At 34.8% G+C, this 72089-nt stretch overlaps 2 protein-coding genes and 1 non-coding gene across 3 annotated transcripts; 2 read left to right on the plus strand and 1 right to left on the minus strand.

Moving 5' to 3' along the window:
* The first annotated feature begins 4235 nt into the window (after positions 1 to 4235).
* On the plus strand, positions 4236 to 29543 carry LOC130956800 (putative ETHYLENE INSENSITIVE 3-like 4 protein). The gene is made up of 4 exons (XM_057883777.1): positions 4236 to 4343; positions 26778 to 26798; positions 27750 to 27975; positions 28324 to 29543. The coding sequence occupies exons 1-4, from the start codon at positions 4236 to 4238 to the stop codon at positions 29541 to 29543; spliced, it is 1575 nt and encodes a 524-aa protein (XP_057739760.1).
* A 25311-nt stretch (positions 29544 to 54854) lies between these two features.
* LOC130958222 (small nucleolar RNA R71) lies at positions 54855 to 54962 on the minus strand. Its single transcript, XR_009077355.1, has one exon. It is a non-coding gene; the product is annotated as a small nucleolar RNA R71 (small nucleolar RNA).
* Positions 54963 to 69122: 14160 nt separating this feature from the next.
* On the plus strand, positions 69123 to 71022 carry LOC130956801 (putative ETHYLENE INSENSITIVE 3-like 4 protein). Its single transcript, XM_057883778.1, has 3 exons — positions 69123 to 69354; positions 69686 to 70295; positions 70362 to 71022. The coding sequence occupies exons 1-3, from the start codon at positions 69186 to 69188 to the stop codon at positions 71020 to 71022; spliced, it is 1440 nt and encodes a 479-aa protein (XP_057739761.1). The 5' UTR covers positions 69123 to 69185.
* Positions 71023 to 72089: the final 1067 nt, after the last annotated feature.

Genomic DNA, 72089 nt, shown 5'->3' on the forward strand with positions numbered 1-72089 from the left:
AGCACACACCAAGTGGGCCCGGAAGTGGATTTTTATGTCATTTACTCATCTTTGTACACCTTAGGCTACTAGTTTTCTATAAGTAGGACCTTTTACTATTGTATTTGACATCGGGGTAGCTATCTTTGAGTTTGATGCTATCTTAGATCACTGGGAGGCTGGCCTCACGGCCATGCCTAGACCTTGTTCTTATGTATTTTCAACGGTGGAGTTTCTACACACCATAGATTAAGGTGTGGAGCTCTGCTGTACCTCGAGTATTAATGCAATTACTATTGTTCTTCTATTCAATTCCGCTTGTTCTTTGTCCAAGATATCACTTGTTCTTCAACTTGATGAAGGTGATGATCCGTGACACTCATCATCATTCTCACTTATGAACAAGGTGACTGACAACCACTCTTGTTCTACAAGCATCCGAGGCTTAGTGAATATCTCTTGGATTCCTGATACACGATGCATGGTTGATCGCCTGACAACCGAATGCTCGCCTGACAAACGAGCCAGCCATTCCGTGAGATCAGAGTCTTCGTGGTATAGGCAAGAACTGATGGCGGCATTCAAGAGAATCCGGAAGGTCTAACCTTGTCTGTGGTATTCTGAGTAGGATTCAATGATTGAATGACTGTGACGTGCTTCAAACTCCTGAAGGCGGGGCGTTAGTGACAGACGCAAAAGAATCACTGGATTCTATTCCGGCCTGATTGAGAACCGACAGATGGATAGCCGTGCCATGACAGGGTGCGTTGAACATTTCCAATGAGAGGATGGGAGGTAGCCACTGACAACGGTGAAACCCTTGCATAAGCTTGCCATGGAAAGGAGTAAGAAGGATTGGATGAAGACTGTAGGAAAGCAGAGAGACGGAAGGGAAGGCATCTTCATACGCTTGCCTGAAGCTCTTACCAATGATATACATAAGTATCTCTATCTTTATCTTTATGTTTTATTCATCATCTATACCCATTTGAGTCTGCCTGACTGAGATTTACAAGGTGACCATAGCTTGCTTCATAGCAACAATCTCCGTGGGATCGACCCTTACTCACGTAAGGTTTATTACTTGGACGACCCAGTGCACTTGCTGGTTAGTTGTGCGAAGTTGTGTTTATGACATGGTATTGAGCACCAAGTCTTTGGAGCCATTACCGGGGATTATTTGAATATGGACAAAGTAGTGATCACAATTTCGTGCACCAACTAGCCTAGGCTAATCAAAGATCCAAACAAGGACTTTTCATTGGTTTTCCGCCTTGGGCTTGTAATGTGCTAAAATGAGAATAAGTTGGTTAATCGTAGGCTCAAATTGGCTAACAAAGGAATATAAGAGTGTTGGCTATTTGGATAAGTGAGCTAATGAAATGATGGCCTCAATCATATAAATGCATAAATACAAGAAATAAATGGACATATAGAATCAAGCAAATCAAGGATCACAATCATAGAAAGAGAACAATTTCACACAAGAATGGAAGATAAGTGGTTATAAAATGTAACCACATCAATAGGCTCAAGTCTCACAAGCTTGTGTTCTCAATTCAATACATGCTTCACAAAGTATGAAATTCAAGCAAGTTTCACCAAAAATTTTCTTTCAATCAATTGGGTTAATGCCCTATATTTAAACTTCTTGAAAAATCTCAATATTTGACTAAGCATTGTTGTGATTGAAAAATCCAAAAATTTCCTTAGTTTACCCTTTCCTTTTGCTTAAAACCAATTTCTTATGCAAAAAAAAGGGTGACTTAGTTTTTTGCAATTCAAAGCATGATTTCTAATCACAACCACAAACTAAAAAGAAAGATGTGCAAAATGTATAAAGAAAAATCCAACTAAAAGTATGAAATCTAAAGATATCCACAAGCATCAAAAGCATCAAAATATCTAAAATCCAAAATAAGCAGTAAAGATGTCCAAAATAAACTCAAAATGCATCAAAATATATACAATAGGTATGCAAAATAAGATAACTAGGAGAGTAGCCAAAAAGTTCACCAGTCCCCAAATAATGCTACCGGTGCCCTCCCCACACTTAAGATCAAGCATCGTCCTCGATACTAAACCGGAGGATCAGTGGAAGGTACAACGGTAGGCTCTGGCTCAGGCTGTGGCTGTGGGACCGGCTCCGCATGAGTCTAAGCTGTCTCTGTGGTGTCCGGGGCATCTGGAGGAGCAGCCTGCTGAGTCGGTGCCTCCGCATCCTCCCCCTGATGATCCTGCTCATCGGAGGCCGGAGAATCGGGAAGCGGAGGTAACTCAGCGCCCAGAGAAATAAGCGCCTGGTCCATCTGATCTAATCGGCGTCTGACATGGAGTCTCTCACGCTCCAAAAACTGAAATAGACGCTGGACCAGTAAGTAGGTAGGCTCAGGTGCTGCAGGTGGAACTGTCGATGATGAGGGGGCTGCTGTAGTAGAGGAAGATGGTGCTGATGTAGGGGCTGACTGTCTGGGTGTCCCCACTACCGCCCTAGCCCTGGAACGGCGTCTAGCTGGCGGCCTCTCATGTACCCAACCACCCCAAGGAATAGTAATCTCTCTGTCATCTGCATCAGGCGGTGGTGGTAACACATCGTCATCTGACCAAGGGACCTCGGCTAGGGCAGCCATACTCGTGACCAAAGTAGGAAATGGAAGTAGGCCACGAATATGCGCCCGCCACATGCACTGCCGGATGAGCCGGGGAAAATAGACATCCTTCCCTTCCATGACACACCCAATCAGCAGAAGCATCTCCATGGGGATCTCAGAGAAGTGAGTGGTGGGCAAGACGTAGTGGGCAAAGATCATCTGCCAAGTCCTAGCCTCTCTAGTCAAGTGAGCAAATAGCATCCCCTTAGGCTTGGTATTGTTTGCATCCATAACCCATGTAGCCTCCGGTAGACCAATCACGCCTCTCAGTGCCTCGTAATCAAAAGTCATGCTGTGTATGGCCAGCTCGGCCTGCTGATGGGCGCAAGTGCCTTCAGGAATATGGCGGCACTGCAAAGCCTCCTCTATGGCCGTCTCAGTAATCATGATCTCTCTACCCCTCAACTGGACTAAATCCAAAGTCGGACGGAAGAAGTTGCAGTAAAATTCCTTCACCCAAGATATGTTGATATCCCCCAAATCTCGGTCAACAAAGTCTATGCCCAACTCAAGAATCCGACTAGTAATGGACCGTCGGACATCATTGGGGAGAACAAGCTTCTTCTCGGTGTTCAGTTTTGTTGTCCGATACTTGGAAAATCGAAGCTCACAGTAGAGATTAGGGAACTTGGTTGGGTCAGTAGAAGGTAACAGCTGATTTTCTTTTTCTTCATCATTTAGAGGATTCTTAGCATAGTTCTTATAGATGGAGGGAATAGAGGGTGTAGAGTGCTTTCTTTTCTTGGAAGAGGTGGCTATAGCCTTTCCGTTATCCGACATCCTGAAAAAGAGATATAATGGAATATAAGCAATAAAGCATGTAGCACAAAGCAAAGAAAGCATATTCAGGATGTAAAATGGAGGGGAGGCAAACATGATGTGAATGGGACTTGAAATATGGCCAACAAATAAGAACAAAGAACACAGCCATATCCCAAAATTCAATGCTCACTAAATGACCAAAATTCATAAAGAATAAGCATGTTCATCATCAATACTCAAAAGAACGGTTAAAGAGTTAAAATGCAAACTTGGGAAGGAAAAGGGTAGTGAGTTAGAAAAATTAGAGTTAAAAATTAGTAGCATGATGAGAAATGAACATTTCAAACATACAAATCATGGTCACAACATATCATGCAAATCCCGGAAGTCAAAAATAACGAAAGGTAGCCCAAATTCGTAATAGAGAGCAAAATGAAATTAAAATTTTTTTTTTCGAAAATTGGGCAGCATTTCGGCTTAAAATTGGACATTCCCGGATTGAAAGATGTCACAAAAATCATGATTACAATATCATTTATTCGAAGCAACACAAGATAGCATCCAGGCAACACAGAATATACACAGAGCAACTTAAACATGGCACTTATCAAACAAATGAGCAAGCAGAAAATAAACACAAACGGAGCACTTATCAGGCCTAGAATCCTCTATCCAGCCCTAGCTACCTAACCGCAATTATCTCTATCTAATCCTAACATGCAAAATTGAATTCAAATTAACTGACAGAGAATCACAAAAGCTAACAAGATGTAACAGTGAAAAACAAGAACCTGGGAGCGGGGAAATAACGTTGAATGGACAAGAGAAATGGCGTGACCGAAAATGGACGGGGGCAGAAACTGTGAACGCAGAGAGAGAAGCTGCGCTGCCGTGGGCGGTGGCGGAGAGGATGGTGGCCGCGGTGGTGGAAGTTCAATCGAGGAGGAGAGAGTGAGTGGATGGAAGAGAGAGAGAACGAAGTGAATGGATGAGAGAGAGAGGGTTAATGGTGAACGGTGGTGGTCGCCGGTGCTGCTGCTGCGGCGGTTATGGGAGAGAAGAAGAGGAAGAATGGAATTGGGGGAGAAGAAGGGGCGCGACTGCGCGACACTCTGCGCGTGTTAGGGTTATCCCCTTTTTTGGATCGATGCGGGCGCGCACCTTGCGCGTCCGCGTACATGGAGAAAATAGGAATCCACGCGTGAGCGTGCAGTGCGCTCTAGCGTGGATTGGCCAGACTATGCAACGGTGCGTGCGCGTACTGTGTGCGCACGCGTACATGGGGTTTGGCCTGAGGCTTAGAGTGGGCTTGACGCACGCCCAACTTTCGGGGCAAAGGCCTAGAGTGGCAGCAGCATGTAAGGGCGCGCACGCGTATAGTGCGCGTCCGCGCACATTGATGATTTATGATAAGGCGCGCTAGCGCGATGCGTGCGCTCGCGTCTGTTCCTCCTTGGGCATATAAGCGCGCACGCGGCAAGTGCGCGTCCGCGCGAATCGAGTTGGGCCAGGGGCTTAAAGTTGGCCCAGAGCCGGCTCAACTCTCTGGGGCTTGGCTCAAAAAAACTTGCGGCAGCACATCGACGCGGACGCGACAGGTGCGCATCCGCGTGAACTTCCATGTTCTCATAATCTGCGCGCACGCACTTAGTGCACGTCCGCGTGGGTCATGTTGGGCTTAGGGCATAATGTTTGCCCAAGAGTGGCCCAACTTTCGGGTACATGGGTGACGATGTATCAGCTCAAGGACGCGTGCGCGTCCACCCCCCTCCTTTTTTTTTTATGCCCCAGGCATGAGATGGGCCTGGGGTGGGCCTAACTCTATGTGGAGTGGCCTAGAGGAGGGTGCAGAACAAGGGGCGCGTGCGCGGCATAGGCGCGCGCGCGCACCTCACGTTGCTAGCATATGGACGCGTGCGCGCCAGGCGCGCGCATGCGGCAGAGATTCTGGGCCGGTGGCTTAGTGCGGGCCCGAGAGTGGCCTAACTCTCTGGAATATGTACCAGGAGTTTAAAAGGGTGATCGACGCGGACGCGCACGGTACGCTAGCGCGTCGATCTGCAGATTTCGCCCAAGTGTGCGTACGCGCCATGTGCGCGCACGCGTAAGTGGCCTATGCCCTGGGCACGGTGCTGGCATGGTGTGGGCTTAACTCTCGGGAAAATGTATGGAGGGGTGTTTTTCGCAACCTACGCGTCCGCGCACGGTGCGCGTCCGCGTGGGTGGTCGTCAAATGCACACGCGCAGAAGGGTGCCTTTTCAAAAGTTTGCATGTTTTTGCACTACTTACAGCATTCCAACCCCCCAAACAGCCACTTAAGCACTATAGAAGGGCGTTTTAACTTGATAAACTACCAATGGACTCAACAAATGAAGCAGAATTAGAATTGAAATCTAGCTAACAAACATGAAGTCAAGTGTTAAGCAAGTGTCAATCAAAGAATGATACATTGGCTATGTACAAAGGAAGATCTTACCATGGTGGGGTGTCTCCCACCTAGCACTTTTATTTACCGTCCTTAAGTTGGACTTTCAATAGCTCAAAGTTCTTGTTCAAGAGGTGCATCCCTCAAGAGGAACACTTCAAATTCCTTGGAGTTCTTTCTTTGCTCACCATGATACAATTTGAGACGGTGCCCATTTACCTTGAAAATGTCCGGACTCGATGGGTGGCGCAAGTGGTAGACCCCATAAGGTTCTACTCTCTCCACTTGGTAGGGTCCATCCCACCTTGATCTAAGCTTTCCGGGTAGTAATCTCAACCTTGAGTTGTAAAGAAGGACTAGTTCGCCGGGTCGGAATTCCCTTCTCCTAATGTTCTTGTCATGGATGGCTTTCATCTTTTCCTTGTAAAGTCTAGAGTTGTCATAAGCTTCCAATCTTAAGCATTCCAATTCCGCTAATTGAAGCTTTCTCTCTACTCCGGCTCCACCCAAGCTCATATTACATTCCTTTATGGCCCAATAAGCTTTGTGTTCGATTTCCACCGGTAAGTGGCATGCTTTACCATATACAAGCCTAAAGGGGCTCATGCCAATGGGTGTCTTGTAAGCCGTTTGATAAGCCCAAAGTGCATCGGAGAGTTTAGTGCTCCAATCCTTCCGATTCGGCTTCACAATCCTTTCCAATACATGTTTGATTTCCCGGTTAGAAACTTTGGCTTGGCCATTTGTCTGAGGGTGGTAAGCCGTGGCGACTTTGTGTATGATGCCATACTTTCTCATGAGGTCGTCCATTTTTTTGTTGCAAAAGTGGGATCCTTGGTCACTTATGATTGCTCTTGGGGAGCCGAAGCGACAAATGATATTATTCCTCACAAAAGAATAGACAACATGAGCGTCATCCGTTCGGGTGGGGATTGCCTCCACCCATTTTGACACATAATCGACGGCTAACAAGATGTAAAGGAAGCCATTGGAATTTGGAAATGGTCCCATGAAGTCGATTCCCCATACATCAAAGATTTCACAAAAAAGCATATTTTGTTGGGGGATTTCGTCCTTCTTAGAAATATTCCCAAACCGAATGCATTGGGGACAAGATTTGCAATGGAGAGAAGAATCTTTGAGAAGGGTTGGCCACCAAAATCCATAATCAAGGACCTTTCTTGCCGTTCTTTGGGGGCCGTAGTGGCCACCTCCTTCGGAGGCATGGCAAGCGTCCAAGATTGCTTGGAATTCGGTTTGAGGTATGCACCGTCGCACTATTTGGTCCGCTCCACACCTCCACAAATAGGGATCGTCCCAAACATAGTATTTGGATTCGCTTTTCAGCTTATCCTTTTGGTGTTTGTTAAGATTGGGAGGGAAAGTGCGTGAAACCAAGTAGTTTGCTATTGGGGCATACCAAGGAACTACTTCCGAGATTGCGTGCAAAGCATCTAAAGGAAAGGAGTCATTGATAGGAGTGGTGTCGCCTTTTGTGTGTTCGAGGCGACTTAGATGGTCCGCCACTAGGTTTTGGGAACCACTCCTATCCTTGATCTCCAAGTCAAATTCTTGTAACAAAAGCACCCAACGAATTAATCTCGGTTTTGATTCCTTTTTGGCCAACAAATACTTTAGTGCCGCGTGATCCGAGTACACTACAACCTTGGAACCAAGAAGATAGGCTCGGAACTTGTCCAAAGCAAAAACAATAGCTAGGAGTTCCTTTTCGGTAGTAGTGTAGTTGGATTGGGCTCCGTCTAGTGTTTTGGAAGCATAAGCTATGACATAGGGAATCTTACCCTCGCGTTGTGCTAACGCGGCTCCTATCGCATAATTCGAAGCATCACACATGATTTCAAATGGTTGAGTCCAATTTGGTCCTCGCACAATAGGAGCTTGTGTCAATGCTACTTTAAGTTTGTCATATGCTTCCATACATTCCTTGCTCAGCTCAAATTCAGTGTCCTTTTGTAGTAGTCGAGAGAGAGGTAAGGCCACCTTGCTAAAGTCTTTGATGAATCTCCGGTAGAATCCTGCATGTCCAAGAAAAGGGCGGACTTCCCTCTCGGAGGAGGGGTAAGGTAAACTAGATATGACATTTTTGCCGGATCTACAGAGATGCCTTCTTTTGAGGCTATGTGTCCCAAAACAATGCCTTGTTTGACCATGAAATGACATTTTTCAAAATTTAAGACAAGGTTTGTTTTGGTGCATCTCTCTAAGACTTTTTCAAGGTTACCTAAGCAATGCTCAAACGAATCACCGTACACACTAAAGTCGTCCATGAAAACTTCCATGCATTGCTCTAGAAAGTCTGCAAATAAGCTCATCATGCATCTTTGAAACGTTGCCGGTGCATTGCATAGGCCAAATGGCATACGCTTGTAAGCATACGTTCCAAAGGGGCAAGTAAATGTGATTTTTTCTTGGTCCTCTAGAGCAATGTGAATTTGGAAGTAACCGGAGTAACCATCAAGAAAGCAATAATATGATTTACCGGCTAATCGATCAAGCATTTGATCAATGAATGGTAGTGGGAAGTGATCTTTTTTTGTGGCCGCATTCAACCTTCGGTAGTCTATGCATACTCTCCAAGAATTTTTCACTCTTGTTGCTATAAGTTCACCACTTTCGTTTTTGATTGTTGTTACCCCGGACTTCTTTGGCACTACTTGGACCGGGCTTACCCACTCGCTATCCGAGATAGGATAGATGATGTCCGCTTCAAGTAGCTTAGTGACTTCTTTTTTCACTACCTCAAGAATGGTTGGATTAAGTCTCCTTTGAGGTTGTCGGACCGGTCTTGCTCCTTCTTCAAGAAATATGCGGTGCTCGCATACTTGGGGGCTTATTCCCACTAAATCCGCCAAACTCCACCCAATTGCCCTTTTGTTTTTCCTCAATACATCTAGCAATTTTTCTTCTTGTTGAGGGGTTAACTCTTTTGCAATTATCACGGGGAGCTTTTGGGCTTCATCAAGATATGAGTACCTTAAGTGGGGTGGTAGTGGCTTCAATTCCATCTTTTTATCATTCTTTGAAGTTTGAGTTTCCGGATGGTTTGTGTGGTGTGTGGTGTTTAGTTTGCTTGGACCTTCATTTGCTTCTTCAACCATGTACTTCTCATCTAACTTTTCAAGGTGCACTTCGGCAACCATGTTGTCAATTGGGTCACACCGAAATAGAGAGTGATTCTCCGGTGGATGCTTCATTGCTTCTTCTAGGCTAAAACTTACAATTCTCCCATCTATTTCAAATGAGTAGGTCCCCGAGTAGGCATCTAGCTTAAATCTAGAAGTTCTCAAAAATGGTCTTCCAAGTAGGATAGATGATGCTCTCTCGGTCTCGCTTGATGGCATTTCAAGGACATAGAAGTCAATCGGAAACACCAACCCTTTGATATTCACTAATACATCTTCCGCAACACCTGTCACGGTTATTATGCTTTTATCCGCTAGGACAAATCTTGCCGTCGACCTTTTTAGTGGTGGCAACTTCAATACCCGGTAGACGGAGAGCGGCATGATGCTAACACATGCTCCGAGGTCACACATACAATCTATAAATTGAACTCCATTAACGGTGCAAATGACCATACAGGGGCCCGGATCATCACACTTCTCGGGCAATGCTCCCATTAAAGCGGAAATAGAACTCCCCAATGGGATGGTTTCCAATTCAAGAATTCTATCCTTGTTCATGCATAGATCTTTAAGGAATTTTGCATATCTAGGAACTTGATGGATAGCATCAAAGAGGGGGATGGTTACCTCAACTTTCTTGAACATTTCTACTATTTTGGGTTCAAGTTCTATGCTCTTTCTAGCTTTCTTTGCAAGTGTTGGAAATGGGAGTGGTTGAGCAATTTCTTCTTCCAAGGTTCTCTTGGTCTTGGGGGTCTCCTTTGTTGGTTGGGCTTCATCCTCAACTATGACTTGTGGTGTCTCCTCTTCCACTACCTCTTCTATATCTATTCTCTTCTCCTCTTGGGCAGTTATGATGGGATTTGAGTCATTTGCTTCCTTCTCTTTTAGTTGTGTTCCGGATCTAAGGGTGATGGCATTGATGCCCCCCTTAGGATTTGGTTGAGGTTGAGAGGGAATGACGCTTTGGATTGGGGGTTGAGGAGTGGGATTTGATGGTGTATCCATGCATGCAAGAAGAGCTTGTAGTGTAGAGGTGAGGCCGGTGAGACCGGAAGCAAGTGTGTTTTGTAGTTCCTTTTGGCCTTGGATAATGGTCCGGAGTGTTTCTTCTTGGTTGGAGGGGGTGGTTGCATATGTGAGTTGAGGAGTTTGTGATTGGTTGGGTGATGGTCTTTGATGTGGTGGTTGGTATGTTTGGTAGTTTCTTTGTGAGTTTTGTTGGTTGTATGGTTGATTTTGTGAGTTGTATGGTCGGTTTTGTGAGAAGTTTTGTGAGTTATTGCTCCATCTTTGACCTCCTCCATTGTTGTTATTGTCCCTATTCCCTTGTTGGTGATTGTCTCTCTAATTTTGATTATGGTATCCACTCCCTTGATTGTAGCTTCCTCCTTGATAAGGGTGCCCTTGGTTAGGATTACCGCCTTGGTAGTACCCTTGATTAGGGCGGTCATAGGAATTATGGGTAACCGCCAAGGTGTTATCTTCTTGAAGGCTCGGGCACTCATCCGTGTAGTGGGAGTAGCAAGAACAAATGCCACATACTTTTTGAGGAACCAATTGTTGGTTGTGTTGTTGAGGTGGTGGAGAGTGTTGTTGGTATGATTGAGGTTGTTGTGGTTGTTGTTAGTTCAATTGGAGTTGCCTCAAGATGGATGTCATCTCGCTCAAGGATTGAGTTAGAGCGGTGGTTTCACTACTAGTTGATACCTCATTCACGGTTCTTGGGCGGTTGACTCTTCGTCTCATATGTTGATTGGATTCGGCTAAGTCAATGATAAGTTGCCATGCCTCCTCCGCTGTTTTATATTTGGACAAAGAACCATTGCTAGAAGTGTCCAAGAGAGTTCTATCTTGCTCTCGCATCCCTTGACATATGTATCCAAGCAATACTTGAGTGTCAATCATGTGATTAGGGCATGCGTCTAGTAGCTTGCGAAATCGTTCCCAATACTCGTATAGTGATTCCGTCTCACCTTGCACAATACAAGACATTTCCTTCCTTAGCCTATCCATCTTCTTCGGGGGCAAGAATTTATCCAAGAATCCTCTTCTAAGTAAGTCCCAATCGGAGGTGACTTCACTAGATAGAGTGTAGAACCATTCTTTAGCCTTGTCCTCAAGAGAGAAAGGAAAAGCAAACAACCATATAGCAACTTCATCGAATCCTTCCCGTCTAGTGGTTGAGCATATACGAGAAAGTCCTTGAGATGTCGAATAGGGTCTTGTGCGGGAAGCCCGTGAAACTTGGGTAGGAGGTTGATCAAAGCGGTCTTCAATTCAAAGTTTGCATTTAAGTTGGGGGTGAGTTACATGAAGGGGTTGAAGGACATAATCCGGTGCACCCGCTTCCTTGATGGTAACTCTCCTCGGAGCATCCATGGTGTTAGTACCTAAAACAAAAGAAGAGTTGTTAGTGATATTGATGGAAGTATGACTAATGCCTTCCTTGAGTGACGGTTCAATGTTCACTTTTAGTAAGGTGGTTGAGGTGGTGAAAACCTCTTCACCTTTCCCAAACTTTAGCCGCCTCCGAGCTTGTCTAATATGAAACAAAGTTCGTTCTATTTCCGGATCAAAGGGGACTAAGCTCGGATTCGGTTGTGAACGCGTCATGCAATGAAGGGAAAATGAGATTCATGGTAACGATGAGGGGTTAGTCACTTGAACAATTTACAATGAAATGCAACTATGTACATATATACACACTTATTCCAAACAATAACATGGCACACTAAGCAAAATCCCCGGCAACGGCGCCATTTTGATGAACAAAATTTAGCATGCCAATTTAGAATTCAATGATGAATATGATCGTGAGTATAGTCTAATCGATACTTAAATTTTGTACCAAACAATCCTACAATCTATAATCGAGAGTACTAGTCTTCCGAATCGTCCTCCCTTGGAATTGCCAAAGTGTGCATCTCATTGATTAGAAAGCCTTGTTAGGATTCTTTGAAGGTTTTAGCAAAGTAATAGGAAACAAACAATCAATCATTAAAAGACTTGGCTTAGGGTTGGCATTAGAAATTCTATCCTTATAGTTCTTTCAATGATGACAACAATTAGGCCTTGCTTCATTTAGTCAACCCCTAGGTGTAGAGGAAAGTTAAATGAGAATAATCAACTTGAGTCACAAGTCCTAGCTTCTCCTCATGGGAATCTAGCTTTAGTGCACTCCAAGTCAATTAGCAATCCCTAATTCCAAATCAACAATTGACACAACTATTCAACTTCTTCTAATGGTCCAAACCCTATGCCAAGTAAGAAATTTCTACTCCATAACTAGTGTTGACATTTTATCAAACAATTGATGAGCAAGAATGAAAGTCATAGTAAAAATGAGAAGAAAAATAGAATTAAAAGTATTGCAACACAAGGAACTAACAACAATTATCAAAGAACAACAATGAAAATCAAATCCTCAAGGAATTGATAAAATCCAAAACTACAAAGTTGAATTCTAGATCTATGAGAATTGAGCAATTACAAATACAACTTGAGATTGGAGAAGAAGATCTATGACATGAACAAAGTGAATTGAGAATTGTAATGGATCTCACCAAAGAGTGATTGAAAATTTAGAAATTGGATGAAGATGAACCCTAGTGAGAGCTTGGAATCTCTCTCTCCTCTCCAAGAGTGTAACTAACTATCCCTCAAAAATATCTAAAATCTAGAAAAATGAACTAGAAGCCCTTAACCCTTGTTCCTTTGGTCTTCTTAAGCTTTTCTCGCCAAGGCATTTCCCCAAAATGGGATTCCCAACCACCTCCACGCCTAAGTCACGTGGCTTCTAAAAAAAAATCACATTCGAACATCGGCGCGCACGCGCAAGGTACGCGCGCGCGCCACCGAAGCATCTTGTAATGTGCGCGGAGGCGTGATGTACGCGTGCGCGCCACTGAAGATCATAGCTTAGCCGCTACGCAAGCCGGCTCATGGCTTGGCTCTTGGCTTCGACTTCTAGCTGCTCTATCCACGCGGACGCGTCAAGTGCGCGCACGCGCCCATGCCGAGATTTCCAAGGCTCAATTCTCATGCTCCCTTCCTTTGCACCCATCCTCCTTCTCTCTTCCGGTCCGTTCCTGCCCTATATTCTGAAACCACTTAACACACAGGTCACGGCATCGAATGGCATCAAGAGAAGATTAGAAATGTATCTATTTTAGTGCAAAATAAGCATGTTTTCATCCATGGGGCAAAATTAGGGGAGGAACACAAAATCTTGTATTTTCATATAGAAAGTGTGTGGAATCATTGATAAAACCCCTGAAATCAACACAAGATAAACCCTCAAAATGGGGTTTATCAAAAAAATGGTTTAAGAAATTGATCTCGGCCATGCACGCGCACGCGCACAAGGCGCCCGCGCGCACATTGCAGAATCGGCCAGGGACGCGCACGCGTACCGTGCGCGCACGCGTCGATGACAGCACATGACCTCATTAATGCAACACGTGCCTGGCGATTTGAGAGGGTTTCTGAACCCATTTTTGGCGCCAATTGCTAAGGGAAAGGAATAAAAGGATGAAGAATTAAGGGGAAGGGGGATCAATTAAAAAAATATAGAACATACTTAGGATTAGTTTATAGTTTTAGAGAGAGAAGCTTTTTTTTATGAGAGAAATATGCTGAAATGCTCCCCATACTATTCACAACTCTTTGTGCATCTACTTACTAAACACAGGAATGCAATTCTCAAAAATGCAATATGATATTATGCATCTACTACTAAACACAACATACATGTGACTAAGCTAACAATTGAGTTGTACAAACAAATTTATGTGAAACATCTACCTACAATGGTAACTCAAGTCACTTATTAAGCAAATTTTAAAAGAGAGTGGAAAGAGTTTACCATGGTGGGGTGTCTCCCACCTAGCACTTTTAGTTTAAGTCCTTAAGTTGGACATTTTGAGATGCTTGTTGTCATGGTGGCTTATGCTTGTGCTCATCCTTGAATTTCCAAGGATCCATGCTTCTCAATTGGTTGACAGGATTTCCAACCATCTTCATCAAGCTTGGGCAAAGTTCTACCCAAGATATGAGTTCCCTTATTTGGTCTTCACAAAGCGAGCCGGGATCCCATATCTTATCTTCACATCCGTCCGTTAGACGAGTTTCATGATTTTGTCGGATGGGTGGTTGACATAAGGGTGATTGACACATAGAATTCTCTTTATTTCGCCAATGCTTCCTTCTAAGCCCATATATGGTAATTTTCGTACCATCCTCATTCATACACCGTAGAGTCTTGGCCTTTATGATTTTTATACCGAAATTTCAACCACTACGCAACTCTTTCCTATTCTTAATTCCACAAAGACCTCTAAGTTGACCATCATTTTCAATTAAACCATATTCAAGTGAGAAAGTAAAGCTTAGGGATGAGAGTTTTACCCACTTGAAAGTTGATTTCGGGAGGGGGACCTCCCCACACTTAGGCAATGCAAGGTCTACTTCTTTAGGCTCTTCTTTGGTTGTTTCCACCTCTTTACAAACTTCTTTGATTTCAACCTTATCCCCTTTTTCGCTTGGCTTGGTGTTGTCTTCAAGAACTTCATCTTGGCCAATGGGAGGTGATTCAATTTGGGATAGGAATTCATGGATAGATGAATCCATCTCTCGATCAACCTCTTCATATTCTTTAATTACAATATATACCATGTCATTTCCGTCTTCCTTGGGAGGTTGTGCACACTCTTCTATAATTTTAACTTCATGTCCAAGGGGAGAGGATTCCATTGTAGAGAGAAACTCATCCATGATTGAATCCATCTCTTGATAAGCTTCTTCCAAATCCCCAACGATGGTATGCCTTGGAGGTTGCGCATCCTCCTTAACATCAATGTCAAGCTTCTTGGAAGAGTGCTCCATGATGCTACATTCCCATGGACTTTCAACATCTCCCAAATCTTCAACCACTTCTTCCTTTTCTTCAATGATCATTGGCTCCTCCAATTGTTCCAATGTAAAACTCGACTCCTCCTTCTCCACCGGATTTTCCACTTTCTCCTTCATGCTTTGTTCTTCTTTTGACTTTTCACATGGGGCTATGGAAGCACCTTGAGTGTTCAAGCATTGGTAGGCTAAGGTAGACACTACCTTGGTCAAATTGGTCACAAACTCAAGTGTATCCCGCTTCATGGCTTCTTGTCTTTGGAGTAACAAAGTGAGAGGGTCGTCTATTGGGGCTTGTGGTGGGTAGGAAGGTTCATCATTTTGGAGAGAGGGTTCATAATAGGAAGGTGGTTCTCCTTGGTGAAATTGTGGAGGTGGTGTGCATCGAGGTGGTTTTTGGTAGTAGTGATCTTGGAATTTTGGTTCCATGTATGGCTCATGTGGTTCAAAAGTTGGATGGTATATTGAATATGGATTGGGTTCATATGGAAGCGTTTGGTGAAAATAGGCTTGTGAGCATGGTTGAGAGTTATGTTGAGGATATGGTTCATAGACATATGGTGGTGGTTCTTGAAAGTCACAAGGTGATTCACCATAGCCATTGGATTGATATGCATCATAGAATGGCTCTTCTTCATAGTGCATTGGTGGAGGTTGTTGCCATGAAGATTGATCATATGCGTATGGCTCCTCCTACCTTTGATTGTCCCATCCTTGATGCACATCTTCATTATAGTCCTCATTACCTACAACATAATTGTAATCACACTCATAGCCAAAGTGAGAATTCATGATGGCAAGAGAGGGCAAAAACAAAAAAATAGTAACAAATAAAGAGAACAAACTAAAAACTAACAAAGAAGCAAAAAGCAAACATATTCACAATATTCACATATATACAATAACCAATAACATAACACCATTGCAATCCCCGGCAACGGCACCATTTTGATGATTGGATTTTTGACGGTTTAGAATTTCACAAATAAAATCTCGTTGTAAAGTATAGTTTCTAAACCAAACAATAATCCTTTCATACAAAAAGTTGTTTGTCACTAGTACAAACCCCTCAAATTTATAAACCGAAGTATTCAAACCTCGGGTCGTTCTCCCTAGGAATTGCAATAAAGTGTCTTGTTATTGATTATGAGTTATTTTGGGGTTTTGGATAAGAAGCATAAAAAGTAAATGGTAATGAAAATAAACTAACAACTAACAAAACTCTTGGCAAGATGTGAGAACTAGAAATCCTATCCTAGTTACCTTTCTCAATTGTGATGAGAATTGTTCATTGCTACCACTTAGTTAACCTCTACTATGGAGGGCAGTCAAGTGGATGAATCAATTTGATTCCTCAAGCCCTAATCATCTCCTAAAGGAATGACTAGCTTTAGAGATATTCAAATTAATTAGCAACTTCTAATTATCAATCAACAAAGGAATGAGATAACTCAAGAGTCACTAATTACTCTCCCTAGGCCAAGAGGAACAATACCTACACTATATCTAGAAGAGACATTTCATCAAACACATAGAGTGCAATACAAGTAAACATTATTAAATGCAAGAATTAAAGGAGTCTACAACTACAAAAACAAGATATCAACAATAGAAAAGCAATGAAGAACGATTATTATGAATTACCTCTTATTGAATTGAAAGAAAATGGAAGTAGCAATAGTAGATCTACAACAAAGTATAAGAGCAATATAAAGGAAATTACAACAAAGAAGTAGAAGAATGATTAATGTAACAACAATGAATTGGGAAGTAGAAGTAGGAGAGAAGATGAATCAAAACCTAGATCTAAGAACTAAACCTAATCCTAATTCTAGAGAGAAGTGAGAGCTTCTCTCTCTAAAACTCTAAACTAATCCTAAGTATGTTCTATATTTTTTTAATTGATCCCCCTTCCCCTTAATCCTTCATCCTTTTATTCCTTTCCCTTAGCAATTGGCGCCAAAAATGGGTTCAGAAATCCTCTCAAATCGCCAGGCACGTGTTGCATTAATGAGGTCATGTGCTGTCATCGACGCGTGCGCGCACGGTACGCGTGCGCGTCCCTGGCCGATTCTGCAATGTGCGCGCGGGCGCCTTGTGCGCGTGCGCGTGCATGGCCGAGATCAATTTCTTTGGCTTTTGTGCTTCTCTCCACTTGCATGCTTCCTTCCTTGATCCTTTGATCCATGCCTAACCTATTTCATCCTGAGATTACTAGCAAACATATCAAGGCATCTTATGGAATCAGAGAGAAACCAGAATTCATCAAAATAAGGCTTAAAAAGCATGTTTTTACATTTAAGCACAAATACGTGAGAGATTACAAAACCATGCCAATTCATAGGTTAAATGCGAGAAAAGGTTATCAAAATACTCTAATTTCAATACAAGATGAACCCTAAAAATGGGGTTTATCACACAGCACGGCTAATCATCTGTCGGTTCTCAATCAGGTTGGAATAGAATCCATTGATTCTTTTGCGTCTGTCACGAATGCCCAGCCTTCAGGAGTTTGAAGCTCGTCACAGTCATTCAATCATTGAATCCTACTCAGAATACCACAGACAAGGTTTAGACCTTCCGGATTCTCTTGAATGCCGCCATCAATTCTAGCTTATACCACGAAGATTCTGATTAAGGAATCCAAGAGATATCCACTCAATCTAAGGTAGAACGGAGGTGGTTGTCAGGCACACGTTCATAGGTGAGAATGATGATGAGTGTCACGGATCATCACATTCATCAAGTTGAGGAACAAGTGATATCTTAGAACAAGAACAAGCTTAATTGAATAGAAGAACAATAGTAATTGCATTAATACTCGAGGTACAGCAGAGCTCCACACCTTAATCTATGGTGTGTAGAAACTCCACCGTTGAAAATACATAAGAACAAGGTCTAGGCATGGCCGTGAGGCCAACCCCCATAATCTAAGAACAAGACGTCCAAAGATGATCAAAAGATCTAAAATGATCCAAAGATTCAAAGATCTAAAGATGAAAATACAATAGCAAAAGGTCCTATTTGTAGAGAACTGGTAGCCTAGGGTTTACAGAAATGAGTAAATGACATAAAAATCCACTTCCGGGCCCACTTGGTGTGTACTTGGGTTGAGCATTGAAGCTTTCATGTGTAGAGATTTTTCTTGGAGTTAAACGCCAGCTTTTGTGCCAGTTTGGGCGTTTAACTCCCATTCTTGTGCCAGTTCCGGCGTTTAACGCCGGGTAGTTTTGAGCTGATTTGGAACGCCGGTTTGGGCCATCAAATCTCGGGCAAAGTATGGACTATTATACATTGATGGAAAGCCCAGGATGTCTACTTTCTAACGCAGTTAAGAGCGCGCCGATTGGGTTTCTGTAGCTCCAGAAAATCCACTTCGAGTGCAGGGAGGTCAGAATCCAACAGCATCTGCAGTACTTTTCAGCCTCTGAATCAGATTTTTGCTCAGGTCCCTCAATTTCAGCCAGAAAATACCTGAAATCACAGAAAAACACACAAACTCATAGTAAAGTCCAGAAAAGTGAATTTTAACTAAAAACTAATAAAAATATAATAAAAACTAACTAAAACATACTAAAAACAATGCCAAAAAGCGTATAAATTATCCGCTCATCAATGCTCTTGAGGTTTCTGATTTATCTCATTTAATTCGATAAAGCAAATCAATTATAATTAATTAATTATATCCATTAATTAATTTGAATAGGCATTCAAATCCAACCATTTATTATAATTTATATGAATTGATTAATTATAATTAATTATATCAATTAATTAATTTAGTTAATTATATTACTTATTTGAATTGATTGGAGTAAATATCAAATTATTTAATAAATAATAAATATGATAACAAAATATATGAATTAATTTAATTAGTTTATTTTTCTCAATACCATCTATTTATACAAGATCAAATATTTTTTACTCATTCGCTCTCTTTTCTCTCTCTCTTCCTCCTTTCCTCCCTGTGTTTGTGTTTAGGGTACAATTTTTGTAATTTATTTATTTTTTGTTTCTTTTATCCAACACGTGATGAAAAAATAAAAAAAAAATTTCTGGACATGCTTGCACATATGTAAATACCATTATGTATCAATGTGTTTAGATTCTTTTTATTAGTTTTGGATGTTTCTTTTTTTTATATTTTGAATGCTTTTTTAATAGTTTTAAATATTTTTTTAATTTTGAACGTTCTTTTTTCAATGTTTTATGTCTCATTTTGTTATGTTTTAGAGTTTTTAAAATAATTTTGGATATCTTGTTTTTTTCATATTTTGAATGCTTCTTTTTGTTATATTTCTTTTTTTTTTATTAGGTTTTACATATCTTTTTTACAATGGCATTCTTCTCCTTCTATTTGTAGATTTTGAATGATTCTTTTTATTTGTTTTGGATATTTCTTTTTCTTAAGTTTCGGATATGTCATTTTTATATGTTTTGGATGTTTTGTGTTTTTTTTAGATTTTGGATTATTTTTTTAATAGTTTTAGATGTTTTTTTTAGCTTTTGGATGTTTTTCTAATATTTTTAAATTTCTCGTTTTGTTAGGTTTTGAATTTTTTTTAAGAGAAAGTTTAGGGACCAGCACTTAAGCAAAAGAAAAGTAAGTAATCTCACACTATAGGATAAAATAAAACACTAATAATAACTAATTTAATGGCTACACATCACAAAACTTACTGATTCCTAGTACTTTTTTTTTAAATGATTTTAAATATCTCTTTTTTATTAAATTTTAGATATTTTTTATTACGTTTTGAATGTTTTTTTCTAATTTTAAATATTTTTATAATAATTTTAAATTTTTATTTTTATTTATTTTTTATTTTAAAATATTTTTATTTAATTTTAAATATAATTTGAATTAATATTTTTTAAAAAAATAATTAAAAAAGGTTACTAATTAATTGTCGTTAGCTACCATCCTTATTAGTTACTTAACAGAGATGGTTCTAAAATCTTCTACCATCCATAGATCACTACTTCAGTGTATTCAATCTAAATTAGTCAAATTCAGACAATAAATATATAAGATGTTTCTAATTTTAAAAAAAAAAGTCCAAATTGAACATGAAAATGCGATCAATGTGACTTATAGTCAGTTACCTAGATTTTGCAAGTTTTTTATACAAATAAATGTATAAAAATAATTATTTTTTTTAATACGTACCTAAAAAAATGATTATCAAAATATGCAGAACTATTTTATTAGTGACCTTACAAAATAAAAATACATACCAATTTTTTTATGACGCATGCAAAATAGATAAGGCTCACCTGACTTTTTTGACCGTACACAAAATGGAGTGCATGCATAATAAAATCGATGGCCATTTTTCATTTGAAATACATGTGGGGATGGTAATATGTATCTTACTCGCAGGTATTCAATTCGACCCCATTCGATCGAATAGGATTGTTAATCTCATTCATAGTGGGTAGGATGAAATGCGGGTAGAATTCTCGTAGGGTGCGGGTTGAGCCTCAACTCTACCCAATCAATTCGCACGCTATATATGTTCATGTTATATACTTATATAAAAATATGTTTTAAGTGGATGTTGAATCAAAGACTTCTCACTAAATGCAAAAGATCCTTAATCACTAAAAGAAAATTATTAATTGATAATTTAATATTTTTTACATAAAAATCAGTTCTATTTTAAATTATCATAAAATTATATAATAATATATATTTTTTATAACCCGCAGGTAGGATCAAGTATCCGCGGGTTAAGAGCAGGTAGGGTTAGCGTTGAGATATTCTCAACCCGAAGGTAAGGTAGGATTGAGTTTATATAAAAATCTTAACCCGCGGGTAGGATTAGGGTTGGATCCAAACCCTATCCTACCCTACTCATTGCCACCCGTACACACATGAGATAGACAACAACAACAACAACAACAACAACAGCAACAATAATAATAATAATAATAATAAAAACAAATAAAAATTATAATAACATTAAAATTAAATAATTATAACTACAATAATAATAATAACATTGATAAATAATAATAATATTTAAATTATAACAAAATAAAATATCATTACAAATAGATTGATCTCTTTTATTAAAATATGTAAAAATATGATGCTCATCTACTCAATTAAAATTTTTTTTCACATTTATTATTTTATTTTATTTTATTTTTTATTTTTTATTTTTAAAATTTAATAAATAAATAAAAAGTAAAAATAAAAATAACATTTTATTTTTTCAATATTTAATTTATATTTTATTTTTTAATATTTTTTGTTTTTAAGATCTTATAAAAGTCAGTGAAAATGCTAACAGCAATTATTAATTAAATAATATATTCACTTACATATCTTAGTAGATTAGGGTGCATTTTTATTTCTATTTTGCGAACGTCAATGATGAAATAACTATGCATATCTTGACGACTATTTTTCTATTATTTAGAGAAATCATATGTTTATATTTTTTTGTATTAAAAAAAATAGATTTTGCATATTACAGTACGACCAAAATAAGAGAGTGATAAAATATTTACTAGTAACTAGAAACAGATAAGAAAACAATTAGAGAAGAAATGTGAATATATTCCGGCTGCAATGGAGAAAAAAGAGTGTGTTTGTACAGTGACGAATGATTTATTTATTATTTTTGTAGCATAGTAAGCAGTGGCAGAGAAAAAATTTAGTGATTTGTATGTCTCATAATTTAATTAGTTCAGGTCATGTTATTTAGAAGTTAGGAAATAAATTGAAAATTAAAAAAAAAAAGAGATGTGATTTAATAATTAGACTTTAGGCTTACGAATTTGAAACAAAAAGGGTATGAACGTAAAAGCAGAAATTGGAGTGGAGTGCACTCTCCACACAAAGGGCCAACAAAAGTTTAAAGGTTAACTAGAGAATGTATAATTATATTCATCATATGATGTTTCTAATACTAGCATGAAAGTCCATGAAATGCAGGATTCACAAGATTCAAAACACCACCTGAATTAAAGAATTGTTACAATAATTATGAAAATCATGATCTACAAAAATGAGTGAATCTATAAACTTATATTTTTAAAAAATTATAGATAAAATAAAAACAATGAAAATAAACTTATATTTCTACTAAAATAAATTTAAATAAAATTATTATTAAAAAAACAACATTATCAGCAACAAAAATTTTCACAGCATGAGTAACAACAATAAAAATTTTAAAATAAAAAGAGAAAGAATAAACAAAAAGCACTAGCAGCAACAACAAAACACAACAATAAGGCAGCAAAATAAATAATGTAATAAACGAGAAATAGAAACAGAAATCAAAATCAAGACTAGAGACCAACAACAAAAATAAATCTACATTTCGAAAATTAAAGAATCAATAAAATTAAAAAAAAAAGTTAGAACACTAATTTAAAAATGAAATGAAATAGAAGTGAAACTAGTAGAAATAGACATGCATTAGAGAGATATAGGCATAAGAAAGAAATTGTAAAACGATGAGGATGCGAGCAGCGAGTGGCAAGTAATGAGGAGCAGAGCGAGCGAAGAGCAGCCAGTTAGCGAAGAGCAGTGCGGCAAAACTCGCTGGGAAACAGCAAACTGGAAGATCCGCCTATGCGACTCTGACTCTGCCGTCTGATCTGCTTGCGTCGATGCCATTTTCACCACGTCCTCTCATCCGTGCTTCTCTCTCTTTTCATCGACTGCTTCTCTCTCTTTCTCTATTCTTTTTCTTTTTTAAAAAAAGTTTTATAATTTTTGTTAGAGATAATTTGATCCAAAATTTTAAAATTTAGGTAAAACGGATGATTTTAAAATTAAGTTAAATTACAGGGACAAATTCAAATGCAAAAAAATTGAGTATGAATAAAACTTTTTTGTTTAAACGACAGAAACCAAAATTGTAAAAAGAGTATCAATAACAACAACAACAATAATGTGTAACAATAACAACAAGAGTAATTAGTCAAATCAGTCCCTAATGATTTTAAAAGTAGATATTTTAGTCTCTAAAAATAATTAATACACAGACCCGACAAATAAATTAGTCCCCAAAGATTTTAAAAACGGATATTTTAGACCCCAAGAAAAAGTAATATACAAATCAATTCCCAACCTTTCTCTCAGTTACACATAACAGTCCTCCGTTCAAAAATGAAATAAAATAAAATTATTATTATTATTAATTGTATAATAATATTATACTATAATTTTTTGTATTTTTTAGACAAAAATAATGATAAATTTATTCATTAAATTTTTATTTATGTATGTATATATATATATATATATATATATATATATATATATATATATATATATATATTCACTCAATAATAATAATAATAATAATAATAATAATAATAAATAAAATTATTAGAGATTATTTTACAAGAAATTTAAAGTTAAAATCATTTGATATTTTTGTATTTAATATAATTAAAAGATATTCTATTTTAAAAAATATGTTTATATTAAAAGAAACATGTATTTAATATAAATCCAAATTAAAATATTTTCTTTAAATACATGTTTTTTAATACAAATATTTTTTTAAAAAATAGAACATCTTTTGATTATATTAAATACAAAAATATCAAATGATTTTAATTTTGAATTTCTTGTAGAATAATCTCTATTATTATTATTATTATTATTATTGAGTGACTATATATACATAAGAATCTAATGAATAAATTTATCATTATTTTTGTCCAAAAAATACAAAAGATTATAGTACAATATTATTGTGCAATTAATAATAATAATTATTTTATTTTATTTTATTTTTGGACGGAAGACTGTTATGTCTAACTGAGAGAAATATTGGGGATTGATTTGTACATTAATTTTTTTGGGACTAAAATGTCTGTTTTTAAAATCCTTGTAGACTGATTTTTGGAGATTGATTTGGGTAAATACTCTGTCAATGAATTGGAGACTGATTTGTCTGTCGAAGTAAAATCTTAGGGATTGATCTGTGTATTAATTTTTCTTAGAAACTAATATATCAACTTTAAATTAAAATCCTTAAGGACTGATTTGGATAATTACTATTATTTTTTATTTTTTCTATAAGTTATTGATATTTTTTACGTCAAAATATAAATATTAATAAAAAAATATTTTTTTGTAATTAAATAAAATATTTAAAATATCAAAGCTAATAAAAACAAAATTTAAATATTTTGTTTTAGATCAAAGTCTAAAAAATCTAGTCACCAAAAAAAAATCTAAAAAATCTATCTTTTAAAAAATTATATAAATTTAAAATAAAATGATTAACTAATTTTTAAAATTTAAAAATCATCATTTAATTTATTGATATCTAAATCATTATTATTGAGATTTTATTGTTAAAAAAAATTAATCTAAGATATAGTACTCCAATATAATATAAGAGCTCGTATTTAGATTTTTCAAAGTTAAAACTAACAAGTCTATATTTATGTTTTCGTTGTTCTCGTTATCTTTTCTAAAATATTATTGAGTTGCTATTTAACTTTTACTCGGTGAGGATTTTATTTTATTTTTATCTCCTTTCTTTTTTGGGAGAGGAATTAGGTAATTATATTTTGTACTCAATTGATTATTGACGATGGTTTAATTTTTTTAAATTTTCTTATTCTGCTTTAATTCTTCAATATTTATTGTTTTGATTCTGATGTATTTATTTTTATTTTTAAGTAAATATTTATTTTGTAAGATTTAATTAATATGTGTCCTAAAAATACAAATTAAGATTACTAGTAATAAAAAATTTTAAATAATTTACTTTAATAAATACATAATAAATATATTGAAAATTTAAATTTTATATTTTTTATAAAAATATTTTTAATTTATACCTTTATCATTTACTCTAAAGACAAATATTAGTTAATCCTAGTTTTTATAGTTAATGCAATTGGGTGACACACAAAAATTGAAATTGAGTTGATTGATAAAAGATGTTAAAAAAGACGACGATACAAGCAATTTAGAATTTTATGTATTTTTCTTTGGAATTAACATAATTTTAATAATGAAATATTTTTTGTCAAAATAAAATTATTTTGATGAATATAATATTAATTTTTTATGATTAATTTTATAAGTGTTCAAATTTTTTATAATAAAAAATAACCATTTATTTTAATTAGTATGGGCCGGATTTCATCATTTAGTTTCTCTTTTATATTGACGTACCATGAAAGTAACCAATCTCTTTGAGAAATGGGCATAATTTTCTCTTCTATACACACTGGAATTCAACCTTGTCCCTTCATAGAATTATTAGTCACATATATATTAATATTATATTTATTGAACTATATTATATATGGTACGGGCCTATCTATCCATTCGTAGGACTCATCAAAATTAATCTAATCACGTTCTTCGTTATATTATGCAAAACTTATTAATATAAGAGTGCGCCTATGAGTCACAAATAACAAGTTGGCTCTCATCATTTTCATTTGTCACATGAACTCAATTATTTCTTACTCAACAAAGTTACAAAAAAAATGCTATTTGATTGATGTTTAAATATGCATCAGAAAGACAAAATTTAATAATATTTACTTGGTTTATGTTTTTGTGAAGGATTTTAATAAGTAGAAAATTATTTTCAAAAATATTATTATTATTATTATTATTATTATTATTATTATTATTAATGCTTTATTTTAATAGTCATGACTGAATAAATATTAATTATGTGTTACTTTATTTAAAAATAGTTATTAACAGATTTATTTAACATGTATTTTGAAGGTATATGTTAGGTTATTCATTCTTATTAAAAATTCTAAAAATTTTATTTTAAAAATTACATAATAAATATATTAAAAATTAATTTTATAATTTTTTATAAAAAAATTAAATTAATAATCTTAATTTGTGCTCTTAAATACATATCAGTTAATTCCTAATTTTATTAATTTTAACGTGGATTTCATAATAAATTTTTGGATAGTCATAATTTTAATTATATGGATTAAATAATTGAGTCAATTTATCTTCATTTACAAAATTCAATGATGTTATATGTATAAAAAAATTAGTCATCATGTACAAAATACATATTTAGTGATTCATAACTTTTTTATTATGCTATTATAAAATAGTTTTAATATTTGATTATTTTATTATGATAAATTTAATTATTTTTGTGATTAATTATTTAATTCAAAAATATATAAAACAATATACATAAATATATACAAATATATGTATGTAACTGATTTTTACTATATATGTAATATTTTTGAATTACCTTAGAGCATAACACAAGGTTTACACAATATTTATAAACACTAAGTTGGTCTTATTTTTAAAAGTTGAATGTTTTTGTCATTTAAGTTCAAACTCAATAAAAATTACTTACAAAACGTGAATTATGTATTTGTTTATTTTTTCTCCTTTTTTTGTCATTATCATTCTTTATTACTGTTGTTGCTGTATTTTTTTTAATTTCTTTCCCTTTTCTTTTTCGTGGTTATTATTACTTAGATTTTTTTTATTTTATTAATTTAAGATTGATGGTAATTAATTATAATAAGAGTACATAAGAAGTACATCAGATTAACTACAAAACATGTACTTCTACTATAATTAATTACTATCAATATTAAACTAATAAAATAAAAAAAATTAAGTAATAGTTATTGCAACATTTTTTTATGTTTAATTTTTTTCTTCTTTTTATTCTTATTTTTATTCATGTTAATCAGGTGAAACAAGAATAATTAAGAAAAGGTGAAACAAGAAGGAGCAGAATTGGGAGAATTTTAATTTGTGCATAATTTAATAGAAAAATAATATTAAAATTTTTTAACAGCGACACATATTCTTATTAAGAGGATAGAAAAAGATAAATTATGAGAATGCGAAACAACAAGAAAAAAATGAAGAAGAAAAAGAAGAAGGAAAAGAAGATGATGATGATGAAGAAGAAGAGGAGGAGGAGGAGGGAGAGTTTTGAATTGTGTAGAATTTATGAGAAAAATATTATTAAGATTTTTTTTACTGTAACACAGAAAATTTTTTAATTGACATAGAAATTTTTTATGGTTCTTTATTTAAAGATTTATTGTGTCTTTTATCGAAAGAAAAAGTATAAGTGTTGTTTTCAATTGAATAATGTGTTTTTGTTATTATTGAATTGATTGTCTGGTATTAAACTAATATATATGAGATTTGACCATTTTAATTTCATTTGCAATAATTTGATATATCTTTAAATTTAAACATATTTAAATATATTTTGCTCGTTAAGTAAATCAAGATTGTAAACTTATGGTCTTTTAAAAATTATTTTTTGTGTCATTCACGACTAAATAATATATTTTGTTATTGTTAAATTAATTTTGTAATATTTAACTAAAAAAAGATAATGATGGTGGTGAAAATCAAACAAAAAATGAAAAGAAGGTAGTAGCAATGATAACGGATGACTATGATAGTAAAAAAAAAAGAAAGACGACGATAGCCTACAAATGATGTAAATTTTTTTTTCAAATATTAGTGACGGTAAGAATTATGATTCTAATAACCCAATATTATTACAAATTGTGCATGCAAACAGAACCGATCTTTCCAAAAAATATAAACATCGTACAATTTTCACCTTGGTAATGCCTACTTTATCTCCATTTCTCTTATGACTTATTTACTTGAATACAATATCACTGGGTTAAGATTATTTTGCTGATGTTAGATCCTTCTAACACCGCCATTCTACAACGTTCGTAGATATCTATATATACGCATATAGCTTTAAAGTTGTAACAACATAATATTAATTACTCTTATCTACTTTTTTATATACATATTTTTCACATTTCACTTGACTTCTTTTATAAAAAAAAATCATCATGGTGATGCTACCGCAACAACAAAAGATGAAACTATAAATTATAAGGATCTGAAAAAGCGCATATGGAAAGACCGTATCCTTCTCCAAAAGATAAAGGAAAAACTTAACATGGACGAATCTGAAAACATAGAAGCCAAACAAGAAGCGTCCAGAAAGAAAAAGATGTCTAGAGCACAAGATTCTATCCTCAAATACATGGTCAAGATCATGGAGGTTTGCAAAGCTCGTGGATTCGTCTATGACATCGTCCCCGAAAATGGTATAGAATTACACCCTTTCTTTCAAAATAAGCGTTTTTTTTTCATTTAATTTTTTAATTAAAATTTAATTATGCATAATTAAAAAGTTTAATTTGAGAGGAAGAATAATAATTATGTGAAATTATTTTCATGTAAAATTAATAATAATAAAATAATAATTTAATTAAATATATTAAATTATTTAAAAAATTTTAATTATGAAAGTAATTATATTTAAATTTTTATTTAACTATTAATTCAAAAATAATTTTAATATTTTTTGTATGTTTTTATTAAAAAAAACATTTTATTTCTATCACACTTCGATTTTAACTTTGATATTAAAATATTTTAATTATAATTTATAGGTAAACCAGTTACTAGCAGTTCGGATAGTTTACAAGAATGGTGGGAAGAAGATATCAGATTTGACCAAACTGCTCCTACAGCAATTGCAAAGTATTTACCGTTACTTGAAAAAAGAGAGTTAGATAAATTGTCAAGCATACACCTTCTCCAAAATCTTCAAGACACAACACTAGAATCTCTTCTTTCATTACTGATGCAACACTGTGTGCCGCCACAAAGGAGGTACCCTTTGGATAAAGGTGTGGCCCCGCCGTGGTGGCCTAATGGGTCAGAGGCATGGTGGGGTGAACAGGGCTTTTTAGCTCAAGAACACGGGCCACCACCATACAAGAAACCCCATGATTTGAAGAAGTCATGGAAGGTTTCTGTTTTGGCTTCAGTTATAAAGCACATGTCCCCTGACTTGAAGAAATTGAGAAGGCTTGTGACTCAATCAAGGACCTTGCAAGATAGGATGACTGCCAAAGACAGCGCTACTTGGTCCAAAGTTGTGAACAAAGAAGAAGCTTTGTTAAGACTTACTAACAAGTGTCTTAAGATTTTCCCTTCGTCCAGCGACGAGGAGAACATTAAGGAAGACGGTGAAGGAGAAATCGAAGTTTTTGAGTCATCTCCAATAAGCTCTATTAATAATTCTCTTGATCATGTTCTGTTTGGTGATGGCGGCGGCAGTAGCAGCAACGGTGACAGTGAAAAAAGAAAGTATGATTTTCATAGTAATAATAATGGTAACAACAACAATAATGGTAAGAGCTTTGTGGACAAACTACTGTATACATGTCAGAACGTAGATTGTCCACAAAGCGATTTGTCTATGGGATTTAAAGACAAGAATTTAAGGATGGACCACGAGTCGATGTGCGCTTTTGGCGGTGCTACTCTCAATCATCAGGGAAGTAACAGCAGCAATGAGAATTCAAAGGCTTTCCATGATTATCTGTCGAGCGAGGAGAGGATGACAAGTGTTGGAAATTGGATGAATATGGAGGTAGCTAAGTCCAAAAACAACAATAACGATAATAATAAATTTGGTGACACTGATTTTGGTGATATTGATCTTATGAATGGGATGGAAGAGATTGCAGGTGAAGCTTTTGGTGAAGATAATTTAGGATTGTGGCTGAATGACATTGAAGGTTGTGAGTTGCTTGCGGCATTGAAAATGGTTAAAGCAAATAGCGTGATGGATTCCACTCATCCGAATAATAACATACCGTAAATAAAGCTTGATCATATTTTTCCACATGACAGCCATCTTCTTGACGAAGAAGCAACTATTTCATCACTTTGGAACTATACTATTACTTCGTTTAAGAGCAACAACATTATATAATTATTTTTATATGCTTAAGAATACTGCAGTTTCTATGTATTATTAATTACCTGATGTGAGTTATTTATAGTTATAGCATCTAAAAAATCATCCTGTTACATTTAATATTGGTATTTTTAAATAAAATATTATTTTATTATGGATATGATTTGTATGCATGTGTTGATCATTAATTATATGTGCTTTGAAATACTTCAAAGTTAGTAGATGATTAAAGTAAACAATTTTCTAAGAGAAATGTTAGGCGTAAAATGTTTTGGAAAAGTATAGGTAGATAATAAAAATATTAAATAATGTGAATAATAGATATATCGAATGTTTATTTTATTAGGTGTGTAAATAGTTATTCTAATATTAAAATTTAGGTGGATAATTTAAAAGTGTAGTGCATTTTTATGTTATTCGTAGTTGTTCATGTTATTCAAAAAAGTCATTGCTTACCTAGCATAACCCAAATTTTTTTCAACACATTTAGCCATATTTTATTTTTGGGTTATGCTTGGTAACCAATGACTTTCTTGAATAACATGAACAACAATCAATTAAATAAAAACACACTACACTTTTTAATATCTTTGAATTTTTATTTCTCTATCTATTAAATGTTTACTTAGCTTTTTATTTTTTTTAATATCACATAAGTTTTATTTATTTTCATATATTATACATGTTTATTTATTTTAGCATAGATGTTTACTTATTCATATAAAATATAAAATAACAATGTGGATGTGTTTACTTTTTCATATAAAATACTTTAGTAACAATGTGATACAATAGGTAAAAGAAAATTATACAGTAAGAATAGGAGAGCATTTGAAGAAAAAAAAAATTAACCTCCAAAATGGGAGAGCATTCTTTGATTAGTCTATCGAGCATAATTATTAGAATCGACCTAATAATTGACCTAATTAAAATATTAGATTATTGAGTTATTAATTTAATGGTTGAATTACTTATTGAATTGGTGATCCAATTATAATTAAATAATTATATAGAATTATATTTTATTATTTTTATAATAAATTTTTTAAAATTTTTTTTGTATTAAATTAATTATTGTTAGATTTTAATAATTTATTAATTAATTTATATCTATTACATGCTTCAAGTATTTATTCAAAAAAATTATATAATCATAGAGAAAAAGGTTGTAATTAATAAAAGATATTTGACCTTTTTAAATTTGTAAATATTTAATAAAATTTAATATTTATTTTAATAATGATGTATAATTAAAAAATTCTAACCTTGTAAAAAAATGAATAAAAAAATAAAAAAATTAAATTTAATGAATATAAAATAATTTAATTAAAAAGGATATATAATATATACAATAATTAACATATAAGTTCATAAGATGTAGCCTTGCCTAGTGGTAAAGTTATCTGAGCTAAGTCTCTTGAGCCTCACATCCCAGATTTAAACCAAGTTACAGTCAGTTTTTGAATTTATTTCATAGCTCCTTGAAGTATTATGTCAACCAAAAGTGTTTATAATGCTTGAAATGGAAAAGGAGATTACATGCGCGTGGTGTGCTGATTCAAGCACGTACGTGTCGAGTGGGTTTTTCTTTTTATGTTTGTGGTGGCTACTTAGATAATAATGCCTTCCCGTAAAAATGAAAAATGTTAGAAGTGATGAAATTTTATTATTTTTTGTAAGTTAACTATATTAATTCAATTTTTTTAATTTAATAATTTAATAATATATTTTACTTATATTTTTAGTCATTGATAATTAAATAATAAATTCTAATAGTTTTCGAGTATAAAAGTTACATGCAAGATGATAGTTGTCAAATATTCAACTATGATCTTTTACATCATGGCATGTCTATAAGAAGCAACTATATCATTTTGGGACTAACTACTACTTGATTTAAGAGCAACCAAATTTAATAATTAATTTTACATGTTTCTAAGAGTGTTGCAGTAGTTTCCATGCTTTATTAATTAATTATTAGTCTGCTCGGATCACATTCTCATATACAATTTGCTCACATATGAATATGATTCTAATTAAATTAGTTAATTACTTGATGTGGGTTATCTATAGTAATAACATTTTTATTAAGTCACTTAAATAAAAATGTTTAAGACATTATTTTTAAAGATATTTTTTAATAATTAAAATTTAATACATATAATTAATTAAATTTATGTTATTTTTATTAAAATTAAATCAAGCAAATTAATTTAATCAAAAAATTAATAAATTATATTTTGAAATAGTCTAAATTAATATTTTTTATAAAAAAATAACTACAATCTTTCTATTTTAAAAATAACTAAAATATTATTATTATTATTATTATTATTATTATTATTATTATTATTATTATTATTTTGACAACTTAAATCCTAAGTCTTTTTTTCTCTTTTTGCCGTGATGGAATTAGGATTTAGAATTTTCAAAATTTAATATATATATATAAAGAATATTTTAGTTATTTTTTATAATAAAGTTATTTTAATTTTTTTATAAAAAATGTTAATTTAGACGGGTCAAGATTTGGTTTATCATTTTTCGGCTAAATTAATTTATTTAATTTAATTTTGATAAAAATAACACAATTTAATTGATTATATGTATTAAATAATTACTAAAAAATATCTTTAAAAAAATATTTTAAACATATTTATCTAAGAAAGAAAATGTTATTTCAATAATAATAAAAATACGATTTGGACACATCTCTTCATCATTTAAACTATTCTCCTCGTTAATTATATCCTTTGAAAAACTTAGAAGTTAATATAAATGAATAAACATTTTTGCTAATATAACAATACTAAATACACTGTATTTATATAATATTTTTGTATAATTTAGTTTGAGATAATGTTTAAAATAGTTCTTAAATTTCAAATGCAAATTAAAATAGTCTCACATTTCATAAAAGATCATATAAGTCTCTCAAATTAGATATTGCAAATTTTTATTCGTCCCTAACTCAAACTTTTATTAATACACTAAGTGCTAGTATGTCATTTTAACAGTAAAGTGAAGTGAACACTACTATGTGAGTAAGAATAAAATAATATTTTAAATTATTTAATTGAATTTAAGTTAATCTCTCTTTCAATATTAAATCATAAGCCCTAGAATTACATTACTATCTTCATCTTCTCTTCTTCGGTGATTTTGTTTAAAATTTAGAGTTTAGTATTTAAAATTTATTGCAAAGGTGAAACTCGTATTACTTAATAATTAAAGGGTCTTTAATTGTAATTCTCATGGCAATCTGCAAGCAAGCATTTCATTGCAGCTGGTTCATTCATGCCTTTCTCTTTACATATGAAGCATCGAAATATTTATTGATAGTGGTACTTACTTTGAAATTATAAAATATGTTTAAAAAAATTTTTTATTAAAAAAATTATGATTTAAAAAGATTTCTGATGAAAAAGTATTATTTGATTTGATTTGATTTGATTCGATATCATATATATTTGAAAGATCAAAGATTTGTTTATTTGAAACTAATATTTTGAATTGGTTTGAGAGGCTCATATTAGAAAATCGTAGTTAACGGCGGTTATGACGTTAACTTAGGTACATCTAACTCAGATTTCAACTAGCAGTGGTGTTGCTAACCTAACGTGTAGGTTACAGTTAGATCTGTTATTTTGTTAGGATATAAAAAAAGAAAAGACTATTCTTAGAAGTGGAACTACCCAAGTGTTAATTTTTAATTTGATTTTTGTATGAAAAATTCTTTATTGATTCATTTATTCATATAAATTATTATTTGATCTTCTAACTAAAATTATTTTATAATAATATTTACATGATCTCATATAAATTATAGATGTATTGTCTAATTATTTGGCTGTAAAATTTATTTTGTTTTTTTAAAAATATTTTTTAAAAATAAATATTTGATTATGTAAATATTTTTATTAAATAATAATAATATGCAATAAATATTTATTCTTTATTAAATTTTTATATATCATCTGTTCTATATGTTATAGATAGTATCTATCCATATTTATTTTATTTTTGTTTATTAAAAATATATAATTATTCATTTTAGATACTGTAATTTATTAAAGATATTTGTAACCTTACTTATTTTATATTTGAATTTATTAAAGTTGCTAAAGGACTATTTCTCTGTCAATTATAACTTATTTTAAGCCATGACAAGTATCCTGATTGCAATTGATACTTTTTTGGATAAACATTGATTCTAAATTTTTACTTGAGATTCAATTTTGGATTTTTTTTTATTTCAATTTTGTTGAGTTGGAATTTTTAAAACAAGACAAATTCGATCATTTTTTAAATTATCAAATTAGATCAAATTACGTGCTAAAAGCTGTTCATATCTGATTCGATGCAATTCAAAGTTTAAAGTAAAAATCTAATTAAATTTTTTAAATTGATCCTATCCAATATGTGAACACCATTATTTTTGATAGTTTTATGAGAGGGTGAGTTAAATGTAACTAGTTTCATTGGGAGTTGGGACCTCATCTTTCCAATTAAAGCTCAATTCTTTGGCTTTTTAATCTTTCAATCAAAGATTCAGTCATTTTCAAGTGAAAAAAAATTAGAAAGTGTACGTTATTACTTCTAAGGTATTATTAGCTAATTTTGTAGAGATAGGTTGCTAAATCAAATAGATTTTCTATTATATTTTGCTAGCATTATGAGTGAAATGTAAATAAATCAACTCAATTTTTACTTTTTCAATGAATTATTGATATTTTTAACTTTAAAATATAAATATTAATAAAAAATATTTCATTTAAAATTAAATAAAATATTCAAAATATTAAATCTAATAAAAACAAAAATTCAAATCTTTTATTTTAGATCAAAGACTAAAAAATTTATATTTTTACAAATTTATAAATTTAAAATAAAATGATTAACGAATTTTTAAAATTCAAAAATCATCATTTAATTTATTAGTATCTAAAAAAAGTATTATTGAGACTTAATTATTAGAAAAAGTTAATCTAAGATATAATCCTCTAAAATAATATAAAAGCTAATATTTAGATTTTTTAAAATAAAAAAAATAAGTTTATGTTTATATTTTTGTTGTTCCTTTATCTTTTCTAAAATTGAGCTGTTATTTAGTTTTTCTCATTGAGAATTTTATTTTATTTTTATCTCCTTTCTTCGTCTTTTAAAAGTATAAGAAGCAATTTTCTAATTGTGTTTTCTTTGGTGAAGAAATAGATAATTATATTTTGTGTTCAATTATTCATTAACAATGGTTTAATTTTTTTCAAAAAAAAATTCTTATTCTGCTTTAGTTCTTCAATATTTATTACTTTGTTTCTGATGTACTTATTTTTATCTTCAAGTAAATGTTTAATTTTTAAGATTTAGTTAACATATATTTTAAAAGTACAAGTTAATAAGATCACTAGTAATAAAAAAATTTTAATAATTTATTTTAATAAAAATATAATAAATACATTGAAAATTTAAATTTTGTATTTTTTATAATATTTTTTTTTAATTTATAACTTTATCATGCACTCTAAAAATAAATATTAGTTAAATCCTATTTTTATTTTATGATTAATGCAATTGGGTGAAAAAAATGAATTTGAGCTGATTGATAAAACATGTTAAAGAAGATGATGACATATGCAATTTAGGATTTTTATGTATTTTTTAACGGAGTTAACAAAATTTTAAAAACTAAATATTTTTGTAAAATAAAAATTATTTTTGATGAATATAATATTAATTTTTTTATAATTAATTTTATCAGCGTTCAAATTTTTATAATTAAAAAGAAAAGTGTAAGACCCAGATTTTTTAGAAAATTTTATTATGAGCTAAATTTAATTTATTTATTCTTAAAGACTTTAATCTCAGAACTAATTTTATTAAAGATAATTAAAGCAAATTTTAGTAAATTGAGTTTAAAATAAATTAAGATTTTTATCTGATTTTACAAATATTGAGTATTTTATATATTTAAATTATAAATTTTAGTAGTTGTAAAATAATAAGAATTTTATATGATTTTATTTAAATAATTGAAATTTTAGAATTTAATATTTAAATTTTTATAAATAAAGAAAATTAATTATATTATCTCTAATTTTAAATTAGAATACTTGATTGAAAATCCATTTAGCAAATTGATAATTAAATAATATTTTTAAAGTAATTTTGAGGGATTAAATTAGATTTAAAAATTAATACAATATAACCTAATTTGATTTAGAATTTGCCAAACCCCAATTTAACCAAAATGTCCCTAATTTCAAATTTGTCCCAAATCAAATCCTAACCCAAAAAAATAAACATACAAAACCCTAACCCCTTTTACTCTATCAGCCGTCACCCCCTTTTTTCCAACTATACATGCACACACGCAGAAATAAGGGAGGATGAAGGGAAGGACGGCGCCGGCGGGCATCACTGCCGCCGCGCCGTCGTGTCGCCGTTAAAGGAGAGGAAGCCGCGAACCATAGCCACGGAATGGAGAAGAGAGCGCGCGTGCAGGGGAGGAAGAAACGCCACTGTCGTCGCGTCTTGCTGCCCTCGCCTCCACTAGAGAGAGAGGACAGCAAGCTTTGCCGGAACTCCGTCATTGCCTAGCTGTCGCCGTCATTGTCGATCGCGTATCCAATTTTCTGTTGCGGGGATCCACTGCCGGTAAGGGCGTACTTACTTCTAGTTTTCATTTTTTTTTTTTGAATTCTTGGAACCTTGTTGTCACTGCTTGGCTATTACAGTTGCTGTCATTTGAGATTCGGGCCACAAGCCGTCACTTGAGGTAGTTGCCGAAGCTGTTGCCGCTCCGTTGCCTCATTTCTCTTTAGCCGCAGTGAGTTATTCTAGCCTTGAAATGCTTACCGCTATTATTTTGCTATAAATTATTGAGAATTTCGTGATGTTAATATCCCAGTGTTGAGTTTTGAAAATTGTATGATTAAAATAAAAGCCGATGCGGTGTCATCCTGCTTCGTTTCTCGCAGTGAGACTATTTGGTTTCGTTCCTGTTTATCACAATATTCTATCATTGATTATATTTTAATTCCACTTAATATCAACTCCGCGTTAATCCCGATTTATGTCAGATAAGTCATCGTTGATGTGAACCTTGATTGTCGTCGTTGATATTGCCTGGAAGACAATGAGATTGCTACCACGAATTAAGAATAAAAAGGGATTCGACTTTTGAGGTAGGGTTTATTTTAATAAGAAAATGTTTTGGGGTTTGAATACCTAATAAGTTTAGTAGATTAATGCAAATGGATTAATGCCTGTGATGTGAATAATTTTCTGTCGAGATTGATATGTTGCGTTGTTATCGAATTGGTTGATTTCTGGCTTTTTGGTAAAATAGATTGAATCTTTGGATTTTAGTTTTCTTTGATTTAAACCGATAATGATTGGTCATTAAACGCCAGATTTGAAAACGTTGAATTGAAAGGTTGGTTTTTGTTGAGTTGGGGTTGAAAAGAAACGACCCGTGATGGGAGGCAAACTTCGATTTTTAGGAGAGGTGCTACTGAAATTTTTCTACGAATTTGGGACTGGTTTGGGTATGATTTCAAAAACTGAGTTTGATTTGAATTAATTGTCAAAAGAGACAAGTTTTAAATATTTTAAAGGATTTCAAAGAGAATCGAATTTCTATTACTTGGTTGATTTATGATTTTAACTTATTTGGTTTTTATAATAATGAGAAAAGATTTGGTTAATTAGCTAGGTATACTAAGAATTAAATTAATTATAAATTTCAGTGTTTGGGAATAAGAGTGTGAGTTTGAAGGTTATGCTTGAGACTGAGAAAGTGATTGTGATTTTGAATGGTAATTAAATATGATGATGAAGGAAGATGATAGGCGAGTTTAATACTATTGAATATGAGATTTCAAATGAGATTGAATACGAGATTGAGAATGAGATCGATGATGAGATTGATTATGATTATGAAATGATATTGAATATGATTCTGATTGTGATACATCTGCCTGGGTAGATGTAGTGGAGTGATTCCACTTGTTCCGGGATGTGGTGAGATATACCTGCCTGGGTAGATGCAGTGGCATTGTTCCACTTGCACCGGATTTGGTTTGAGACTCCTGGGGTAGATGCAGTGGTTATCCCCCACTTGCTCCCAGCCAAGAATAACATGGTATTTGAGAAATTATATGAATTTCGGATTTCCTTGGGTTGATGTGCAATGAGTCGGCTCCACTTGCTCCAGGTTGAGATCCGAGATTCTGTTGACCCTGCGTCGTAAGATATGGCCGGACACTTAGAGCTTTCCGGATGAGCTCTCTCCCATGGATATTTTATTTTAATTGTTTATAATTTTGAGCTTGGGGATGCGCACTCGTAGGGACTGTCCAATGGTTAGCTACCAAGATATGTCGGGTTGGCTTTGTAACTGACAGATGATATCATCGGCCATAGGGCAGGCATACATCATTTTCATATGTTTAAATTGTTTGGGTTTGCTTAATTGTATTGGTTTGCCTAATTCTATATGCCATACTATGTGATTATGTGCTATTTGCCTTACTTGAATCTACTTGTGTATTACTTGTCTGCATTGCTTGTGTTTGTACAACTAAGAGATCCCTCATGCTGGCGGTGGTGACACTGAGGGTTGTACTTGATATTGATAATGAGATGTTTGCTTAAAATTGAGTTTAATACTGAATTGCTGAGTTATATGCTGATAGACTGTGGTAGTGGAACGAGATAGGCTGAACGGAGTGTTGGATAAAAGTTTGAGAATGTATGTTGTAGCTATACCCGGTTTAGATTTGAATGGAGTAGGTTATTGGGTAGGAAGCCCTTTAGACATGCTTGCGGTCTTTATAAATTTTAAACTATTCAGTGTATTAATTTGTAAACTAAAGAAGTTTTCTTATGGCTTTTCAAAGTAATACTTTCCATAAAGCATTTTTCAAAAGGTTATTTTAAGGATTAACTACTTTTAAAATGAAACTAATTCTATTTGCAAGTATTTCTTTGCTTTGATGGTATTTCCGTACCTACTGAGAACGTGTGGTTTGTTCTCACCCCAAAATCTTTCACCCTTTCCGTGACACAGGTTCAAAGATTCAGTTTGAAGCTGCGGGCGATTATTGACTTTATTTATGAGTTAAGTTACTTTCATAGAGCTCCCTCGCTTGATGCTTAAGATTTGTATTTTATACAAAGGGATAGGTGTTGTTTCTAAGTTTTATTTTGATTTACTTGTATAAGATTTATTATTATTAGTAATTATGTTATTATTGTTACTTTGGTATATGATTTGTAATGAGTTGAAAATAATTTTCTGGCATTTTATTAAAGATTGAAACTCGATATTGAACGAAAGGCTCAATGTTAAATAGTTAATAAGGAAAATAGGTTAGTAACGCCTTACTTTTGGTACAATCATGACGTACTGAAAGTGGGTCGTTACATTATGGTATCAGAGCAGTTCATCTTAATTAGAGCCTTGGGAATGGACTGATTATATTTCATTGCATACTCTGAGTGTTTGTCATGTTATAGGTCTTATCTGGATGACGAGAATTAGAGCTTTATGCACATGACTGCCTATTGATTAACACTGTTAGCTTTTCATTGCATATCTAATGATATTAAGTCTGGCCAACTTAATTTTGATGGTTTATGTTTACAAAAAAGTTGACGGGTTATCATAGATGAGATAGAGTAATAAGTAACGAATACTACGGGGTTTAGGAAACAATAAAGGTTGCTTCTCGAGGTTACTCAGTTATTTATCTTATTCTTTCATGGTTTACCTTGAAGTTCCTGTTTGGGATTTCTTTCTTGGAAAGTAAACTGCTGATTCTCTAATCCTGTTCCTTGTGCATATGCATATGTATGCTTACATTCCTTGGATATCTACCTTGTGTTATTTAAACTCCTTTTCTTGACTCATGTACTCTTTGATGTGCTTTTAACTTGTTTGATGTATCAAAATGATCGTTGAAATCTTTGAGATTTTACTGTTAATTGAGTTGTCTTTCCTTATGAGTTTTGTATTCATATGGATCAGCTGAAAACCTGTTTGGTTTGACGTGCTCGTAAACCCTATTTGAATTCCCTTGATTTAAGTTTCTTCTAAAAAAATGTGAATTGATTTTTCTTTTTAGCGCACCTTAATATTCTTGAATATTCTTATGAGGTTGCAAATTCAAGTATTCTTGAAATTTTGTTTTAAACCTTTTTAAATAAGTTTTTGATTTATTTTTGTGAAAGGTTGACATTGACTTTGCATTCCTTTACTTAAGTTGTGCATCTCTTTGCTGTAATTTGATCATGTTTTGGTGCGACATAACCATCTCCAAAAAAAAAAAATAAAAAGTTAAAATAAATAAATAAATATCACTTTTAACTCAACGTACATTCCTTTATCTTACACTTTGAAAATTTTTGCATGCAGTTTAAACCTGTTTGTTTGCAATGCATCCTCTATCCTTTTTATGAGCAAAACTTTATCTCAGTTTTCTTTCCAACCAGATTGCAGTTTTCATACATGTTTTTGTTAGTTGGTACCTAAATACTTTTGAAATGTATTTGAGAAAATATAATTTTGCTCTTAGCCAAATTAATCTTTCTTTTTTCAAACTTTGCATAGTTTATTCCAACTTGAATTTATATTGGGATAAAGCCACATTTATGCTTTTGTTATTCTTTTGAAGGATGTTTGTTGCTTATCTTTTCTTTTAGACTGCGAAGTGGATTTTTTGCAAGTTTTCCATTCTTTTATGAACAATGTATTCGAAAATATTTTTAATCATACTCTTGAGTTCTGTGAGCTTTGTCTTGGGTTTGAGATATTCCTTTCTGTAAACCTCATACTCCTTCGACTCAGCTTGAATTTGTTTCAAATTAATGCACTATTTTTCTTCGCATTGATTCTATCGAATTTCCTTTATTCAAAAGTTATCATTGAAGTTACCAATTGAATCCTTTCCTGCAATCTTCATTCTTGTGCATCCAATTTATTTGTAATTTCATTCATTCTTTCAAATTCTTATGAGTGTTGTCCTTGTCACTTGTCTTTCCTTCTAAAATCTTGTGTCCTGATGTAAACTTGAGATTTGTTTGTGTCACGTATGACCTTTAGATATAGTAGACGATACGTTAGTTCTTAGGACACAGTTGATGGATGTGAAAGGTGAAGCTTGTAAGTGTGCGATGCCACAAAATGTTGTAGAACTTTGTTTTACGCAAAAAAAAAGTTTTGTTGATATCGGACTTGTGACCGGTACTGAGTTTGCGATGTGATTAATGAGGCTGAGAGCTTATGAATGAATCGTTCAATAGAGTACAGTTGGGAGTTGTGAAAGGGAGCTATGTTAAAGCCTTGATGTTGACACCATGTAATCTCTTTGTTTTGAGCCTATCTTGTAATTTCTGCTTAACACCACACTCTTTTCTTATATCTAAGTCTTCTGATCTACCCAGTATTTGGACATTCATATATATGCCAAGACTTTTTGTTTTTCTAAAGTATTTAGAAGTAAAATATTAAGATTATGTAATGACTTGTGTATTACTTTAATTTTCAAGGACGAAAATTTTTCTAAGGTAGATAGAATGTAAGACCCGGAATTTTTAGAAAATCTTATTATGAGCTAAATTCAATTTATTTATTCATTAAAGACTTTAATCTCAGAACTTATTTTATTAAAGATAATTAAAGTAAATTTTGGTAAATTGAGTTTAAAATAAATTAAGATTTTTTTATCTGATTTTACAATTATTGAGTATTTTATATATTTAAATTATAAATTTTAGTAGTTGTAAAATAATAAGAATTTTATATGATTTTATTTAAATAATTGAGATTTTAGAATTTAATATTTAAAATTTTATAAACAAAGAAAATTAATTATATTATCTCTAATTTTAAATTAGAATACTTGATTGAAAGCCCATTTAGCAAATTGATAATTAAATAATATTTTCAAAGTAATTTTGAGGGATTAAATTAGATTTAAAAACTAATACCATATAACTTAATTTGATTTAGAATTTGCCAAACCCCAATTTAACCAAAATATTCCTAATTTTAAATTTGTCTCAAATCAAATCCTAGCCCTAAAAATTAAACATACAAAACCTAACCCCTTTTACCCATATCAGCCGTCACCCCCCTTCTTCCAACTATACATGCACACACACAGAAATAAGGGAGGATGAAGGGGGAAGAGAGAAATGGGAAGAGAAGAGGGGAAGAGGAAGGACGGCATCGGCGGGTATCACTGCCACCGCGCCGTCGTGTCGCCGTTAAAGGAGAGGAAGCCGCGAACCATAGCCACGGAACGGAGGAGAGAGCGCACGCACAGGAAAGGAAGAGCCGCCACTGTCGTCGCGTCTTGCTACCGTCGCCTCCACTAAACTTGCCGTCATCGCCATGGAAGCCAAAGAAAGAGTTCGCAAAGAGTGAGAGAGATACTGATGGGAGATTGATGCACGTGAGAGGAAGTGGATCCGTTCGTGTCACTGTTGTTGTTCCGTGCCGCCGCATCCTACCACCATTACTGTTGGGCCGCCATCACTATAAGGAAAAGAATGCGCGAGAGAGAGGACAGCAAGCTTTGCCGGAACTCCGTCATTGCCTAGTTGTCACTGTCACTGTCGGTCATGTTGCCAAGTTTCTATTGCGGGGATCCACTGCCGGTAAGTGTGTACTTGCTTCTAGTTTTTATTTTTTAATTCTTGGAACCTTGCTGTCATTTTCTGGCTATTACAGTTGTTGTTATCAGAGATTTGGGCCGCAGTCGTCACTTGAGGTAGTTGCCGGAGCTGTTGCCGCTCCGTTACCTCATTTCTCTTTAGCCGCAGTGAGTTATTCTAGCCTTGAAATCCTTACCGCTATTATTCTGCTATAAATTATTGAGAATTTTGTGATGTTAATATCTCAGGGTTGAGTTTTTGAAATTGTATGATTAAAATAAAAGCCGATGCAGTGTCATCTTGCTTCGTTTCTCGCGGTGAGATTATTTGGTTCCGTTCCTCTGTACCGCAATATTCTATCACTAATTCTATTTTAATTCTACTTAATATCAACTCCGCATTAATCCTGATTTATGTCAGATAATTTGTCGTTATTGTGAACCTTAATTGTCGTTGTTGATATTGCCTAGAAGTCAATGAGGTTGCTGCCGCTAGTTAAGAATAAAAAGGGATTCGACTTTTGAGGTAGGGGTTTGTTTTAATAAGAAAATATTTTGGGCTTTGAATACCTGATAAGTTTAGTATATTAATGCAAATGGATTAATGCCTGTGATGTGAATGATTTTCTGTTGAGATTGATATGTTGTATTGTTATCGAATTAGTTGATTTCTGAATTTTTTGTGAAATAGATTAAATCTTTGGATTTTGGTTTTCTTTGATTTAAACCAATAATAATAGGTCATTAAATGTCAAATTTGAAAACGCTAAATTAAAAGGTTGGCTTTTGTTGAGTTGGGGTTGAAAAGAAGGGACCCGTGATGGGTGGCAAACTCTGATTTTTAGGGGAGGTGATGCCGAAATTTTTCTAAGAATTTGGGATTGGTTTGGGTATGATTTCAAAAACTGAGTTTGATTTGAATTAATTGTCAAAAGAGACAAGTTTTAAATATTTTAAAAGATTTCAAAAAGAATCGAATTTCTATGACTTGGTTGATTTATTATTTCAACTTATTTGGTTTTTATAATAATGAGAAGTGATTTGGTTAACTAGCTAGGGATACTAAGAAGTAAATTAATTATGAATTCCAAGGTTTGGGAATAGGAGTGTGAGTTTGAAGGTTATGCTTGAGACTGAAAAAGTGATTGTGATGATGAATAGTAAATAAATATGATGATGAAGGATGATGATAGGCGAGTTTAATACTATTGAATATGAGAATGAGAATGAGATTGAATGCGAGATTGAGAATGAGATTGATGATGAGATTGATTATGATTATGAAATGATATTGAATATGATTCTGATTGTGATATACCTGCCTGGGTAGATGTAGTAGAGTGATTTCGCTTGCTCCGGGATGTGGTGAGATATACCTGCCTGAGCCTGAGTAGATGCAATGGCGTTGTTCCACTTGCTCTGGGTTTGGTTTGAGACTCCTGGAATAGATGCAGTGGTTAGCCCCCATTTACTACCAGTCGAGAATAACTTGGTATTTGAGAAATCATCTGAGTTTCGGATTTCCTTGGGTAGATGCAGTGGGTCAGCTCCACTTGCTTCAGGTTGAGATCCGAAATTCTGTTTACCCTGCGTCGTAAGATGTGGCTGGACACTTAGACCTTTCCAGATGATCTCTTCTCCCCCATGGATATTTTATTTTGATTGATTATGATTTTGAGCTTGGGGATGCACACTCGCAGGGACTGTCCAATGGTTAGCTACCAAGACATGTCAGGTTGGCTTTGTAACTGACAGATGGTATTATTGGCCATAAGGCAGGCATACATCATTTGCATATGTTTGAATTATTTGGATTTGCTTAATTGTATTGGTTTGCCTAATTGTATATGTCATACTATGTGATTATGTGCTATTTGCCTTACTTGAATCTACTTGTGTATTACTTGTCTGCGTTGCTTGTGTTTATACAACTGAGAGATCTCTCATGCTGGTGGTGGTGACGCTGAGGGTTGTACTTGATATTGATAATGAGATGTTTACTGAAAATTGAGTTTAATACTGAATTGCTGAGTTATATGCTGATAGACTATGGTAGTGGAAAGAGATAGGCTAAATGGAGTGTTGGATAAAAGCTTGAGAATGTATGTTGTAGCTATACCTAGTTCAGATTTGAATGGAGTAGGTTATTGGGTAGGAAGCCCTTTAGACACGCTTGTGATCTTTATTTATTTTAAACTACTCACCGTACTATTTTGTAAGCTAAAGAAGTTTCCTTACGGCTTTTCAAAGTAATACTTTCCAAAAAGCATTTTTCAAAAGGTTATTTCAAGGATTAATTACTTTTAAAATGAAACTAATTTTATTTTCAAGTATTTCTTTACTTTGATGGTATTTCTATCCTTATTAAGAACCTGTAGTTTGTTCTTACCCTAAAATCTTCCACCCTTTCAGTGACACAAGTTCAAAGATTCAGTTTGAAATTGCAGGCGGTTGTTGACCTTATTTATGAGTTAAGTTACTTTCATAGAGCTCCCTCACTTGTTGCTTAAGATTTTTACTTTATACAGAGGGATAGGTGTTGTATCTGAGTTTTATTTTGATTTACCTGTATAAGATTTATTATTAGTAGTAATTATGTGATTATTATTACTTGGTGGTGTTTGGTATATGATTTGTAATGAGTTGAAAACAATTTTTTGGCATTTTATTAAAGATTGAAACGCGATATCAAACGAAAGGCTCAATATTAAATAGTTTTGGTACGATCATGACGTACTGGAAGTTGGGTCGTTACAAAAAGTATAGGAAGACAATGAGAATATTAAACAATATGAACAATAGATATGTTGGATGTTCAATTCAATAGGTATGCAGATAATTTGTTGATTATGATGATTATGTTGATTCAATGGATATATTGGATGTTCAATTCAATAGGTATGCACAGTTAACAATGGCTAGATGTTCAATTCTCTAGGTGGGCAGATGGTTATCTGTAGAAAATAAGTTGTTTCAACCTGCTTTTCCATTAGTCATGAACACATATATATACATCTTTAGATATAAAACTATATCACATCTTTCCTATCTTAAAAGACATAATTTTCTATCTTAATAATAAATATAGAGTACTATAACAACTCTAATTTTTGCATTAACGCGAGTTTTTTTAATAATATTTTGGAGCGATTAGTTTTATTATGATGAGTCGATTTCAAACCCCGAAGTAAAATAGATAGTAATATAATTTTATTATTATCCTATTTATTTATTCTAATTGCTCTAATTATAATGGAACTTAGATAATAATATTAATATTATTATCAAGTCCGACTTTTACCGATAAAAATTATTTATTGGTATTTCTTGATGAGATTAGAATTGCTAATGCTTCATCAAATATCTTTTAATTCCTAAGTTACTAATATCATTTATGTTAATAACTCATGCATATTTAACCTTATTATTATTGTTGTTGTTGTTGTTGTTGTTGACTGAAAGAAGAAAAAAAAGAAAAGAAACATGAAATCACGTTAAACAATAGCATTTCATGTTATACAACCTTAATCATCATCATATATTATGATCATCATATTCCTTCATTCTTTTCCCAAGTGACCGAACAAAATGAAGAAAGGAAAAAGGAAGCTTGTGACACCTAACTACTTATCATTGTAAGCATGACACCTAATCAATTTACATCATATTAATCATCATCAACTAACTTCATTGGATTTCATTTCATGCACGGTGAGAACAGAAGTGACCGAGAGTGAGAGAGAGAACCATAACTCCACCGAACTTTCGGCTTCAATTTCTTGCAATCCGTAACCCCAATAAAAAATCTAATCTGGTAAAAGTGTTCGTGTCCTCCTCCTCTACACATTGACGTTACTTTTGTCCGGTGAAAGTCGATGGTGACGTAGCTCCCCTACCCCTTGAGTTCGGCCAATTGGAGTTCTAGGAGACACAGACGATTCCGGACGTTTTCTTCTTCGACGGCTCGGTCGGAAAGTTTCTCTAGAGCTTTGAGTATTTTGATTTCGTAAGAAGGTAGGGTTTTGGTAAATTCTCACCGGTTAAATTGGTATTTGATAAGTGAATTGGTGTTGTGATTACTTGTCGATTGAATTTGACTAAATTTATATTGAATTTTTGTGATATATTGATATTTGTGATAAGTTTGAGGTTCGGAGGGTTTAAGTGCAGTCAGAAACTGAGTTATTCTGATGAATTTGATTTTTGAATTATGATAGGATAATTTGAAAATGTTGGAACTTGTTTGGTTTGATCTATTGGAAATAATTTAAAAAGAGCGTGAAAAATAGTTTGAAAGGAACCCGAGAAGGGTGGCAGAGTCCGGGTTTTAAGGGGAATGCCGCCGAAATTTTGTTCTAAGTCTTAATAATTTATTTGAAATTTTATTTAGAAGAAAAAGATTGAATTTGAGAACTTGTAGTATTTGATTTTTGATTTATTAAGAAAATAGTTATATGTCAAATTTAATTCATTTAAGAAAAGTATATATTTTGAGTTCAATTTATTTCAAAAATAATTATTTTACAATTTTAAATTATTTAAGAAAAGTATTGTGTTTTAAGTTTGACTTAAATAAAAAAAGGGCTTATGTTTTGAATTTTACTTAAGGATTTCATTCGGAGAATTATTAGTGAACTTTAAAAATAAATAGCTAAGGTGCTGATGTGAAAATGTTAAGCCGTGGACTTTATGTGTGAATGGTTGTACGGGGATGCCCGTGTATATGGAATGGCTTCCAGGAGAAAGGAGGCACATGCTTCAGCTGGAGAATCAGCGCCTGCAAGAGGTTGAAACCTTGCAAAGGTTATGCCACTGGAATGCCTTATCTGACTTGCGAGTCGGATTGTGTCGGGTGCGAGTCGAAACCGACAAATGAGCTCATTACCTGCGATAGAACTAGACATGCATCATCCTTTTTGTGCATTTGCATTTTACTTGATGCGGTGAAATTGTTTGTGATTGTCTTCCTGTGTTTATGCATTCCTTATCGCTACTCTGAATTGTGGTAGATACTTCTCTGTGACACTTGTATATTTTATTGTGAATTACTTGAACTGTGGTAGTCTTGACTAAACTAACTACCCTCGACCCTACTAAGAACTCCCCAGATCTTACCCCCTTTTTTCCTCCCTTTTAGATGGAGACTAGAGTTATATTTTACGAGATGAACCCTCCCTATATATATGAGGACATTGTACAGCATAGGTTTTACGTAGTAGGTGAAGAGATTAGGACCCGTATGTACATTCTATGCAACCCCTTTCATCACCCGATTGACACTATACTGTTTAACTCTGACATGCTCTACGAATTTCTGCTACAGTGGCTCCTCCCAAATGCTCCATTTCACCCGTTTCATGACGGGCTAGTGCCTCACCAGCATCCCGATCAACTTGCAGATCAGGCAGACCCTGATCTTGAGCCCATGGAAGAGCATATTTCAGAGCCCGTACTGGAAGAGGACATCCCAGTAGAGCAGATCTCAGTATTGTCATCCGATCCATCTTCTGAGGAGCCACTCACCGCCTCTCTTAGTGGACAAGTAGCACGAGTGCCAGTTCCCCTCTTGAGATTATAGAGATTTTTGATGACGAAGACAGTTATCTTAAGGAGTGTTCTGATGTAATTGTGATCACCTCTGATGATGATAGCTGAGGCCTTCAAGTTGAGGTTGTGTCTTTTGATAGTTTTTTTGTGTTAGCTTAGCATTTGTGTTAGTCTCTCACTTTAGATCAGACTCACTGAGAGAGTAGGGTGTACATAGTTGACTAGGCTAGTTTGGGCGCCAGCTTAGGGGTTTTTTGTATGAACCAGGGCCCGGAGTGTCGATTTGTACATAGTAGCAAGATGTGAAGGATTGTATGCTAATTTACAATATATGACGGTAACTTTATGTGTATGTATGATCTATGCTATATATTACCGTTATATGTAATGCTAGCCTTGTTTATGTTTTATTTAATTCCTTATTATGGCTTGTGTATGATTAATTAACTGTCCTCGCAAATCTTTTTATAAAGTAAAAGTTTTTTTCTCAAAAAAAAAATTGATAGTGCGCTAACACGATTACATGCTTAATAATAAATAGTTAAAGTTTTAGGTGAACAAATTGGTGACACTTGATTTTCAGTATGATCATGACGTACTGAAAATTGGGTCATTACAATTTGGTATCAGAGCAGTCCGTTCCTATTAAAGCTTGGGGATATAGACTGAATCATGTTTCATTGCATTCTCTGAGTTGTGTTTCATGCATATAGGATATCCTTGTGGTATGGATTGCATGACTGTCGTTGTGTTTTTATTTTAGAGACTATTCACACTTTGCCTGAAATGTTAAGACTGATCAACTTAATATTGCATGTTGGGTGTGAATAGGATCTTGATGGCTGCATGGGGACGAGGATGTGGTAGGCGTGGTGTGAACCTTGTAAAGGAACCGATGAAGGGTGCGGATGCTTTTATAACTACGATGAACACCATGGCTGAGGCTGTGCGTGAAGCGGCAACTACTACAACGCGAGCAATTGACCATTCAGGAGAGAGGAATGGAAATCATAATAGAGGACGCAATCGTGAGTGTGGTGGAGACGGTAATAAAAATGAAGGCACTAGAAACCACGATAATCCTATGACACTGAAAACCATTCTGAAGGTAAATTCACCAAAGTTTAAGGGGACGCTTATTGCAACTGAAGCTGAAAACTGGTTATATGTTATTGAGAAGTCATTGCGAGCGCAACATGTACCAGAAAGACAACATGTCAAATTTGCGACCTATATGCTAGAGGGAGAAGTTGAACATTGGTGGCATGGAATGCAACGCTTGTTGAGGCAGGAGGTGGAAGAGATTGACTGGGACACTTTTAAGGAGGAATTTTACAAAAAATATTTTTCTAGATCTGTTTGTGTTGCTAAAGAAATGGAACTGATGCAGTTGACACAGGAAAATATGTCAGTGGCAGAATATACTCGGAAAATTGAGAATTTGTGCCGATTCTCTAAGATCTGTCAGAAAAACCCAGATGATTTTGAGGAATGGAAGTGTTTGAAGTACGAAGGAGGACTTCGCAATGAGCTGATGCATTCATTGGTCCCACTGGAAATACGGAATTTTGCAGAGCTTGTCAATAAGAGTCAGTTGATGGAAGACTGTGAACATAAGATGGTAGCGTTAAAGATGGGTCATCCAAGCCTACCGCCAAGGAACTTTAATAATTTTCATACGCATGCGGTATAGCGGAAGGTTGATTTTAAGGTACCAGGAGTACCTATGCGAGGAAACCAACAAGTTAAAAACTTTCCTATGCGCTTCTAAGCGAGGTTATGCCACTGGAATGCCTTATCTGACTTGCGAGTCAGATTGCGTCGGTTGCGAGTCGAAATCGACAAATGAGCTTATTACCTGCGATAGGGCTAGACATGCATTATCGTTGTTGTGCATTTGCATTTTACTTGATGCGGTGAAATTGTTTGTGATTGTCTTCCTGTGTTTATGCATCCCTTATTGTTACTCTGAATTGTGGTAATTAGATACTTCTCTGTGACATTTTTATATTTTATTGTGAATTACTTGAACTGTAGTAGTCCTGACTAAACTAACTACCCCGGACCCTACTAAGAACTCTCCAGTTCTTACTCCTTTTCTTTCTCTCCTTCAGATGGAGACCGGAGTTATATTTTACGAGATAGACCCTCCCTATATATATAAGGACATTGTACAGCATAGGTTTTACGTAGTAGATGCGGAGATTAGGACCCATATGTACATTTTACGTGATCATCCCTTCCGTCACCCGATTGACCCTCCATAGTTTAACCCCGACATGTCCTACGAGTTCCCGCTACAGTGGCTCCACTCGGATACTCCATTTCACCCGTTTCATGATGGGCCGGTGCCTCACCAGCATCTTGATCAGCCTGCGAATCAGGCGGACCCTGAGCCTGAGCCTGAGCCCATGGAGGAGCATATTCCAGAGCTCGTACCAGAAGAGAATATCCCAATAAAGTATATCTCAATATCGTCATCCGAGCCATCTTCTGAGGATCTACTCACCGCCTCTATTAGTGGACCGACGAGTGCTGGTGAGACCAGTAGCACGAGTGCCAGTGCCCATTCTAAGATTATAGAGATTTTCGACAACGATGACGAGGATCCTGAGGAGTATTCTGATATGATTATGATCTCCTCTGACGATGATAGCTGAGGCCTGGGAGTTGAGGTTGTGCCTTTTGATAGTTTTTTGTGTTAGCCTAGCTTTTGTGTTAGTTTCTCACTTTGGATCAGACTCACTGAGAGAGTAGTGTGTACATAATTGACTAGGCTAGTTCGGGCACTAGCTTAGGGGGTGTGTGTGTGTGTGTGTGTGTGTGTGTGTGTGTGTGTGTGTGTGTGTGTCTGATCTATGCTATATGTTATGGTTATAATTAATGATGGCCTTATTTATGTTTTATTTAATTCCATGTGACGGCTTGCCTATGTTTAATTATCTCTCCTCGCAAATATTTTTATAAAGTAAAAGTTTTTTTCTCAAAAAAAAAAATTCGATAGTATGATCATGACGTACTGGAAATTGAGTTGTTACAAGTACTGTATCTATACATAATTATAGAAATATTATTGATATAATATTTCTATGTATATCTAAATATCCATTAATACCCCCTTTAAGGTGGAGCATGCAACTCTTCAATGCCTAACTTGACCAATATTTCCTCAAACTTTTTGGCACCAAGAGTTTCAGTAAAAAGGTCGGCCAACTGAGTGTGAGTGGGAACATAAGATGTAAGGAGGCGTTGGTGCACGATCTCATCCCAAACAAGATGACAATCTACTTCAATATGTGATGAGCGGATAATTTGTACGCTTTTTGGCATTGTTTTTAGTAGTTTTAGTTGAGTTCTTAGTATATTTTTATTAGTTTTTAGTTAAAATTCACTTTTCTGGACTTTACTATGAGTTTGTGTGTTTTTCTGTGATTTCAGGTATTTTCTGGCTGAAATTGAGGGACCTGAGCAAAAATCTGATTCAGAGACTGAAAAGGACTGCAGATGCTGTTGGATTCTGACCTCCCTGCACTCGAAGTGGATTTTCTGGAGCTACAGAAGCCCAATTGGCGCGCTCTTAACGGCGTTGAAAAGTAGACATCCTGGGCTTTCCAGCAATATATGATAGTTCATACTTTGCCCAAGATTTGATGGCCCAAACCGGCGTTCAAAGTCACCTTCAGAATTTCCAGCGTTAAACACCGAAACTGGCACCAAAATGGGAGTTAAACGCCCAAACTGGCATAAAAGCTGGCGTTTAACTCCAAGAAGAGTCTCTACACGAAAATGCTTCAATGCTCAGCCCAAGCACACACCAAGTGGGCCCGGAAGTGGATTTTTATGTCATTTACTCATCTTTGTACACCTTAGGCTACTAGTTCTCTATAAGTAGGACCTTTTACTATTGTATTTTACATCTTTGGATCTTAGATCATCTTGAGATCTTTGAATCTTTTGATCACTTTGGGAGGCTGGCCATTCGGCCATGCCTAGACTTTGTTCTTATGTATTTTCAACGGTGGAGTTTCTACACACCATAGATTAAGGTGTGGAGCTCTACTGTACCTCGAGTATTAATGCAATTACTATTGTTCTTCTATTCAATTCGCTTGTTCTTGTTCCAAGATATCACTTGTTCTTCAACTTGATGAATGTGATGATCCGTGACACTCATCATCATTCTCACCTATGAACGTGTGACTGACAACCACCTCCGTTCTACCTTAGATTGGGTGAATATCTCTTGGATTCCTGATACACGATGCATGGTTGATCGCCTGACAACCGAGCGCTCGCCTGACAAACGAGCCAGCCATTCCGTGAGATCAGAGTCTTCGTGGTATAGGCAAGAACTGATGGTGGCATTCAAGAGAATCCGGAAGGTCTAACCTTGTCTATGGTATTCTGAGTAGGATTCAATGATTGAATGACTGTGACGTGCTTCAAACTCCTGAGGGCGGGGCGTTAGTGACAGACGCAAAAGAATCACTGGATTCTATTCCGGCCTGATCGAGAACCGACAGATGGATAGCCGTGCCGTGACAGGGTGCGTTGAATATTTCCACTGAGAGGATGGGAGGTAGCCACTGACAACGGTGAAACCCTTGCATAAGCTTGCCATGGAAAAGAGTAAGAAGGATTGGATGGAGACAGTAGGAAAGCAGAGAGACGGAAGGGACAAGCATCTTCATACGCTTATCTGAAGCTCTCACCAATGATATACATAAGTATCTCTATCTTTATCTTTATGTTTTATCCATATATCATCTATACCCATTTGAGTCTGCCTGACTAAGATTTACAAGGTGACCATAGCTTGCTTCATACCAACAATCTCCGTGGGATCGACCCTTACTCGCGTAAGGTTTATTACTTGGACGACCCAGTGCACTTGCTGGTTAGTTGTGCAAAGTTGTGTTTATGCCATGGTATTGAGCACCAAGTTTTTGGGGCCATTACTAGGGATTATTTGAGTTGTGAAAAGTAGTGATCACAATTTCGCACACCAAGTTTTTGGCGCCGTTGCCGGGGATTGTTTCGTGTATGGACAACTGACGGTTCATCTTGTTGCTTAGATTAGGTATTTTTTTTTCAGAGTTCTTAAAAATGAATTCTAGAGTTTCATGATGATCTGTTGAAATCTGGCTGGCTGAGAAGCCATGTCTAATCTTATTGGACCAAAGTTTCAACTGATCATCACAAGAGCTTGTTGATTTCTATCAATCTTGCTATTGGAGCAATGATCTGCTAAGGCTTGGCTGGCCATTGGCCATGTCTAGTGTTTTGGACCGAAGCTTTCTTTGAAAGCTTGGCTGGCTGTGAAGCCATGTCTAATTCCTGGACCGGAGTCTTAGACTAGCATTGCAATGATTCCTGGAATCCAAATTGAGAATTCTGAAACCTTCATTTTCTATTTCCATATAATTTTCGAAAAATCCAAAAAAATTTCAAAATCATAAAAACCAAAAAAATATTTTATGTTTCTTGTTTGAGTCTAGTGTCTAATTTTAAGTTTGGTGTCTTGCATGCATTGTTTATTTGATCTTGGTTCTATTTTCAAGTCAATAGTACAGGGAACTGAAGATTCAGAACATGCAGCAGAGGAATTACACAGAAAAAGCTGGGCGTTCAAAACGCCCAGTGAAGAAGGACAGACTGGCGTTTAAACGCTAGCCAGGGTACCTGGTTGGGCGTTTAACGCCCAAAAAGGTAGTGCATTGGGCGTTAAACGCCAGAATGTGCACCATTCTGGGCGTTTAACGCCAGGATGGCACAAGAGGGAAGATTTTGTTTTCAAAATCAATTTTTTTTCAAGTTTTCAAAGTTTTTCAAAATCAAATCTTTTTCAAATCATATCTTTTCAATCAAATGTTTTCAAAATCAATTTCTTTCCTTTTTCAAAGATACTTGCTAACAATTAATGATTTGATTGAACAATTCAAGTATGTTGCCTTTTCTGTTGAGAAAGGTTTAATGTTTGAATCATATCTTTTCTTGTTAGGCAAGTCATTAATTTTTAAAATCAAATTTTTTTTTAATTTTGTTTTCAAATCATATCTTTTCAATCATATCTTTTTTAAAGCCATAACTTTTTAATCATATCTTTTTAATCACATCTTTTTCAAAACAGTTTTTAATCATATCTTTTTGATTTCTAATTTTAAAATCTTTTTCAAAAATTACTTGATCTCTTTCTCACTCTTGATTTTCGAAAATCAAATTAAAGTTTTTCAAAATGTTTTTAAAATCTTTTTTAATTAATTTTCGAAAAATCTCTTCCCCTCTTCTCACATCCTTCTATTTATGGAGTACCACTCCTCCTCAATGCACAATCCGAACTCTATCTCACTAAGTTCGAATTCTTCTACCTCTTTCTTCTATTATTCTGTTCCTCTGACACCTCAAGGAATCTCTATACTGTGACATAGAGGATTCCACATTTTTTTGTTCTCTTCTCTTTCATATGAGCAGGAGCAAAGACAAAGGCATTCTTGTTGAAGCTGACCCTGAACCTAAAAGGACCTTGAAGCGAAAGCTAAGAGAAGCTAAGGCACAACTCTCTGTAGAGGACCTAACAGAAATCTTCAAAGAAGAAGAACCCATGGCAGCCGAAAACAACAACAATGCAAACAATGCAAGGAAGGTGCTGGGTGACTTTACTGCACCTACTCCCGACTTCTATGGGAGAAGCATCTCTATCCCTGCCATTGGAGCAAACAACTTTGAGTTTAAGCCTCAATTAGTTTCTCTAATGCAACAGAATTGCAAGTTCCATGGACTTCCATTGGAAGATCCTCATCAGTTCTTAGCTGAATTCTTGCAAATCTGTGACACTGTCAAGACTAATGGGGTTGACCCTGAGGTCTACAGACTTATGCTATTCCCTTTTGCTGTAAGAGACAGAGCTAGGACATGGTTGGACTCACAACCTAAAGAAAGCCTGGACTCATGGGAAAAGCTAGTCAATGCCTTCTTGGCAAAGTTCTTTCCACCTCAAAAATTGAGTAAGCTTAGAGTGGAAGTCCAAACCTTCAGACAAAAGGATGGAGAATCCCTCTATGAAGCTTGGGAAAGATACAAACAATTGATCAGAAAATGTCCTTCTGACATGCTTTCTGAATGGAGCATCATAGGTATTTTCTATGATGGTCTCTCTGAACTATCCAAGATGTCTTTCGATAGCTCTGCTGGAGGATCTCTTCATCTGAAGAAGACGCCTACAGAAGCTCAAGAACTAATTGAAATGGTTGCAAATAACCAATTCATGTACACTTCTGAAAGGAATCCTGTGAACAATGGGACAAGTCAGAAGAAAGGAGTTCTTGAGATTGATACTCTGAATGCCATTCTGGCTCAGAACAAGATATTGACTCAACAAGTCAATTTGATTTCTCAAAGTCTGTCTGGAATGCAAAATGCACCAAGCAGTACTAAGGATGCTTCATCTGAAGAAGAAGCTTATGATCCTGAGAACCCTTCAATGGAAGAAGTGAATTACCTAGGAGAACCCTATGGAAACACCTATAATTCTTCATGGAGAAATCATCCAAATTTCTCATGGAAGAATCAAGAGAGACCTCAACAAGGTTTCAACAACAATAATGGTGGAAGAAACAGGTTTAGCAATGGCAAGCCTTTTCCATCATCTTCTCAGCAACAGACAGAGAATTCTAAGCAGAACCCCTCTGACTTAGCAACCATGGTCTCTGATCTAATCAAAACCACTCAAAATTTCATGACTGAAACAAGGTCCTCCATTAGGAACTTGGAGGCACAAGTGGGACAGCTGAGCAAGAAAGTTACTGAACTCCCTCCTAGTACTCTTCCAAGCAATACAGAAGAAAATCCAAAAGGAGAGTGCAAGGCCATCAACATGGCCGAATCTGGAGAGGAAGGAGAGGAAGTGAATGCCACTGAGGAAGACCTCAATGGGCGTGCACTGACCTCCACTGAGTTCCCCAATGAGGAACCATGGGAATCTGAGGCTCAAAATGAGACCATAGAGATTCTATTGGACTTACTTCTGCCTTTCATGAGCTCTGATGAGTATTCTTCCTCTGAAGAGGATGAGTATGTCACTGAAGAGCAAGTTGCTAAATACCTTGGAGCAATCATGAAGCTAAATGACAAGTTATTTGGAAATGAGACTTGGGAGGATGAACCCCCTTTGCTCACCAAAGAACTGGATGACTTGTCTAGGCAGAAATTACCTCAAAAGAGACAAGATCCTGGGAAGTTTTCCATACCTTGTACCATAGGCACCATGACCTTCAAGAAGGCTCTGTGTGACTTAGGGTCAAGTGTGAACCTCATGCCTCTCTCTGTAATGGAGAAGCTAGGGATCTTTGAGGTACAAGCTGCAAGAATCTCACTAGAGATGGCAGACAACTCAAGAAAACAAGCCTATGGACTTGTAGAGAATGTTCTGGTAAAAGTTGAAGACCATTACATCCCTACTGATTTCATAGTCCTAGAGACTGGGAAGTGCATGGATGAATCCATCATCCTTGGCAGACCCTTCCTAGCCACAGCAAAGGCTGTGATTGATGTGGACAGAGGAGAATTGATCATTCAAGTGAATGAAGAATCCTTTGTGTTTAAGGATCAAGGATATCCCTCTGTCACCATGGAGAGGAAGCATGAAGAGCTTCTCTCAAATCAGGGTAAAACAGAGCCCCCACAGTCAAACTCTAAGTTTGGTGTTGGGAGGCCACAACCAAACTCTAAGTTTGGTGTTGAACCCCCACATTCAAACTCTAAGTTTGGTGTTGGGAGGTCCCAACATTGCTCTGAGCATTTGTGAGACTCCGTGAGAGCCCTCTGTCAAGCTACTGACATTAAAGAAGCGCTTGTTGGGAGGCAACCCAATGTTATATTTTATCTATTTTCTTTTGTTATTTTATGATTTTTGTAGGTTGATGATCATAAGAAGTCACAAAATCAATTGAAAAAGCAAAAACAGAATGAAAAACAGGAAGAAAAACAGCACACCCTGGAGGAAGAACCTACTGGCGTTTAAACGCCAGTAAGGCTAGCAGGTGGGCGTTTAACGCCCAGTCTGGCACCATTCTGGGCGTTTAACGCCAGAAAGGGGCGCCAGACTGGCGTTAAATGCCAGGAAAGGGCAAGAACCTAGCGTTAAACGCCAGAAATGGGCACCAACCCGGCGTTTAACGCCAGAATTGGCTCAAAACACGTTTTTGCATGCCATTTGGTGCAGGGATGACTTTTTCTTGACACCTCAGGATCTGTGGACCCCACAGGATCCCCACCAACCCCACCACTCTCTCTCTTCTTCACCCATTCACCAATCACCTCAACACCTCTTCCCCAAAAACCCTTCACCTATCAAATCCCATCTTTCTCTTCACCACTCACATCCATCCTTCATAAAACCCCACCTACCTCACCCTTCAAATTCAAACCACTTTCCCTCCCAAACCCACCCATACATGACCGAACCATGAGCCCCCCTCTCCTATATAAACCCTTCTTCACCACTTCATTTTCACACAACCTAAACACCACTTCTCACCCTCTTTGGCCGAACACAAAAGCCATTCCCTTCTTCCTCATTTCTTCTTCTCCTCTATTCTTTCTTCTTTTGCTCGAGGACGAGCAAACCTTTTAAGTTTGGTGTGATAAAAGCGTTGCTTTTTCATTTTTCCATAACCATTTATGGCATCCAAGGCCAGAGAAACCTCTAGAAAGAGGAAAGGGAAGGCAAAAGCTTCCACCTCCGAGTCATGGGAGATGGAGAGATTCATCTCAAGGGTGCATCAAGACTACTTCTATGAAGTTGTGGCCTTGAAGAAGGTGATCCCCGAGGTCCCTTTTTCACTCAAAAAGAGTGAATATCCGGAGATCCGACATGAGATTCGAAGAAGAGGTTGGGAAGTTCTCACCAACCCCATTCAACAAGTCGGAATCTTAATGGTTCAAGAGTTCTATGCCAATGCATGGATCACCAAGAGCCATGACCAAAGTGTGAACCCGAACCCAAAGAATTGGCTTACTATGGTTCGGGGGAATTACTTGGATTTTAGTCCAGAAAATGTAAGGTTGGCATTCAACTTGCCTATGATGCAAGGAGATGAACATCCTTACACTAGAAGGGTCAACTTTGATCAAAGGTTGGACCAAGTCCTCACTGACATTTGTGAAGAGGGCGCCCAATGGAAGAGAGATTCAAGAGGGAAGCCGGTTCAATTGAGAAGGCATGACCTCAAGCCCGTGGCTAGAGGATGGTTGGAGTTTATCCAACGCTCAATCATTCCCACTAGCAACCGGTCCGAAGTTATTATAGACCGGGCTATCATGATTCATAGCATCATGATTGGAGAAGAAGTGGAAGTTCATGAGGTTATAGCCCAAGAACTCTATAAGGTGGCAGACAAGTCCTCTACCTTGGCAAGGTTAGCCTTTCCTCATCTCATTTGTCACCTCTGTTATTCAGTTGGAGTTGACATAGAAGGAGACATCCTCATTGATGAGGACAAGCCCATCACTAAGAAAAGGATGGAGCAAACAAGAGACCCCTCTCATCATGAGATCCCTGAGATGCCTCAAGGGATGCACTTTCCTCCACAAGATTATTGGGAGCAACTGAACACCTCCCTAGGGGAATTGAGTTCCAACATGGGACAACTAAGGGTGGAGCACCAAGAACATTCCATTCTCCTCCATGAAATTAAAGAAGATCAAAGAATCATGAGAGAGGAGCAACAAAGACAAGGAAGAGACATTGAGGAGCTCAAGCACTCCATAAGACCTTCAAGAGGAAGAACAAGCCGCCATCACTAAGGTGGACCCGTTCTTTAATCTCCTTGTTCTTTATTTTCTTGTTTTTCGAAAATTGTGCTTTATGTTTATCCATGTTTGTGTCTTGTGATCATTAGTATTTTAGTGTCTATGCCTTAAAGTTATGAATGTCCTATGAATCCATCACCTTTCTTAAATAAACAATGTTCTTAATTGAAAAAGAGAAGAATTGCATGAATTTCAGATTTTATAACAGATTAATTATTTTGATGTGGTGGCAATACTTTTGTTTTCTGAATGTATGCTTAAACAGTGCATATGTCTTTTGAATTTGTGGTTCATGAATGTTGGCTCTTGAAAGAATGATGAAAAAGGAGACATGTTACTGAGGATCTGAAAAACCATAAAAATGATTCTTGAAGCAAGAAAAAGCAGTGAATACAAAAAAAAACGAAAAAAAAGGGAAAGAAAAAAAAAAGAAGAAAGAAAAAAGAAAGAAATAAGGTTGTGATCCAAGGAAAAAAGAGTGTGCTTAAGAACCCTGGACACCTCTAATTGGGGACTCTAGCAAAGCTGAGTCACAATCTGAAAAGGTTCACCCAATTATGTGTCTGTGGCATGTATGTATCCGGTGGTAATACTGGAAGACAGAGTGCTTTGGGCCACGGCCAAGACTCATGAAGTAGCTGTGTTCAAGAATCATCATACTTAACTAGGAGAATCAATAACACTATCTGGATTCTGAGTTCCTAAAGAAGCCAATCATTCTGAATTTCAAAGGATAAAGTGAGATGCCAAAACTATTCAGAGGCAAAAAGCTAAAAGCCCCGCTCATCTAATTAATACTGATCTTCATAGATGTTTTTGGAGTTCATTGCATATTCTCTTCTTTTTATCTTATTTGATTTTCAGTTGCTTGAGGACAAGCAACAATTTAAGTTTGGTGTTGTGATGAGCGGATAATTTGTACGCTTTTTGGCATTGTTTTTAGTATGTTTTTAGTAGTTTTAGTTGAGTTCTTAGTATATTTTTATTAGTTTTTAGTTAAAATTCACTTTTCTGGACTTTACTATGAGTTTGTGTGTTTTTCTGTGATTTCAGGTATTTTCTGGCTGAAATTGAGAGACCTGAGCAAAAATCTGATTCAGAGACTGAAAAGGACTGCAGATGCTGTTGGATTCTGACCTCCCTGCACTCGAAGTGGATTTTCTGGATCTACAGAAGCCCAATTGGCGCGCTCTCAACGGCGTTGGAAAGTAGACATCCTGGGCTTTCCAGCAATATATGATAGTCCATACTTTGCCTAAGATTTGATGGCCCAAACCGGCGTTCAAAGTCATCCTCAGAATTTCCAGCGTTAAACGCCGGAACTGACACCAAAATGGGAGTTAAATGCCCAAACTGGCATAAAAGCTGGCGTTTAACTCCAAGAAGAGTCTCTACACGAAAATGCTTCAATGCTCAGCCCAAGCACACACCAAGTGGGCCCGGAAGTGGATTTTTATGTCATTTACTCATCTTTGTACACCTTAGGCTACTAGTTCTCTATAAGTAGGACCTTTTACTATTGTATTTTACATCTTTGGATCTTAGATCATCTTGAGATCTTTGAATCTTTTGATCACTTTGGGAGGCTGGCCATTCGGCCATGCCTAGACCTTGTTCTTATGTATTTTCAACGGTGGAGTTTCTACACACCATAGATTAAGGTGTGGAGCTCTACTGTACCTCGAGTATTAATGCAATTACTATTGTTCTTCTATTCAATTCGCTTGTTCTTGTTCCAAGATATCACTTGTTCTTCAACTTGATGAATGTGATGATCTGTGACACTCATCATCATTCTCACCTATGAACGTGTGACTGACAACCACCTCCGTTCTACCTTAGATTGGGTGAATATCTCTTGGATTCCTGATACACGATGCATGGTTGATCGCCTGACAACCGAGCGCTCGCCTGACAAACGAGCCAGCCATTCCGTGAGATCAGAGTCTTCGTGGTATAGGCAAGAACTGATGGCGGCATTCAAGAGAATCCGGAAGGTCTAACCTTGTCTGTGGTATTCTGAGTAGGATTCAATGATTGAATGACTGTGACGTGCTTTAAACGCCTGAGGGCGGGGCGTTAGTGACAGACGCAAAAGAATCACTGAATTCTATTCCGGCCTGATTGAGAACCGACAGATGGATAGCCGTGCCGTGACAGGGTGCGTTGAACATTTCCACTGAGAGGATGGGAGGTAGCCACTGACAACGGTGAAACCCTTGCATAAGCTTGCCATGGAAAGGAGTAAGAAGGATTGGATGGAGACAGTAGGAAAGCAGAGAGACGGAAGGGACAAGCATCTTCATACGCTTATCTGAAGCTCTCACCAATGATATACATAAGTATCTCTATCTTTATCTTTATGTTTTATCCATATATCATCTATACCCATTTGAGTCTGCCTGACTAAGATTTACAAGGTGACCATAGCTTGCTTCATACCAACAATCTCCGTGGGATCGACCCTTACTCGCGTAAGGTTTATTACTTGGACGACCCAGTGCACTTGCTGGTTAGTTGTGCAAAGTTGTGTTTATGCCATGGTATTGAGCACCAAGTTTTTGGGGCCATTACTAGGAATTATTTGAGTTGTGAAAAGTAGTGATCACAATTTCGCACACCAATATGCTTCGTGCGTTTATGAAAAACTGAATATTTAGTAATGTGAAAACCTGCTTAACTGTCGCAATAGAGATGAATAGGGACATGATGAGGCACGAATAGAGATGATAGTATATCTTTAATCCACTTCAATTCTTTTGTTGTCTAAGCCATTGAACAATATTCATTGTCAGTAGAGGAGGCAGACACTGTCTGTTGTTTCTGAGTTTTTCAAGATATTGGTGAGTTACCAAGCTGGATGAACCAGCCTGTGATTGACTTGCGAGTGAATAGACAACTAGCCCAATCGGAGTCACACCATTCATAGGGCTGCAAATCATTCTCTCATGGAAGAAGAATTCCTTGCCCAAGGTGTCCCTTTAAATAGCGTACAACACATAAAGTAGCTTGCCAGTGTTCGATGCGTGGATTTTGCATGAACTGGGATAACATGTGAACACTGTAGGCTAGATTAGGCCGAGTAAAAAATAAATAAATCAGTCTTCTAACAAGCCGACGACATATGCTAGGATCGGATAAAAGAGAACCTGCAGTTGACCCCAATCGATAATTCTCTTCGCACGGTTTTGCTACAGGCTTAGCACCTAGAAGTCCTGTTTCAGTGATTATATCCAAAACATATTTTCTTTGGCACAGAAAGATTCCAGTTGAAGATCTGGCAACCTCAAATCCCAAGAAGTATTTCAGTCAGCCTAAATCTTTTATGTGAAAACATATGTGTAAATACTCTTCGAAACGTTGAATTGTAGCACCATTATTTTCTGCAATTACAAGGTCATCAACATAAACCAAAATTATCAATTGCACGCTATTATGGCGAAGGCTAAACAAGGAATGATCCTTTGGGAATTACTTAAACCCACATCAAAGGAGGACAAATGAAAATTTTACAAACCAGCAACGTGGGGCCTGCCACAGTCCGTAGAGAGATTTCTGAAGTTTACAGACCAGTCCTTGTTGAGGAACTTGAAAATCAGGAGGAAGCTTCATGTAATTGTCTTCATCAAGTTTTTCATGAAGAAATGCATTGTGGACATCCATTTGGTGGAGTTCCCAATCCTGGGCTGCTGCCACTGTGAGTGTTGTGCGAATTGTTACCATCTTTACCACTGGAGAAAACGTTTCATTGTAATTCAAGACTTTCACTTGATTATTTCCCAAAATTATCAGTCTTGCTTTGAACCTCTCTATTGTCCCGTCAGAATTATATTTAATTTTTTAAACCCACTTACACCCATGTGCTTTCTTTCCTGGGAAAGAGTTGTGAGCTTCCAAGTGTCATTGAGTTGAAGCGCACGAATTTCTTGGGACGTCGCTTTGCGCCAACACTCATCTCTAACTGCTTGAGAGAAAAATAGAGGCTCTTGGCTCTTGTTCTATCTGGAGAGAGGCAAAAAAACTGTAGTGTTGTTTGAAAAAAGAATTATAATTCAAAAAATTTTGTATAGGATAGGACACACCTGAGGATTTTGATAGAGAGGGAGATTGGTCGGTAAGACTTATTGTTATCGTGGCAGTAGAGACAAAATCGCACAACCTGACTGAGGGTATCTTCATGCGGTGACCCCGACTAAGTGGAACATCCATCGTGACTAGTGGTAGATCAGAAGTTGGCGTTGTTTCTGCTGCACTTGGTTCCGATGCATCGTCAGCGATGTACTCTTCAGTCTCTTCATTGAACTCATATCCCCCTTGTTTGTCAATAGATACTTCAATGAGGGAATCCCTAGCATGGTCATTTAAGTGTGGAGTACTAAGCCCAAGTGTGGGTGCTGAACTTGGCCCATTGTGTGTGTCTTCTTCAACAATTGTTTCTGTTACAGGAGATCCAATATCTTCAATCCTTGGTTCCAAAGCCTGATCCGCTTTAAAAGGGAACATATCTTTAACAAAATGGACGTTACGAAAGACAAAGAAAACTTCTTTTTCCAAGTCAAATAGTTTCCATTCTTTTTGCCCAAAAGGATACCCGACAAACACATCGGCTACAGCTGGCAAATTTGTCCCCTCGTCTATTCTGATTTTGAGCATAACAAAAAGAGCCAAAAACCCGCAAGTGTTCATAACTTGGAATTGTTCCATGAAAAACCTCATACGGAGTCTTGCCCTTCAATATTGAAGATGGCGTACAATTAATTAAATAGCCAGCAATTAAGATACATTCTCCCCAAAACTAAATAGGAAGATTGCCTTAAAAATGTAATGATCTAGCAACATTGAGAATATGTCGATGTTTGCGCTCCACTCGTCTATTTTGTTGCGGTGTATTAACACATGACGATTGGTGAATAGTGCATTGTTGTAGGAAGTATTATTTTAAACAAATGAATTCCATTCCATTATCAGATCGCACCATTTTAACATATTTGTTATATTGGCATTCAACCAAAGTAAAAAAAAATTCAATGTGGTTGATACCTCAGCCTTTTCTTTCAACAAATATATCCAAACTGCTCGTGAACAATTATCCACAATAGTTAAGAAATACGAAGAATCACATGAGAAGGGAGTTCTATAGGGTCCCCAGAAGTCACAATAGATTAAATAAAAATATTAGAAGCATGATAGTCACTTAAAGGAAACTTATCTCTTGTTTATTTAGATTTTTCACAAATTTCACAAATCTCATTGGTTGTATATTTCTCACTTACATTGCGGAGCATTTGCACAATTTTAAATGATGGATGCCCTAGTCTCTTATGCCAAAGCGCCACTTGATTCTCTATTCTGGCATGACAAGCTTGAATCTTGTGTACCCCATGATACCAATAGAACCCATCCTTCTGCTCACTCGCTCCAATCAGCGTCCTTGAAGTACGGTCCTATATGACACAAAATTTATAAGTGAATTATACTAGACAGTGTTCTTCATCTGTTAATTGAGAAACTGAGAGTAAGTTATATTTTGATTGAGGTACATAGAGAACATTTTTCAATTCAAGTCCTCCTTCAAGTATCACTGTTCCTTTCTTGCACGCTATCACCTGCTCTCCATTTGGTAAACCAATTGGACACTCGCATATAGTTTTCTTTTCACATAAATTTTTCAAGGTTCTCGTCATGTGGTTGGAAGCTCCACTATCAATAATCCATAAATAAAAAATTCTCTTACCAGTCATTTTCTCAGAGTCATTTGATTTTTTCTTGTTGATCATATTTACCAACACTTTCCATTGCTCATTGGTCAACCCTGACATCTCACGTCTCGTGTCTTCCATGTTGATAGCATGGCTACCACTTCCATCAGTGTGTGTCACATGTGCACGTGCTGAAATTCCTCAAGTACACGTGCCTTGTCGTCTGTAGCCTTTGCCACCATCTCTTCCTTCATTCTTTGGTCGATCGCCCCACCATTCTGGATATCCTACAATCTGAAAGAATCCTTTAACACCATGCCCACTTTTGCCACAGTTAGAGCATATTGTGAATTTTTGGCTAGGATCTCCTCGTCCTTTCGTCCGGTTCCCTGCCTGCATTGTGAGTCCCACAACGAACCCTCTCTCTTATGATGCCTTAGCCATCATCTTCACTCTCTCCTCTTGGATTAGCATTGCGTACACACGATTCAACGATGACAAATGATCTGTTGCCAGAATATTTGACCACACTGTTCCATAACTCGCATCATTTAGGCCCATTAGTGGACCCTCTCTTCTTTCTTTCGTTTCTCAAGTTGTGATCCAATTTCGCATTTACATCCACTATACGTGCATTTGGAAATTTGCTTGCACTGTGCTAATTTATCCCATAGTACTTTCAATTTCCTATAATACGCCGTTATAGCCATTTCTTCCTGCTTGCATCTCGTCAAATCTGACTTCAGTTGTTGTATTCGTGGTCCGTTAAAGGTGAAAAATCGTTCTATGATATCTTCCCACAGTGTCTGCATGTTCTCAACATACGCAACGGTTGACCGTAAGCTTGATTCGATTCTGTTCAAGATCCATGATACAATCATGGATTGAACTGTCTACCAATCCTCAAGATCAGATGCATCTTGTTCTGGATCCGTGAGAGTTTCATCGATGAATCCCATTTTTTCCGAGCCCGAAGTGATATCTTCACAGCTTTGACTCATTCCTCGTAATTTTCTCCACGTAGCTTCACTTGCGTGATTACATTTCTTGGGTTGTCACTCTCATTGAGGTCATATGGCGAGTGAGTTTTCTTAGTTCCTTTTGCTGAAGCCTCTGGTATCATAGTTCTTTTTGTGTTTGTCGGTATCAGAGTAGGCCCTGCTACTCTGATACCATGTAGACAATAAGTTATTTCAACTTGCTTTTCCATTAGTCATGAACACATATATATACATCTTTTATATGAAACTATATCAAATCTTTCCTATCTTAATAATAAATATACACGAGAGTACTCTTTGAGTACTGTATCTATACATAATTATAGAAATATTATTGATACATCTTTTGATACTAGAGTTTAGGAGTTAATTTGGGATAGAGTATTTTTTTTTTTTACTTTATTAGGTCAATTTTAGAGTCTATTGTTTACATTATTCACAACAATTATGATCTACCTAAAAAAACTCTAATTAAAAATGACTATTTATTTTAACTAATATGGGTCGAGTTTAATCATTCAACTTTTCTTTTATACGAGTATAAGACTTTTCTAAGCAAAATTATTGTAACCCAACTGAAGTATTTATTTTGAATTACGTAGACCACCATTTCAAAGTCATGTTTACATTTTTCATACAATGAAAATGATCTATCTTTCTAAAGAACGGATATAATTTTCTTTTTCACACGCACTCCAACAATCCAATTCAATTTTGTCTCTTCGTTAAATTATTGGTCACATACATATTAAGATTATATTTATCCATTTGTACAACTCACTAAAATTAATCTGATCATGTTAAGCATTATATTACATCATGCAAAATTTCTTAGCATAAGAGTGCCCGTATCAGCCAGCATGAAAATAAGCCACAAATAACAAATTTACTCACATCATTTTTATTTGCCATATGATTCAGTTTTTTCTTACTCAACAAATTATAAAAAAGTGTTACTTTGTTAATGTTTAAATATTTTACACGTCATGGAGACAAAATTTAATAATATTTATTTGATTTGTGTTTTCGTAAATTATGTATTAATAAAAATAAAAAATAAAATTATTTTTTTCTTGTTTAGATTTATTTAAATACAACTGCTCTATGTCCACGTTTTTTATTTTATTATTGATTTATATTATATTTTTAAAATAAATTTAAAAATAATATATTATTAATTTTTAGTTATTTCTGAAAAACTATTTAAAATACTATATATAATTAAAAAGAAAACATTAAAAATGATCCGTCTGTATGAAATGTAAAATTTGATTTATGGGATACATGCAACTCTCGTTTACTATCTTACCTTAAGGATTGGACAAGAATATATATGAAGCATATTATTATTATTATTATTATTATTATTATTATTATTATTATTATTATTATTATTATTATTATTATTATAATGCTTTAATTTAATAGTGATGACCGAATAAATATTAAATATATGTGTTACTTCATTTAAGAATAGTTATTGATAGGTTTATCTAACGTATATCTTTAACGTATATGTTAGGTTATTCTTAGTAAAAAATCTAAACATTTTACTTTAAAAAATTACATAATAAATATATTAAAAATTAATTTTTATAAGTTTTTTATAAAAAAATTAAATTAATAACCTTAATTTATACTCTTAAATACATATTAGTTAATTTCTATTTTTATTAATTTTGACATGAATTTTATAATAATTTTTGAATAGTCATAATTTTAATTACATGGATTAAACAATTGAGTCAATTTAACTTAATTTACAAAATTCAATTATGTTATACGTATAAAAAAATTAGTCATCGTATTAAAAGATACATATTTAGCAATTCATAATTCTTTTTATTATGCTATTATAAAATATTTTTATTATTTGTTTTTTTATATATTTAATTATTCTATTATAATAAATTTGATTATTTTAATAATTAATTATTTAATTAAAAATATAAAATAATATACATAAATATATATAAATATATTATAATAATTTAATACGTAACTAATTTTTACTATATATGTAATATTTTGAATTACTTTGGGGGATAAGTTAAGGTTTACACAATATTTATAAAGGCTAAATTGATCTTATTTTTAACGGTCTCATTAAATATTTAAGTGTTTTTATCAATTAAGTTATTCTTTACACATTTTTTTTCATCGTCATTTTTTTATTGTTGTTGTGTTTTGTTTTATTTTTCTCCCTGCTTTTTGTAGTGGTTATTGCAATATTTTTTATTTTTTTTTATGTTTGATTTTTTTCTGTTCTTTATTCTTGTTTTTATTCATATTAAGAGGATGAAACAAGAAGAAGAAGCAAACGAGGAAAAATTTTAAATTATGCATAATTTATTAGAAAAATAGTATCGAAATCTTTTAACCGTGACACATATTCTTATTAGGAGGATAGAAAAAGATGAATTATAAGAATGTGAAATAAAAAGAAGAAAATGAAGAAAAAGATAATAATGATGAAGAAATAGAAGAGGAGGAGGAGAGAGAGTTTTGAATTGTGCAGAATTTATCAAAAAAAATTATCAAAATATTTTCATTGTAACACATAAAATTTCTTAATTAACACAAAAAATTTTTTAATTTAGATATAGAAATTTCTTAATCATAATATCATTTCCAACTAAATGAAGTGGTATTTATGTCTTTTTTTTAGTTCTGAACCACACTTAAATATATTTTATTGGTTGACTGGGTTAAAATTTTAGATTTATAGTTCCTTATTTAAAGATTTATTGTGTCTTTTATAAAAAATTTCTGTGTTATTTTTAACTAAATGATGTATTTTTGTTATTATTGAATTAATTATATAGTATTGAACTAATATATATAAGATTTGACTATTTCTGTATCATTTATAACAATTTAATATATCTATTAAATTTAAAATATATTTAAATATATTTTATTGGTTGAGTGAGTTAAGATTATAAACTTATGATCTTTTGAAGATTTTTTGTGTTAATCACCACTAAATAATGTGTTTTGTTATTAAACTAATTTTGTAATATTTAATTAAAGAAAAAGAAAATAATGATAACAAAAATGACGACTATGATAACCAAGAATATGAGGAGAAAAACAAAAGAAAAAAATCAAATAAAATAAAAAAAGAAAAGAAGATAGTGACAATAACGATAATAGAAATGACGACAATGATAATTAAGAAGAAAGAGAAAAAAACCGACAACGGTCTACGAATGGTGTAAATTTTTTTTTAAATTAATGACGGTAGGAATTATGATTCTAATCACCCAATACTGTTACAAATTGTGCATGCAAACAGAACTGCCTCATCTTTTTCATTATCTCACTCAAAGCGTTAATTTCACATTTACCAGCCTTTCCAAGAATTATAAACACCGTACAATTTTCATCTTGATAATGCCTACTTTATCCCTATCACTCTTATGAATTATTTATTTGAATACAATTTCCCTAAACTAAGCCTATTTGACTGAAGTTGGTTCCTTCTAAAGTAAGCTTATTTTGCTGATGTTAGATTTCTAACACCGCCATTCCACAACCTTTGTGAATATCTATATATACACATATAACCTTCACAAGTTGTAACAACATAATATCAATTACTCTTATTTAGTCTTCTGTACACATATTTTTCACACTTCACTTAATTTCTTTTATAAAATAATCATCATGGTGCTGATTCAAGAAGAAATGGATCTGCCCTATGTTCAATTATCTGATACAGAAGACGAGAAAATTGATGCTACCGCAGCAGCAGCAGAAGATGAAACTATAGATTATGAGGATCTGAAGAAGCGCATATGGAAAGACCGTATCCTTCTCCAGAAGATGAAGAAAAAACTTAACATGGACGAATCCGACAACAAAAAAGCCAAGCAAGAAACGTCTAGGAAAAAAAAGATGTCTAGGGCACAAGACTCCGTCCTCAAATACATGGTGAAGATTATGGAGGTTTGCAAAGCTCGTGGATTCGTCTTTGGAATCGTCCCTGAAGATGGTATAGAATTACACCCTTCTTTCTTTGAAAATAAGAGTTTCTTTTTCATGTTATTTTTTTAATTAAAAATCAACTGTGCATAGTTAAAAAGTTTAATTTAAAAGGAGGAATAATAACGTACGTAAAATTATTTTTATGTAAAATTATAATAATTTAATTAAATCTATTAAATTATCTAAAAATTTTTAATCATGAAATAAATTGTATTTGAGTTTTTATCTAATAAATAATACAAAAACAATTTTATTTTTCTATGTTCTTACTAAAAACAGTTTTTATTCCTGTCACACTTCAGCCTTCATCATACTTTTCCTTTAATTATAATTCATAGGAAAGCCAATTACTGCTAGCTCGGATAGTTTGCGAGAATGGTGGAAAGAAGATATTAGATTTGAACAAACTGCCCCTAAAGCAATTGCAAAGTATTTGCCGTTGCTTGAAAAGGGAGAGTTAGATGCGTCGTCAAGCATACACCTTCTCCAAGATCTTCAAGACGCAACACTAGGATCTCTCCTTTCAGCACTGATGCAACACTGTATGCCGCCACAGAGGAGGTATCCTTTGGAGAAAGGCGTGGCCCCGCCGTGGTGGCCTAATGGGTCAGAGGCATGGTGGGGCGATCAGGGTTTTTTGGCTCAAGAACACGGGCCACCACCGTATAAGAAACCCCATGATTTGAAGAAGGCATGGAAGGTTTCGGTATTGGCTTCAGTTATAAAGCACATGTCCCCTGACTTAGAGAAATTGAAAAGGCTCGTAACTCAATCAAAGACCTTGCAAGATAAGATGACTGCCAAAGATAACGCTACTTGGTCAAAAGTTGTCAGCCAAGAAGAAGCTTTGTTGAGACTTACCAACAAGTGTCTTAAGATTTTCCCTTCTTCGTTCAACGACGAGGAGAATAATAAGGAAGACGGGGAGGGAGAAATCGAAGTCTTTGAGTTATCCCCAATAAACTCTATTAATAATTCTCTTGATCATGTTTTGTTTGGTGGTGGTGGCAGTAGCAGCAACGGAGGCAGTGAAAAAAGAAAGTGTGATTTTGATAGTAATAATAATGGTAACAACAACAATAATGGTAATAGCTTTGTGGACAAACCAATATATACATGCCAGAACGTGGATTGTCCACAAAGCGATTTGTCTATGGGATTTAGAGACAAGAATTCAAGGATGGACCACGAGTCGATGTGTGCCTTTCGCCGTGCCACTCTTGATCATCAGGGGAGTAATAGCAGCAATGAGAATTTAAAGGCTTTCCATGATTACCTGCCGAGTGAGGAGAGGATGACAAGTGTTGGAGATTGGATGAACATGGAGGTAGCTAAGGCCAATAACAACAATAACAATAATAATAATTTTGGTGACACTGATTTTGGTGATATTGATATTATGAATGGAATGGAAGAGATTGCGGGTGAAGCTTTTGGGGAGGACAAATTAGGGTTGTGGCTGAATGACATTGAAGATTGTGAGTTGCTTGCGGCATTGGAGATGGTTAAAGCAAATAGCGCCATGAATTCCACTCATCAAAATAATAATCCACCATTAATAAAGCAGCATGATCGTATTTTCCCACATGGCGGCCATCTTCTTGACGAAGAAGCAACTACTTCATCACTTTGGGACTATACTACTACTACTTTGTTTAAGAACAACAACATTTGATAATTAATTTTATATGTTTACAAATATTGTAGTTTTTATGTATTATTAATTAATTATTAGCCTTCTCTACTATCACATTATCATACACAATTTGCTCACATATGATTCTGATTAGATTGATTAATTACCTGATGTGAGTTATCTATAGTTATAGCATTCAAAAAATGTTTCTGTTATATGTAATATTGATTTTCTTGAATAAAATGATATTTTATTATGAATATGATTTGTATGCATGTGTTGATCATTCAAGTTATTCTCCTCGTTAATTATATTTCTTTTGAAATACTTAAGTTAGCAAATGATTAAAGCAAACAATTTTTTAAGAAAAATATAACGAGTAAAATTTTTGTACATATTTAACCATATCTTATTTTTTCTGATTAAGAATTAGAATTTAGTATTTAAAATTTAAAATTTTGTTAACGATGTAATACAAAAACATGTTTTTTAAACAATACATACATATGGAAACAGAACACCTCATTAGGTTCAATACCTGAAAAAGACTTGGCAAAAAAAATGTAACGGTTGTAAATAAATATTCACGCTAAATTTCATTGTGAAATTGAAAGACATAAAACAAGGTTGATTGATAAAGGCTAAGGGATTCGACTAAGTGGTTGGGGTGGATTAGTTACATTGTAAACCTTTGGCAAGAGTCAAAACTCTAAGAGTAGTTCTGTGATTGGCACCACAAAAGGTGATATTTGAAACAACACATTACATATGATATTCTACAAGAAAAACACCCATTCAAGTACATTTGAAAAGTGTAGTCAAAAGTGAAAAAAAAATGATGCCTTAGGCTACGGCTACGTTTTTTTTGCTACGGCTACGCTTTTTAGAGTGATTCCTATTCGGCTGTTGCCTATTCTCAAAGGCTACGCTTTTCTGCACTAAGGGCTACGCCTTTGGCTTTTGAGAATAGGCTACGCTTTTGAGAATAGACATATTATATACCATAGCTACTTTTTATAAGCGTAGCCTTAGATCCCTCTTTTTTTTGTATACTATATAATTTTTTGTACAACATAATATTTAATAATATGATTATATATATAATT

This window comes from Arachis stenosperma, chromosome 10, assembly GCF_014773155.1.
Source record: "Arachis stenosperma cultivar V10309 chromosome 10, arast.V10309.gnm1.PFL2, whole genome shotgun sequence".
Classification (NCBI taxonomy): Eukaryota; Viridiplantae; Streptophyta; class Magnoliopsida; order Fabales; family Fabaceae; genus Arachis; species Arachis stenosperma.

What these genes read in the sequence shown, in the direction of transcription:
- LOC130956801 (XM_057883778.1), top strand. Translation starts at nt 69,186, where the DNA reads ATGAAGAAAAAACTTAACATGGACGAATCCGACAACAAAAAAGCCAAG. An exon ending in TGGAATCGTCCCTGAAGATG is followed by an intron (nt 69,355 to 69,685) that starts GTATAGAATTAC and finishes TATAATTCATAG; the next exon opens with GAAAGCCAATTACTGCTAGC. An exon ending in GGAGAAATCGAAGTCTTTGA is followed by an intron (nt 70,296 to 70,361) that starts GTTATCCCCAAT and finishes TGGTGGCAGTAG; the next exon opens with CAGCAACGGAGGCAGTGAAA.
- LOC130956800 (XM_057883777.1), top strand. Translation starts at nt 4,236, where the DNA reads ATGGACGGGGGCAGAAACTGTGAACGCAGAGAGAGAAGCTGCGCTGCC. An exon ending in ATGATGATGAAGAAGAAGAG is followed by an intron (nt 26,799 to 27,749) that starts GAGGAGGAGGAG and finishes AAAGATGAAACT; the next exon opens with ATAAATTATAAGGATCTGAA. An exon ending in TGACATCGTCCCCGAAAATG is followed by an intron (nt 27,976 to 28,323) that starts GTATAGAATTAC and finishes TATAATTTATAG; the next exon opens with GTAAACCAGTTACTAGCAGT.